The 55901-nt window shown below is 45.4% G+C and overlaps 1 protein-coding gene and 1 pseudogene across 9 annotated transcripts; both read right to left on the bottom strand.

Annotated features, from left to right (window-relative positions):
* Window positions 1-13732: 13732 nt before the first annotated feature.
* On the bottom strand, window positions 13733-43471 carry Mill2 (MHC I like leukocyte 2). Of its 9 annotated transcripts, none has more exons than XM_006539932.3 (7): window positions 43338-43457; window positions 41915-41959; window positions 27226-27489; window positions 26748-27023; window positions 25010-25288; window positions 24776-24905; window positions 18022-21090 (listed from the first exon to the last, which is right to left on the bottom strand). In XM_006539932.3, the coding sequence occupies exons 1-6, from the start codon at window positions 43435-43437 to the stop codon at window positions 24802-24804; spliced, it is 1068 nt and encodes a 355-aa protein (XP_006539995.1). In that variant the 5' UTR covers window positions 43438-43457; the 3' UTR covers window positions 18022-21090; window positions 24776-24801. The 9 variants fall into 9 exon arrangements, with proteins under 9 accessions (XP_017177724.1, XP_006539995.1, XP_006539997.1 ...); XM_017322234.1 differs by having other exon boundaries at window positions 19820-20743; XM_030242559.1 differs by lacking the exon at window positions 41915-41959 and having other exon boundaries at window positions 19820-20743.
* Window positions 51015-51810, bottom strand: Gm18855 (predicted gene, 18855; annotated as a pseudogene).

Raw genomic sequence — 55901 nt, 5'->3', positions numbered from 1 at the left:
AGCCCCTCACTGGGGGATTCTAGGCAGGGGCTCTACCACTGAGCCACGCCCCCAGCCCCTCATTGGGGGATTCTAGGCAGGGGCTCTACCACTGAGATATGCCCAAAGTTCTGCTTTGTAATATTAAAACTAAGGCTTCTTGAGGCTCTTCTCTTTGGCAGTTTACAGGGTCCCCGGGAGCAGAGTAGGCTGTACATGCTTAGCATGTTCAGGTGTAGCAAGAAGGTACGGGTTTTGATGGTAATCGGACACATCTGGAATAAGGGGAGCACAGCAACAGTGAGGCATTTGCAGCACTGTAAGAAGCTGATAAGTGACTGAAGAGGATTAGTAGCGGAGGCTGGAGAGACGGCTCAGAGGTTAAGAGCACTGACTGCTCTTCCAGAGGTCCTGAGTTCAATTCCCAGCAACCACATGGTGGCTCATAACCTTCTGTAATGAGATCTGATGCTCTCTTCTGGTGTGTCTGAAGACAGCTACAGTGTACTTACATAAAATAAATAAATCTTTAAAAAAAAAAGTATTACTAGTGTAATGACACTCAGAAAAGGCCAGCTCAGATCTGAGCTTTGATCACACAGGGCCAGATACATGCTGAGACAGCGAAATCCAGGTGGGAGGGAGTGGAAATCGCAATAGCAGTGACTCTGCGTAAGATAATGCTAAGAGGGGCAGGAGAGATGGCTCAGTGCTCAGGAGCATGGGCTGCTCGGGAAGGGGAGTCTGCTTCCAGCACCCATGGCAGGCACTCGGGCCTGTAAGTCCAGTAAGTCCAGCTCCAGGGCATCCGACCTCCTCTCCTGGTCTCTTGACCACTTGCACTCAAGACTGTCTGTCTGTCTGTCTCACACACACACACACACAGCTGCCAGGGAAGAGCTCCATGGTGTCGGACTGTACATCCATCCAGTCTCCTAGTAACTGCTGGGTACGTGTTATGTGTGGTGCATCACTCACCTGTGGTCCTGGATACATGGGGAGAGGGAACAAGAGGTGTTAAAGAAAGATTTAGATTCATGGCTTGTCCACAGCGGACAGTGTTCTTCCATCCCCTCTGGCAGGCTCAAGAGAAAGGGCCCTTGTGAAACAGAAAATCTTGCCTGTGTGGCATGCCCTAGGGAGGAGTATTAGGCAGGACAATGCACAGAGCCTGGACTCGGGTGGGGGGAGCCCTGGGTCTGTGGGGACCTGCTTGGCAGAGCTACGTGACCTGGAGACAATGTGGGGCAGGGCTCCCAGCACTTGATGAGAGATTGTTCCTCCACGTGGGGACAGAGGACTCTAAGCATGCTTCTGAGGCTGTTTATTGCTCCTGTTTGAGGCTTTGTATCACTGTGTAGCCCTGGTTGGCCTGAATCTTGCTACCTCAGACTCACAGATACCTGCCTGCCTTTGTATGCTGGGATTGAAGGACTGTGCCTAGCAGTTATTTGTTTTTGAGGCAGAATCTCAGGCATTCCAGCCTGGTTTCATATCTGCTGACTAGCTGAGGCTGACTTTGAACTCTTGAGCTTTTTGAACCCCCCCCCCCCAACCCCCAAGACTCACTGCTGGGTGGGACGGGCATGGGTGGGGAGGGGAGAGAGAACAGAAGTAGAAGGAAATCTACGGCAGGTCCTGTAACAGAAGCTGAAGGAAGTAAACATTTCTAGGAGGAACTTGTCACTGGGCTGTCTTCTGTCCATTTAAGTGTTCTTGTTTCGGGTTTAATCTGGAGGCTGAGAGGGACAAAGCAGACTTGTATTTTGTCACCCAGCCAGGGGCAATGGAGGATGCTCCACACCCAGCTCTACCAGAAGCTGGAGAACTTGCTAGTTCTCATCTGATTCTGAACTGCCTGTGGGTCTGTGGGCCTCCCATGCACAGGGAGGAAGACCGTCTGAGACAGCCTTTTGGTTGGTGTTTGTTTTCCTGGGAATGTCCTTCTGTGTCTGATGTGTGTACTCTGTGCTTTTTGTCTTCTTGAGACAGGGTTTCTCTGTGTATCTCTGGCTGTCCTGGAACTCACTCTGTAGACCAGGCTGGCCTCAAACTCAGAAATCCGCCTGCCTCTGCCTCCCAAGTGCTAGATATTAAAGGCATGCACCACCACGCCCGGCTACAAAATTTTGATTCCTAGGTTGGGACAGGCACAAAGCACCCCACTGGGCTTGGTCCTGAACCATTTTAAGGACTTTTGTGGAGTCTCAGAAGACTCTGATCTGGTTGCTCAAGCCTGCACACTGTCTTTTGCAGGAAACAATGGCTCATCTATAAAGTAAGATGGCCTGAGAAGGGCCAGCCTCGGCCCCCTGCCTTGTCAAGCCCCCTTTCTGCTCCTGAGTAGGATTTCTGTTCTCCTGCATAGGCCAATGGAGGAACAGCCCGACCCCCCTGACTCTCCAGATTTCCACTTGGAGTCCACCTCACACTCTGGGGCAGTACACTCTGGCCTGTACTGCCCAGAGGGCTAACTCTATTATGGCCTTACCCCTCTGGGATACAGGACCCTCAGATGCTCAGGGGAGACAGTTTATGACATGTGTCATTTGCCAGTACTGATCTTTACAATTGGAAGTTCCAGGACTGCCCAGTTTTAGAAAGGCTATCAGCTCTCAAAGGTCTTCTGAATTCCATCATGCTGACTCACCAGCCTACCTGGACAACTGTCAGCAACCAAGCTGCTCCAGGTCCTCTTCACGACAGAAGAGAGAGAGAGAGGATTGTGGGAGCCACCAGGAAATTGGTTCCAGGGGCAAATGGGCTGCCTACTCAAGTCCAGGCTGATATTGATGCAGCCTTTCCTTTGACTTGACCCCGCTGGGATTTTAACACTGCTGAAGGTAAGGAGAGGCTCTGTGTCTACTGCCAGGTTGTGATGGGGGACCTCCAAGAGGCTGCCCGGCAGCCCACAGGTCTTTCACCATTTACCTAAGGTGATGCAGGGAAAGAATGAGAGAGCCCCAGGGAACATCTAGAAAGACTTTGAAGCCTAGAGTAACTATACTCCTTTTGACCCAGAAGCCAGAGAGCACCAGTCAGCTGTGAACATGGCTTTTGTTAACCAAGCTGCCCCTGACATCCATTGGAAGCTTCAGCCACTGAATGGCTTTGCAGCCTGCCTCAACAATTCAAGAACTCACTTACCACCTTTGAGGTGGCACTGTATGAGTACTGGCAGGCCCACCCCCAAATATCTGGGCTCCAGTATGTATTTCTGGCCCCTGACTTGGAGACATGCCAGGAGACCACATGAGACCTGCTATAGGAGTTGAGTCAACTTGGCTACCAAGAATCTGCTAAGAAGGTCCAGCTTTGTTGACTTGAGATCACCTATCTGGGGTACATAGTCAAGGGAGGCGGGGATGGTGGGGCAACCAACGCATGCTGTTAGATGCCTCGAAGTAAACCATCCTTAGCATCCCAGTTCCATCAACCCAAAGGCAAGGACAGGAATTTCTGGGATCTGCCAGGTTTTGTAGACTTTGGATGCCAGGGTTCACTGAGATAGCCACCAGGGGCCAAGAGGAAATGGACCCCTGAGATGGACGCGTCTTAAGACTCTTAAGAAAAGGCTTATTCTTCTTCTTAGGCTTATTGAAGGTGCACTGGCTGTGGCCCTCATGGACATTCACAAACTTTCCAACTGTACGTGAATCAGAGAAAGGGGATAGCAAAGGGGGTGCTCACCCAAACTGGGACCATAGAAAAGACCTGTGGCTTATTTATCTAAGAAGCTGGACCCTGTGGTCCAAGGATGGCTTGCCTGCCTCCAAATCATTGCTGCTGCTGCCCTGCTAGTCAAGGATGCTGACAAAATAACCATGGGGCAGGAACTTGTTATCACCACCCCCACTCCCACCCCCAGCTATCGAGGGGGCCCTGAAGAATCCACCCAGCAGGTGGCTGTCCAACACCAGAGTGATCCACTTTCAGGCTATACTTTTGAATCCCCCTCGCATAAGATATGACCCATCACCTGCTCTCAACCCAGCCACCCTGCTAGTTGACCCATCCTCAGATGGGCAGCATGAGTACTCCCTCGTTCAGGAGCACACCCAGAACATCAGGCTAGACTTGACTGACATACCCTGGTTAGATGTGGAACGTATCTACTTCACAGATGGGAACAGCTTCATCCAGAATGGGGGTGGTGGGAATGGACTGGGACTCTGTTATCTGGGCAACTGCTTTGCTGCCTGGAACTTCAGCCCAGAAAGCTGAACTAAAGGCTCTAACCCAGGCTTTCAAACTGGCAGAAGGAGCCAGAGCTAACATTTCACTGACAGCAGATGGGATTACTGACTGCTGAAGGAAAACCCATCACAAATAAGGAAGGAATACTTGCTTTATTGGAGGCATCATGGCTTCCTTGAAAAGTGCCCATAATTCATTGCCCTGGGCATCAGAAGGGACATCAGCAGTAGCCCAAGGGACCAGGCCAGCTGATAAAGCCGGAAGGGAGGCCACCCAAGCTTCTGCTGCTGACACCCTGGTGGCCCTGCTGCTCTCTGTGCTCCCAGCCATCCCTGGATACACTGCTGAAGACAAAGGACATCAGGGGAAACGCCAAAGCGTTTACAGATGTCCGACCTGAGGAGTTTGCCAAGCAGCTCATCTGTCAGACTCATCAAGCTTCACTCCCGGGTCACCGAAAACTGAAGGAACTGCTGTGAGGGACAAGGTACGAAATATTTGACTTAGGACACTGGGTTGATCAGGTAACCTCAGACTGTGTCACCTGCCAGGCTGTGAACTCCTAAGGCCCCAGTCAAGGAGTCACTCCAGGAACCAGAATCAGGGGTCAACAGCCAGGGGCTAATTGGAAAAAAAACATTGATTATATACAATAACCCCAGGAACATATAGTTTTTATAGCTACCTTTTTAGGATGGGTAGAAGCCTACCCTACAAAGAAGGGACTGCCAATGTAGTAGCAAAGAAGCCTCTGGAAGGCATCATGTCCGGGTATGGTCTGCCTACCCTGCTTGGGTCTGACAGTGGACCAACACTCATTTCTCAGGTAACTCAATCTCTAACATAGGTTCTGAGGAAATTACATTGTGATTCTGGAAATATTAAAAAAAAGAACTGCCAAGTTTCCGTGCTCCATCCAGCTACTCTCTGCCCACCAACTCTCTGGTGGGGCCGGAGCTCCCAAGTTCCCTTTGCTGCCATGCCAGCCCCACACAACCCTGCCTGCAGTCAGCTGCCATCACACCCAGCAACCTGGTAGAAACAAAACTAGAAGCTTATAATTAACAAGTCATGTTTATGTAACAATAAATTCTCAGTTCACAAGATGCCCACACAGTAACTCCAGAGCCAATTGATAATGATACAAGCTGCCCACCTAGATCAGACAAGTTATCCAATTTTTCGATCCCTATATGATATTCATAACTCCCTGTGACTATTAAAACCACACAGGATCAGGATCTTCTTCCTGTTTTTCTGCCTCCATCTTGGCTTCTCCTCCTCCCTGCTCTGAGTCGCTCTCTGTCTTTGCTCTGCCTCCCTTTCCCCTCCGACCACAGCCTCCCGCTGCACCAATATTTTAATGTAATTGAACAGGGAAACTCCTGCCACCACAATGTACATACAGACCCCAGAGTTCAGGGCAAATAGAGGATAAATTGGACCCTGAAGGAGGGCTTGACCAAATTGACCCCTGAAACTGATAGTGACTGGGAGTCTCTCCTACCTTATACCTTATATAGGACTAGGACTATACCTATACTCTAGGTCCCCTCCCCTTTTTGAAATCCTATATGGGAGGCCCCTCCCATGCTGCCTAACCTCCAGTGCTTCCTTGGGACTTACTCCGTGCATTTATAGCCTGGTTGTGAATAAGACTGAGAATATGTCTTCAACCAGCTAGCACCTCCAAACAATTGAGTCAAGAGGGTGGCCATTTCCATTGTGTTACCAGGTTTTCTCCTTGACATAGGGATGGCTGGAGCTGCTAGTGTAGGGGTCTCAGAAACATCTCAAGGATTCGAGATGGCCCATTACTGAAAGGGGAGAATGAGAAGGCTAGGTTAATTCCTCAACAGGCTTCATGTTGGCAGTTCAGGAGACGAGGTCTAAAAGCTGGGCAAGTCCATGAAAGCCCAGACAGTTCCTAATAGTCTCCAGCCTTCATGCCCAGGAAATGGAATGCCCCTGCCACCTGGCCTGGAGCGAGGACCATGGGTCAGCGCCAGTTCCCAGACTTCCTCAGCTACTTCCTCAGTAACAGTTCCCAGACCTCCTCAGAGAGTTTCCAGTCCCCACATCCCAGTAATGGAATGTCCATACAGATGGACCCAACAGATTAACATAGAGGTCACCTACCCTGGAATTCCTTAATGTGCTTTAAATCAGGCCTGCAAGCTCACTTGGGTGTCTCTCTATTCTGATAATGGGAGATCCTAGCATGCTGGACCTCTGCAGCATAAACCACTCTTTGCATTCATATACAGTTTGAGTCTGGGGCATCATTCTTTGGAGAATCATGGACCCTTACAGTAATAAAGGATGCCCAGTCCAAGAGCCAGCCATTCAGAGACACAATTACACCCTTGTCTTACATTATATGCAACTACTAACTTGTGATGAGGTAATGGTTGAAAAGCCAAACACAAAATAACAAGCCACTACACACAGTTAGCAGCAGACATTTGACAATTTTAAATTAACAATTATGATTCTTGAGAGATAGGGTGTCATTATGTTGTCCTGACTAGCCTGGGACTGCCTATGTAGACCAGGCTGGTTTCAAACTAACCAACCAACTAATTAAAACAACAACAAAAAACTGAGACAGGGTCTCTCTATGTAGCCCTGGATGTCCTGGTACACCCTATGTAGACCAGGCTGGCCTGAACTCACAGTTATCAAGGTGGGATTAAAGGTGTACACCACTCTACCTACTAATTAAAAAACATCATGATTATGTATATGTGCCAGTTTGTGTGCATTTCTGTTTGTGGGTATGTGCGTGTGATGGTTTGTATATGCTCAGCCCAGGGAGTGGCCCTATTAGAGAGTGTGTCCCTGTTGGAGTAGGTGTGTCACTCTGGGTGTGAGCTTTAAGACCCTCATGCTAACTGCCTGGAAGCCAGTATTCTGCTAGCAGCCTTCAGATGAAAATGTAGAACTCTCAGCTCTCCCTGCACTATGCCTACCTGGATGCTGCCATGTTCCTGCCTTGATGATAATGGACTGAACCTCTGAACTTGTAAGCCAACTCCAACTAAAAGTTGTTTTTATAAGAGTTGACTTGGTCATGGTGTCTGTTCACAGCAATAAAACCCTAACTATAACCGTGCGTATAAATGTGGATACCCACTGAGGCCAGAGCATTGATCCCTGGGCAGAAGTTACAGAGGGTTCTGGGCCACCAGCTGTAGGTGCTAAGACTGAAACCCAGGTCAGGCCACCACAATAGAAATGTTTTAGTTTTTGATACGCTTTTATGGTTCTGGGTATTGACCTCGGAGCCTCAACCATAATAGAAAATATTTCAATATAAAAACTTTGCCTAAAGCTGTCTGTAGGGATACCAGGGAGGGATTCAAGAGCATCCTCACTGACTAGTAAGTTTTGATGTCAGCCTGGGCTACATCATGAACCCTCTTGTCTTTGCTCCTCAAAAAAAAAAAAAAAAAAAAAAGAAAGAAAAAGGAAGAAGAAGTGAGTGATGCCCCCATCGAGTGCAGAGCAGAGGTGGCTTCAACACATTCCAAGTGGAGAGAAAAATTGGGGAATGCAGTGTAATGATAGGCATTTAATATGTATTTTCTGACCTCACAAGCCTGTATTCTTCAGTATCATTACTAACGCTCCAGTGGCCAGGCATGGCAGTGCACACTTGTAATCCCAGATACTCATGAGACTGGGTGTGGAGGATCTTGAGTTAAAGAGTAACCTGAGAAACATTAGAAGACCTACCTCAAACAGGAAAGGGGAGCGAGAGCTCAGGTCCTATGCTTGCACAGCCAGTTGTGCTGTCTCGGCTTTCCGTTTTCTTCCCCAACTTCTTTTCTTTCCTCTTCCTTCTGCATTTCCTTGTCTTCCTGCCTCTGGGATATGGCTCAGTGGTAGAGCCCCTGCCTAGAATCCCCCAGTGAGGGGCTGGGGGCGTGGCTCAGTGGTAGAGCCCCTGCCTAGAATCCCCCAGTGAGGGGCTGGGGGTGTGGCTCAGTGGTAGAGCCCCTGCCTAGAATCCCCCAAGGAGGGGCTGGGGGCGTGGCTCAGTGGTAGAGCCCCTGCCTAGAATCCCCCAGTGAGGGGCTGGGGGTGTGGCTCAGTGGTAGAGCCCCTGCCTAGAATCCCCCAGTGAGGGGCTGGGCGTGTGGCTCAGTGGTAGTGCATCTGGTTTCACATGGGCACTGCCAGGCTTTTGCAAAAGTAGGAGGACATTTCCACATTAGATCCAACACCACATAAACCAGGTAATTTGGTCCGTGCCTGTAATTATAAAGCCACAGGAGGTTCACACGTTCAAGGTCATCTTTGGCTGTGTAGAGGGAGTTTGAGGCTAGTCTGGGTTACAAGAGACCCTGTCTCCAACAAAAACACACAATGAATTTCTTGTGCAGCAGACCACAGCTCTCTTGGGAGTCGGCACAGGAAGGAGGAGTGTAGGGTATCAGGCACCTTTCCCAACATCTGGGAGACTTACTTAATAGTAGGCTTTCCTTCTTCTTTATTGAGAGAAGGAACTTGCTCCTTGCCCAACCTGTGTACCACACAGGTACTTCCTAGGGCTGTTTTTACCCTTACCTTCAAGATGCAGGCATCTCTGTTTAAAAGCTTTCCTACCCTCCCCTGCTTTAAGGATGAACGACCTGGTGGGGTTGAAGTTTTTGTGGGTTAAAAATTTGGCCCATTGAGAGATGGCTGAGCAGGTATGAGCACTTTTTGCCTTTGCAGAGAACGCAGGTTTGATTCCCAGTACCCACACGGCAGTCTACAATCATCTGTAATCCTAGTTAATGCAGGGGAGCCTCTCCTCCTCAACTCCTGGGCACCAGGCATGCACCAGTGTGGCACACCTACACACCTACAGGCAAAACACTCACACACATCAATGCTTTAAAAACAAAGACAACCTAAAATATTCCAGCTTCCTAACTTACAGCCCACCTGCTTCCTTCTGTTCGAATCCCCATTCCTCTTGTCCCACCGTGGGGGGAATCTTTGGGTACCCCACCAATTGTGCCCCTGCTCTCTTCATACCCAGAGACAGGGAGCTTTCGGGTTTCATCTGACCCCCCTTGCTTACTACTTCAGGGAAGCAGCTTGTACAGGCTCTGGAAGGAGGCTAGCAGCTGCTAACTCCATGTTGGGTCTTGGGTCTTAGGGTCTTGGGTCCGATCCAAAGTGGGGGCACACACATCCTCTGGGTTCTTTTTTTTTTTTTTTCAAGACAGGGTTTCTCTGTGTAGCTCTGACCGTCCTGGAACTCACTCTGTAGACCACGCTGGCCTCGAACTCAGAAATCCGCCTGTCTCTGCCTCCCAAGTGCTGAGATTAAGGGCGTGCGCCACCACTGCGCCAGCACATCATCTCAGGTTTGAGCTGAAGACAGTGAATAACATCCCGTATCATTTACTGAGCATCTATTCTGTGCTCCAACCACCTGTTAAAGGAACAAGGGCTGTGAACAAGAGAGGTTTCTATCTTCACAGATCTTAGTGGTTGAGAAAAGATACAACTAAAAAACAAAACAAAACCAGGGACTACTAATAAAAGAAATGTTATATTTCACACAATTACCCTGGCTGCCTGGAAGCTTCAGAATTCTGGGATCATTATTACCTTTGACCTCTGGGATTTTAGAGTGTGTGTGTGTGAGGGGAGTCACGATGCACAGGGTTACCGCAGTTCTCTCCTTTGTCCACCAGAGGGTGCCATGTCCCCATTTTTACCAGCGTACGTAAAAGCAACCGCTGAACCCATAAGGTTTCCTCCCCTCCCACCCCCAGCGCTCCTTCCTGTCCTGCCTTCTGCCTCCCTACCACTCTCCCGCAGAGCAGATCACTTCTGTTAACAGCAGAGGCAATCGCAATCATTTACCAGCGGTATAGACTTTCCTGGGTTTTAATTGTTAGGATGGAAAGCACTGGAGTGTATGTGGGAGGGGCCCTTGCATTTCATTCCCAGGGCACTTAGGGACGACTCACAGAGGACTTGGGGGATGAGAGTTATGAGAGCGATTTTGCATCTTTGAAAAATCAGTCTGGCTCTTGTTGGGAAACAAAGGAAAGTATGTGAAGCTACTGATGTTTTTGGAGGAAACATAACCATGGAAACTTTTGAAAGCCAGCTCGCTTTCATAAGGGAAGCCAAAATTAATGTGGCCATCCCGTGAGAAGATGCAGAAAGTGACTAGGTTTGTGATGCTCCTGCTGGACCACTGGCGCTAGCTCACCTCAGTGTCCCTCTCTTACCAAAGCTTTTCAGCTCCTCCTTGCTCTGTAGCTGATGGTCCTGCCTTTGCAGAGCTCTGCTTGTCTCCGTGGGGGCTTAGCCGTCAGGATGCTGTCCTCCGCTAAGGGTCCTGGAAACATACAAGCAGGGGCAGGTATTTAATGCACAACACGTAACTGTGATATGAAAACCAGATTATCAGTGTAAGATTTCTGAAGCGGCTTAAAAGGAAGAGGCATCTGACCCTGAAGAGTCGGGTCGGGACCCCCCTTTCAGTCATGGCGACGGGACATTGTCCCATACACGTGGGTGGATGAGAGAACACCTGCAGGAAAAAGATGTGACCCTGTCTATGACCCTGTATAGGAGAGGAAATATCTCTCCCTCTCCCCCTCTCCCCCTTTCCCCCTCTCCCCCTCTCCCCCTCTCCCTCTGCGTGTACTCCAGTAGTCACTCCCTTTCAGATTTACTTTGCCTGCCCGCAAAGGGAGCTGGGAAGTGTAGTCTTTTTTGTTTGTTTGTTTGTTTTAAGGAAACTATCAATCAGGGGATTTGCCTCAGCTTTGAACTCAAAACTTAAAGGGCCAGGAGGCAATAGGGGGCGGGACTTGTAAGCGTAGTACTGGGAGGAAAAGAGGGAGGGTGGGCTGTGATCCAGATGTAACTTGAATAAAAAAGTAAATTATTAAAAAAAAAAAAAAAGACTTCAAGGGCTGTGGATATAAACTAAGAAAAACCTATTTGCTCAATCCTACCTGACTTCGGGCTAAGATTGAGATCAGCCTGACCCTCTGGTATGCTGGTACTTTATGGGTACCATAACTCTCTGGCGATCACTCTGCTTCTGCCACCCTTTCTGATCAGTGATGCCGCGTGGTTCCACAGCTGTGCCCTGTTCTCATTAAAAGTTCATACCTGTCATGCTTACTAACAGCCATCACAGCTACATCAAAACGGGAGCACCAGACTTGTGGTTGTCCCTTTATAAGCCTCTTGCTCACTCAGTTAGGGGCCACCTCTTTAAATAAGTAGTCACAGGAGTGTCCCCCAGCAGGGTCTGTGGCTCAATAAAAAATTTCAAATTCCTAAAAAGTTTGTCCTGGTCTTCTCTTGAGTGAGAACAGCCTGATTACAACAGATGGCATAACTTAAAAAAAAAAAAAAAACCAAGATTTTTATGTCAGGTGTGTTGATGCCTTTCATCTCAGCACGAGGGCGGAAATGGAGGTGGGTCAACAATCAGGAGTTCAGAGCCAGCCTCTGCTAGCTAGTGTGTCTGAGACTAGCCTGGGCTACATTAGAGTTTGTTTCAAGAACAAACCAAATAAAATGTTAAACACTCACAAAACAAACAAACAAACAATTATTACACGCCATTTAAATTATATCAAAATGCATCGTAAAAAAAATTCTTAGCTCCTTAATGAGCCAGCTAGCAGGGAGGAAGAGAGCTTCCAGCTTAGTTCTGACTTGAGGTCACTGTGTCCTGGACATGTGGTATTCTCAGCAGTAGGGTCTAACCTGGTGTATTAGTCAGGGTTCTCTAGAGTCACAGAACTTATGAATAGTCTCTAAATAGTAAAGGAATTTATTGATGACTTACAGTCGGCAGCCCAATTCCCAACAATTGTTCAGTCGCAGCTGTGAATGGAAGTCCAAGGATCTAGCAGTTACTCAGTCTCACGCAGCAAGCAGGCGAAGGAGCAAGAGCTCGAGCTAGACTCCCTTCTTCCAATGTCCTTATATTGTCTCCAGCAGAAGGTGTAGCCCAGATTAAAGGTGTGTTCCACCACACCTTTAATCCCAGATGAAAGGCATAGCCCAGATTAAAGGTGTGTTCCTTAACTCGGAGATTCAATCTTCTGGAATCCATAGCCACTACGGCTCAAGATCTTCAAACCAAGATCCAGATAAGGATCTCCAAGCCTCCAGATAAGGGTCACTGGTGAGCCTTCCAATTCCGGATTGTAGTTCATTCCAAATATTGTCAAGTTGACAACCAGGAATAGCCACTACAATCCACCCCTTGTCAACTTGACACAAATAATATCTCATGTTCACATGAAACAATAACAAGGTTGTAAATACGCCTAACATGATATAACTATCCCTCGTACAATCGCAAACGCATTAGTAAATTTACAATGGGCATTCATATTACTTTATAATCCTCGTTTCTGCAACTGGTTACGTGGCCTTAATTGGTATTTATAACTACCTTCCTCTACTACCCATTCTGTATTTCCTTCACCTTCAGCCAGCACCTCAGCAGGTCTTGGCTCTTTTCCTGGAGGATTGACCCATACCTTCATTCCTGATGGGTCTGCGTCCTTTGTCATCCTGCTTGGATTAGGCTGTTGTAGTTTCCCATTGACTTTAATCACAGGACATGGTAGTACTAAGAGACGCCCTAAGGGATCTCCTGCACTCCAGACATAATCTTGCTTACCACCATTGTGAAGAGGTAATCCAATTTCCCCATGGTAATCTGGATCTATCACCCCTCCTAACACTGTTATTCCTTTTTTAGCCTGTTGGTTTAAGGGCATTAGAAGCCCAAAATGACCAGGGGGAAGTCTGAGATTCCAGTTCAATGAAATGTTTGTTGTAGCTCCTGGTAGGAGCACTCCCCTCTCTGGAGCCAAAACTTCTAAGCCAGCAGAACCTAGAGTTATGGGGACAGGAAGCAAAAATTTTCCTAGAGGGTCACTAGGAGTGATAGTAAGTGGAACTATTCCTTTTTCCACCCCTTGATTCCTGGACCCATGAATCCTGGCTATGGGTGAAACTGTACCATATATCGAGCGCTGATTCAAAGCATATACTGCCTTCTGAAGAACTCTACCCCAGCCTTCCAAGCTGTTACCACCTAATTGGCGCTGTAACTGCGTCTTCAAAAGGCCATTCCATCTTTCTATCAGACCAGCTGCTTCAGGATGATGGGGAATGTGGTAAGACCAGTGAATTCCATGATCGTGGGCCCACTGTCGTACTTCTCTGGCTGTGAAATGAGTTCCTTGGTCAGAAGCAATACTGTGTGGAATACCATGACGATAGATAAGGCATTCTGTCAGTCCGTGAATGGTGGTTTTAGTTTTTTTTTTTTTTTTTTTTTTTTTAAATAGTAAAGGAATTTATTGATGACTTACAGTCGGCAGCCCAATTCCCAACAATTGTTCAGTCGCAGCTGTGAATGGAAGTCCAAGGATCTAGCAGTTACTCAGTCTCACGCAGCAAGCAGGCGAAGGAGCAAGAGCTCGAGCTAGACTCCCTTCTTCCAATGTCCTTATATTGTCTCCAGCAGAAGGTGTAGCCCAGATTAAAGGTGTGTTCCACCACACCTTTAATCCCAGATGAAAGGCATAGCCCAGATTAAAGGTGTGTTCCTTAACTCGGAGATTCAATCTTCTGGAATCCATAGCCACTACGGCTCAAGATCTTCAAACCAAGATCCAGATAAGGATCTCCAAGCCTCCAGATAAGGGTCACTGGTGAGCCTTCCAATTCCGGATTGTAGTTCATTCCAAATATTGTCAAGTTGACAACCAGGAATAGCCACTACACCTGGTTCTTCCCTTTTCTTCTCCAAGCAGAAGAAAACTTTCTGTCAAAGGAAGCAACTGTTATAGAAAGATAAAGCCTAGAGGGACAGGAGATTTCATAGTATAGTAAAAAAAAAAAATTTTTTTATTTTTTATTTTTGAGACAGGATCTTACTGTGTAGCTCTCCCCAGCCTGGAACTCACAAAGATTCTCCTGCCTCTGCCTCCTGAGTGCAGGAATTAAAGGCTTGGGCCACCATACCTGGCTTGAGTTTTCATTTGTAGTATAATTAGGTTATTAAACAATGCTGTCTAAAGTTTGTAAGAATACGAAAAGAACCATCAAGAAAGAGTAAGATATAAAAATTAAAAATACAAAATGTATTTTTGGTAAAATATAAGTTGAAAACGGAAAAAATAGTTTTCAGAGGTCTAATGAGTTTGTCCCAAGGTCAAGGATTGCTCTAGAATGGAAATAGATCAACGAGGCAAAAGTTTTAACTTAAATTAAGTGGCTATAATTAAAGGTTATTAAAAACTCTCAGGGTCAAATTTCTATGCCCAGAGATAAAATTGGTGAGGGAGTAACATTTACAAAAACTGCCACATGAAACAGGATTTGTCATCTTTATTTGAATGAGCCATTAAAGAGTTGAAGTTTGGGGGCTGGAGGGGTAACTAGATGGTTAGGAGCATTGGAACTCAGACATTTTGCAGAGGACCTGAGTTCAAGTCCTAACACCTACATTAAGTGACTCATAATCACCCATCACTCTAGCTTTAGGAGATCTAGCACCCTCTTCTGGTCTCCGTGGGAACTGCACACACACAAGCAATAATTTTTTTTTTTTTTAAAGTTTTTCAAGACAGGGTTTCTCTGTGTAGTCTTGGCTGTCCTGCAACTTGCTCTGTGGACCAAGCTTGAACTCAGAGATCCACATGCTCTCTGCCTCCCAAATGCTGGAATTTAAGGTGTGCACTGCACCACATTGGCCGAATATACATCTTTTTAGAAATTAAAAAAAAAATTGCAGTTTTTGTTTTATAGCTAGATACTAAATTTCTATGTTTCCCCACTGGCTACTACTCTCACTTGCCAGATAGCTACAGCAGGAAAATTCTGCTAAGAGCAGTTATTCCTGCTTAGGCTAATTCTGTTAAATTGCATACTAATTATGACACATTATCTTTTGCATATGTGTGTGTTTACTGTTTATGTGTGTGTGTGGGTGCATATGCATGGGCCAGTGCTCAGTGAAAGTGTGGGAACTAAAGGGGGGAGGGGAAAGAGGGGGAAGGGAGGAGCCCACTTCCGGCCAGAGTTCCTTCTATGCTCTGGGCAGGTGGTCGTGGGAGGACTGCCAGACACTTTCCACTCAGCCTTGGGTGGACATCTAAGCCACTCGGCAGGGGGTGGACAAAGGGCAACACCCGATACCAGGGGCCCCAGGGCAATACCCTCGCCCCTGGGTTATGGGAGACAGGGCTTAGGGAGAGAAGTTCCCTCGAAGTCCTTAGTCCTTAGAGTCCTTAGTCTAAGGACTAAGTCTAAGTCTAAGTCCTTAGTCTGGGCCTTGATTGGAGCACAGGAAGGCCTTCCTACGGGAGATTAGAAATGGCTCATTAGAGGAAAGCCTATCCCATTGTCCAGGCACAATGGGTCTTGATGAGCAGAGACAGTCTATGGTTTTAGAGCTTTATTGTAAAAAAGCTGGGGGAAAGAGAGAAGGTGAAGAGAGAGAGACTGGCTATGGCCAAGAGGAGAGAAGGGGGAAAGAGAGAGAGAGAGAAGAAAGGCTAGAGTAAGAGGGAGAGAGCAAGAGGGAGCGAGAGTAAGAGAGTGAGAGGAGAGGAGAGAATGAGGAAAGAGTAAGAGGAGAGTGAGGGGAGAGAGTAAGAGAGTGAGGTGGAGCCAAGCAGCCCCTCTTATGGTGGGCTGTTATCTTTACTGTTGCTAGGTAACTGGGAGGAGTTTAGCCTGAAGGTCAGAAGCTTGGGACATTGTCTACGTGACTACTAGCCACACTTCTGTGGGAGCTGTGGGGGACGGTAACTTTGACAGGAGCCTTGAGTCCAGGAGACATGAGGGAACACTTACCGTGCCATGTAGGTGAATTATCACCACTCCAGGGTTCAGACCTCAGCTCGATTGGAGACCAGACTGTGTATAGCCCAATGCCCCACATGAAAGTATGTGGCAAATAAGTATAGAGAACAGAGGTCAAGCTGGAGAGATGGCTCAGTGGTTAAGGGCACTGATTGCTCTTTCAGAGGTCATGAGTTCAATTCCCAGCACCCACATGGTGGTTCACAACCATCTGTAATGGGATTGATGCTCTCTTCTAGTATGTCTGAAGAGACTGACAGTGTACTCACATAAAATAAATAAGTCTTTAAGAGTTAAACCTTGGGCTTCCTGGTCCTCAGTTCAAAGTGTATTATGGTGTCTTCGGCCACAGAGACTTACCTTTAACTTACGGGAGGCAACCACAGGAACGATCACCTCTGTTGTTTTAGGAATCTCTTGGACTGGTCTGACCAACAACTCAAGAGGAGCATTCTCATGCCTTGTGCTGGGAGCTTTCTTAGTCAGTGGCTTCTAGGGGGCACATTCTCTAACTTAATTAAAAATGTATACATACACATATCCTTACATATGTGAAATTTTGAGTAAACATAAAATAATGTTTCCCTATGGTCTTTTCAAATGCCTTTAGTGTTATTTATCCCTGATGGGACCCAGCAGTTGCTTACATCACAAGCTACCACCACTAGGTATGCCAGGTGTGTGCAGCTGGATAACAGGACCCTGCACCCCACCCCAGGTCTCTGTCCTCAGAACCCCTTCTCTCTCTCTTTGCCCTCATGGCTCTGCTCCCGTCTGCTTTCTGTCTACATGCCCACTCTTCTGCCTCTACCCTGCCCAGGTCCCTTCCCCCAATAAACCCCTTTCACACCAGGTCTGTTGCATGGTGTGAAACCTTACTCAATATAATTTTTTCTCAGAGGGGCTGACCCACGGTGGACACATCATATTTCCTAACACCTGATCCCTTACTCTCTGTGCTGCCTTCCCTCCCCTGTCCCTAGGTGAGTCTCCCCCATTTCCTTTTTAACATTTCACCCTCTGTAGAGCCTGTCCTCTCTGGAGCTCCCCACCCCATGCTCCTTTTTAACGTCCTTGGTTTCTGTGGTTACTCCAGGCTATAGATGGAGATCTGAAGATTAGACTCTAGGATCCACAGATGAGAGAGTATACGTGACATTTGCCTTTCTGGGTCTGAAAACCTCACTCAGTATAATTTTTTCAACTCTCACCCATTTACCTGCACCTGAGTTTTAATACACACACACACACACACACACACACACACACACACACACGATTAGAAGTCTATGTGTGTATGTACCATTTTTATTATCCATCCATCAGTTGCAGGCCATTCAGGTTGTTTCTATTTCCAGGCTATTGTGACTGGACCAGGAGTGGGCAAGTGGCTATGGAGATGGATGTTGAGTCCTTTGGACATTTACACGGTTTTTCTGTGTAGCTCTGACTGTCCTGGAACTCACTCTGTAGACTAGGTTGGCCTCGAACTCAGAAATCTGCCTGCCTCTGCCTCCCAAGTACTGGGATTAAAGGTGTGCGCCACCACTGCCCGGCAAGGAACAGTTTTAAAAAGATATGTCCTAGCCATTTTTGTCTTACTTTTCAAACTCTCTGTTCAGATCCATAGTCCATTTTATCTTTGGGTGGCTTGTTTCCTTGAGTCTGTTTTTTGAATTCTTTTTTGTCTTTTTGAGACAAGGTTTCATTGTGTAGCTCTGGCTGTCCCAGAAATCAGAGCTTCGGCAAGGCTGGCCTCAACCTCAGAAAGATCAACTTGTCTCTGCCTCCCTCATGTGTGCAGTGGTCCTGTGTCTGTAAGATGCTGTTTCCTTGATGTGAGTATATCAAAGCTCTTACAGAATTCTCAAAGAACTAATTAAAAAGGGGGAAGTAAAACAAAACTTCTACTAAGAAAAAGCATTAAGTCGGGGTTAATCCCACTGAATGAGAGAGTAAAGACCATTACGCAAATTTTTCAGTCAAATTAAGCAAGCTTTATTTTCTGTCTGACAGGACTTTCTCTCTAAAGTGGGGGCTTGAAAAAGATCATGGAACACAGTGGGAGGTGGGATTTACATATTCCCCAAACTGCCACACTAGGGGTTTTAGAGGGTGGGAGTATTTTTAGTGGAATTTTGGTCACATAGGAACTTGGCAGAACATCTTACATTCTCAGGGTATGTTCAAGGTCTGAGTCAAACTTTACAGGGTGGGGAGCATTTCAAATTCCTGAAACAGGTTAAAGCACGGTCGACTCGAATTTTGCAGCAAAAAGAAATGAACTTGTTGTTTTAAAAACAAAATCCCAGGGGCTGGAGAAATGGCTCAGCGGTTAAGAGCACTGACTGCTCTTCCGGAGGTCTTGAGTTCTATTCCCAGCAACCACATGCTGTCTTAAATACCCTTTAACTCAAAGACCCTCCTTTCTACATCCTTATGTTCAATCCCTGGGCGTTGGGTGTTTACTCCACCTCTTGACTTAGGGTTCCTCTTGACCTATCATTGACTTTATTTAATCCTGTTAACAGAAAGCTTTTTGGATTAAAGGTGTGTCCTAGGGCTGAGCCACAGCACAACAAGGTTTTTCTAGTTCACAATCTTGGGGTTCACAATGTGGTCAAATGTCCTGCTATGTGAACTTCTTCCGACCTTATAACAAAATGTCTTCCCTCCTTAAGATGGAGTCTGGCTGGCCCATCATTTCTGCCTTGCCTTGTGTGCCCCTTTCAAATCCTTGCCAGGGAATGATCATTTATATCTGTTGTATAGGCTGATAATGTCAATGGAAGCCAAGTATTTTACCTTTTTCTATTTGGAAAGAGACAAAATTTGTATTATGCCTAGGGCGTCTCTATGTCTGACTGGTTAGCATAGGAAGAATAAATTATTCTTAAAATCATCCTCTTTGTTCTGTATAGAGCAGGTGGAGTGCTGTGGGGCATTGGGCTATACACAGACAATCTGGTCTCCAGTCGAGCTGAGGTCTGAACCCCGGGACCCGGTGGTGATAATTCACCTACGTGGAACAGAAGGAGTTCTCTCATATCTCCTGGATTCAAGGCTCCTGTCGAAGTTACCGCCCTCCACAGCCCCCACAGGAGAGGCGTGGCTAGCAGTCACATAGACGCTGTCCCAAGCTTCTGACCTTCAGGAAAGACTCCTCCCAGTTACAGTAAAGATAACAGCACACCACCATAAGAGGGGCTGCTTGGCCCCACCTCATTCTCTTACTCCTCTTACTCTCCTTACTCTCATCTCCTCTCCTCTCTCTCTCTTACTCCCTCTTACTCTTTCTTACTATCTAGCCTTCCCCCTCTCCCGCTCCCCTCCTCTTGGCCATGGCTGGTCTCCCCCCCTCTCTCTCTACCTTCTCTCTTTCCCCCTGCCTTTCTATAATATAGCTCTAAAACCATAGACTATCTCTGTTCATCAAGGCCCTCTGCGCTTACTCTTGCCTGCGTGGAAACCTCTCTCCCTCAGCCCTCTCTCCTATAACCCTGGGGGCTACAAGGTGTTGCCTGGGGGGGGGTTTCCCGGTAGGGGGTTGCCCCTTGTCTACCCCCCATCGAGTGGGGTCCGTGGCTTAGATGCCCACCTGGGGATCTAAGTGGAAAGCATCTGGCAGCCCTCCCGCATCCATCTGCCCAGAGCATAGGAGGAACTCTGGAGGGATGTAGGCTATCCTCCCTTTCCCTCCTTCCCCTACCCCCTTTAGTTCCCACAGAGTGCCTTATCATATTGTAGAAATATTTTAGCTAATCAAACCTGCTGATAGATCTTGGTCTATTTTTTTTTTAAACAGGTATCTTTTGACAGTGAGGGAGCCTGGTAGGCCAGTGGGTATTATACATAAGTAATTGTGTCCATCTTGTCCTCTATGCCAGGGAGTTTCCTTTGGATTAACATTCCAGCCTTTGATGAGGATAAGGGGCAATGCATTTGATTAACTACTTAGCTGCTGAAATTAGGATGGCGTCAGGGCCCAGGAAAGCTGGAATATTAGCAGAAGGCCGGAAGGGGATTAGGGCAATAGGGCACTGATTAGGAGCATCTGGTTTGTTGTCCCATGTAGGCTTCGATTTTTTAAAACCTGTTTTAAATAAAAGTTCTTGAATGCTTTAACCTCCCTTCTAGCCCACCACCCACCAGAGGTAGTGGAAAAGAAAGTTATTAGGATACAGGGGAAGTGGACTTGTTTAGAAATTGTTCTTTGGAGCAAATCCCATCTGCATTGTCAGGAAATTAGCACATGAGTCAACAGAGCTCGATACACTCATAAACACTTCACGAATATACTAGCAGTCCAGTTCAGTAGTGTCAGGATATCAAATATGAATCATCAGTGGTGGCCCCACCCGGCAGAAACAGCCAAGCCTCAGTCAAATTAGCATCAGTCAGCAGGAGCAACCAGGACCAGCAGGGGCGCCAGAAGTTCTTTGTGCCTCTCTCAATGAAGTGAAGATCAGTAGAGACCAACAAAGCTTGCAAGCCCGCAGTCACTGTCCATTAGATCCTATTTATACTCCCTCCAAACATCATGTGTCCTCCAATGGGTTTTGCTTCAGCACGTGAGTCTGTCTTAGCAAAACTCCACATGAGACTGTATCAGCCGACATCACTCTGCCAATCGGCCTGAGTCTGCAGAAGCTGCAAGAAGCCACCAGAACATCACCAGAAGTTTTTCTATGGAGTCCTGACAAAAGATGACCAATAAACAATGGTAAGGCGTACCAATACCATCCAGCATTGTCCACTGTCTGCTGGGTCCTTCTTAACGTCATGCATCCTTTCACGTGTTTGCTTCAGCGAAATGTTCGTTGACATACTGACTTTCCAAAGAAACCTTAAGTTTCCACTTCAGACCCAGCTGAAGAGACAGGGAGCAATCACACCCATTAGACTGGCTTAGATCAGTTTTCAAGGCCAGGGGTTTCTGGTTTTGTAGGATTACCTGGGGCTAGCATGTGCAGATCACTTTTGAAACAGTTTACAGTCCACAGTTGATATCCGGATTGCATTTATTATCCAAGTGGATACAGACTAGGGACAGAAGAAAACTTTTTTTTGGGTTAGGGTCTCATTATATTACCCTGGCTGTCCTAGAACTTCTCTGTAGACCAGGCTGGCCTTGAACTCAGAGATCCACCTGCATCTGCCTCCTCAGTGCTGGGATTAAAGGCGTGCGCCATCTTCCCCTCAGCCTTCCATTCCCTACCTCAACCCAAATAGTTATTGACCATTTTCCAAGTTATATATGCAGTATGTTGTAGTAAGTTAAAATTACCCAAGTAAACACTTTATGTAATAAGTTCTTTCTCCCTTTCTTCCTTTTTCTTTTTCTTTTCTTTTTTTGTTTTTGGTTATTTTTCTGAGAAGATTTCTCTGTGTCCACCTTGTAGACCAGGTTGGCCTCAAATTTGCTGATTTCCACCTGCCTCTGATGCCCTAGTGCTGGGATTAAAGCACTAGGGTGACTTATCACCCCCAACACACCTGCCACCCTCTACCCCCTCAAAATAATTATTGACCATTATCCAACTTATATATATAATATGTTGTAAGTTAAAATTATCCATGTATATATTTTTAGTTATCACCCATGTATTATAATTTTTTTAGCTGTTTTCTTTTTTTAAAGATTTATTTATTTATTTTATGTATGTTAGTACACTGTCGCTGTCTTCAGACACACCAGAAGAGGGCATCAGATCTCAGTACAGATAGTTGTGAGCTACCATGTGGTTGCTGAGAATTGAACTCAGGACCTCTGGAAGAGCACTCAGTGCTCTTTCTTAATTGCTGAGCCATCTCTCCAGCCCCTTGATTTCTTTTTTGGTCATAAAATCAGGTGGCTCATCTATATAGGACAGACAGAAAATTTTTAAATAATCCTGCTTGAGTCTAGAGAAGCAGGAGCAGTAACAACTCCAGGCCCAGCTTTTCAGAACAGCTTAAGACAATATTTCATATTATGCAGATCGAATCCCTGTTAAATTGAGTTTGGTGGCTGGGGATGGAGCAGAGCATCTGGGGACAGAGAGAACAGTCATTAGATGCGACCAAAGCAGGCTTCCGCTTCATTTTCCTCATTTGCTTCCCCATCTCTCTTGGATTATTGTTTTTCTGGGATGAGGACACGGGGCAGTGGAGGCTCCACTCTCTGGGAGCTTGTAGGAGATCCACAAGTGATGGAGTGGATTCTGGAGCCAGCCTCTGCTGCCTGCTCACTTAGCTGTCAGCCTAGCTCTTCTGGTCCTTCCTGTCCATTTGCTTAGCCTGGCAAGGCACACCCCTGCAAAGCCAGCACCTAGCAGCAGGCTCAGGATTGGAAAACAGTGTTCTTTGCCTGGCTCCCTCCTGCTGCTGCTGCTGCTGCTGTTGCTGCTGGACAGTGGTGGGAGAGCAGTGTGTGTGTGTGTCTGTCTCTGTCTCTGTCTCTGTCTCTGTCTCTGTCTCTGTCTCTCTCTCTCTCTCTCTCTCTGTGTATAAGACTGGGGAAAATTTAAAGAGACAGACACAGCAAAAAAATGAAACTACAGAGCTCAAAATATCCAAAGGACAGAGTCAACAAAAACCAAAGCCAGTAAACACAGAACACAGAATGTTCATGTAGTTAAGAGAGACTGATCCAGAGTGGCAATTTTCACACACACATTTAGCTGGGCTTGCTGGTTTCCCCAACAGCCCTCACACCTACCAGGCAGCCAGAGCAGCTTTGTGCTAGGTGCCCTGAGCAGGAGGCAAACAGCACACAGAGCAAAACACAGGGAGCCAATAACAAGACACCAAGTTTTGGGCAGTGCAACATCCTGCCATTACCACGGACAGGAATTTGTGTACCTCACCAGGTAGCTCTCTAGCCCCAAGAAAGGATCCCACCAGAAACAGTATCAGATGTCATAAATTAGGGTTCTCAACCATCAGAAAACGCACATTTCCGATGTTCTTAGGAATTTCCAACCACAAATTTATTCTCACTGCTATTCATAACTGTAGTTTTGCTACTTTGTGGTATCTCAGTTCCTAAGACCACCAGAAATATGTGTTTTCTGATGGTCGCAGTCCACGGGTTGAGAATAACTGACATAGAAGGAGCCACTCTCTATGACACATAGGTGCTTGCTGGATTCGTTTTAGTATTGCAGGTCACTCCAACAGTCTGCCAAACTGAAAGCACACAGTCTTATTATATACAGGGTCTGTCTTAGTCAGGGCTTTACTGCCGTGAATAGACACCATGACTAAGGCAAGTCTTATAAAAAACATTTAATTGGGGCTGGCATACAGGTTCAGAGGTTCAGTCCCTTATCATCAAGGTGGGAGCATGGCAGTATCCAGGCAGGCATGGCGCAGGCAGAGCTGAGAGTTCTACGTCTTTATCCAAAGGCTGCTAGTGGAAGACTGACTTCCAGGCAACTAGGATGAGGGTCTTAAGCCCACACCCACAGTGACACACCTATTCCAACCAGGTCACACCTATTCCAACAAGGCCACACCTCCAAATGGTGCCACTCCCTGGTCCAAGAATATACAAACCATCACGGGGTCTTATATATATTTTGGGGTGGGTTGGGGTCTAAGAACAAATGCTTTCTATTGGCTTGATCTTAGATGTTAGGGATGCCCCATCTGCATGTGGAGCGGCTTCCGGTCTTATCCCTATGTGACTGATTGTCATGGTCCTCTCCATGGGGTGCTGTGGTCATGTGACAGAGACCTAGTCAGGAATATGTGAACTACCTACCATCCTCAGGCCTGAGGGTTCCAGGGTTTCTGAACCCACTCAACCTTACCAAGTGTCCTGGCACAGTCCACTGCCCCACAATATACTACACACATATACCATACACACACATACCACATATGTACTCATATACCATACATATACCATATATACACAGACACATACTTTACACACACACAGATACAAACACACACACACTATTCATATACACATACATATACTATACATACATAGAAACACATACCATATGTACCACAGAGACAGATAGACACAGCACACAGCACACACAGACACATATACAATACATATACACACATACACATATACCACACACACACACACACACACACACACACACACACACACACACAGATGTAGCCATGCTGAAGTCCAATGGACTGATGTGAACTTCCTGATTGTCAGTAGTTAGAATATCAAAGATTATTCTGAGGCTATCTTTAGCCCTTTTTGTCCATTTCTGACTGTGACCTGCTATCCTTGTGACAAGCTGCTGAAACCTTTAAAATGTATCAAGGGATCCATAGCCTCTACCATCCGGAATGCTAAAGGATGGCATGAGATTCATGCCCCTCTTTGCTGGAACCCCTGGTGTTTCCACTAATGTATTTGAAAATGATCTTGATTGATGGTTTTCTCTGTCCTACTACAATAAACGTTTCATCAGATCATGACTGCACTGGTATTAGTGGAAACAAATCTGTGTTTCCAGGTCTTAGGCATATTTGGCTGCAGGATAACCATATTCTATTCCCCTCATTGTGAGAGCTGGGTTGTTTGTTTTTGATTGACACCACCCTTCTGCCTGGCCTGGCTTCTCTGCAGCCTCCAGGATGTGACTAATGCAGGAAGAATCTCACTCATTTCCCTCCTAACTGCAGCATCAAAGAAGAGAAGGAAAAATAGCTGTCTCCAGGCACAGGCTAGAAGGAAAACCAGACCTCCCCAGCAGGAGTTCCTTACCTGGTCCTGTCCTTTGTGTTCTGGATTCAGTTGGCTCTGGCCAGTGCCACCGCCAATACAACAGGGAGTGCAGATCCAGCTGAAGCTGTAGCAGAGCTAGCAACATCCTGACTGTCCTCAGCAGCATGCCCTGTAACCAGCCCGCCATGAAGTGCGTGGTCATTGTGTGTCCTATGGGTCCTTCCTGCTCTTGTCTCCCAACCCCTGAGGTGGGTGGTTGCCCCATTTTCTCACCAGAGACAGCTGTCTGCATGATGCTATGGTTGCCATGCCTCAGGTTGCAGCTGAACTGTGGTTCCTGTCCAGGAAGAACCCGAATGGACACCCGGGCCTGGTAGGTCCCATCCCCGCTGGGCAGGATGGTCTCAGATCTGAAGGTTTTCTGCTGTACTGGCTTCCCATCCTGAAGCCAGACCAGGGTGGCCTCACGGGTATACAGATTAAAAGCCCGGCATGTCAGTGTGACCCTACCTACTGGATAGTTCCTGCAGGTCACAGTTACCATTGGGGGTCCTGGGAGAAGATGAGAAAGAGCTGCTGAGTGGTGGGATGCGGAGGGCAGAAACTACACAACCACAATGTGCATATGTGCCTCTCCCCACCCCTAGGTAAGTGCGGGGAGTACAGCACACAGCTCCAGTGATGCCTGAATACTGGAAGGTAGCAGGCCCTTGTCTGCCAGGGGACTGCATGAGGTCAGATGATCAGCCTTCTAGTACATGAGTAGATGACTTTGTAGGGACAGTGGTCTTCTCTAATCGACAAATGGCTGACAATCTTTGTACCACAAAGCTGGTGTCATGCACTCCAGGAGACAGAGAGGTGCTGCCAAACTGTAACTCTAATTCTTTGCCTCTTGGCTTGACCCTTGGACTTGCTCATGAGGATTTTTGGTTAACAGCATTTTCACTGTCTACCCTAACCATTTCAAGGGGGAATTCTTTCTCTCTCTCTCTCTCTTCTCTTTCTCTCTCTCTCTCTCTCTCCCTCTTCTTCTCCCTCTCCTCCCTCTCTCCCTCCCCCTCTCCTCCCTCTCCTCCCTCTCCTCCCTCTCCTCCCTCTCCTCCCTCTCCTCCCTCTCCTCCCTCTCCTCCCTCTCCTCCCTCTCCTCCCTCTCCTCCCTCTCCCCCTCTCTCCCCCTCTCCCTCTTCCCCTCTCTTCCCCTTTCTCCCCTCTCCCCCTTTCTCCCCCCTCTCCCTCTCTCTCTCTCTCCTTCTCCCTCTCTCCCCCCTCTCCTCCCCTCTCCCCCTCTCCCTTTCCCTCTCTCTCTCCCTCTCCCTTTCCCCCTCTCTCTCCCTCTCTCTCCCCCCTCTCCTCCTTCTCCCTCTCTTCCTTCTCCCTTCCCCCTCCCCCTTCCTCTCCCTGTCCCTCTCCTCTCCTTCTCCTTTTTTTAAAATCATGAATGAGATTTAGCCAAGGAACAACTTTGACTGTCACCTTAAAGGACCTTGCAGAGCTGTGCATACCTGTGATCCAAGCATTCAAGAGGCAAATGCAGGACCTGGAGTTTGACCTTGGCTATGTAGCCTTGTCTCAAAAACAGAAAACTTTCTCAAACAAAGCAGAGGGGCTGGAGAGATGGCTCAGTGGTTAAGAGCACTGGCTGCTCTTCCAGAGGTCCTGAGTTTAATTCCCAGCAACCACATGGTGACTCTGTAATGGTATCTGATGCTTTCTTCTGGTGTGCATGAAGACAGAGTACTCATATACATTAAATAAATAAATAAATCTTAAAAAACAAAAACAAAGAGCTAAGCTTCAGGAGAAGGACCTTGGATATGGAACATGGGTTGGGTAGCTTGCGTTTGAATCTGTAGTCCGGCTCCATGGCTGGATCCTTCTGTCCTGTCTTAACTCTGATCAAACATCTTACCATCCAAGCCCAATTGTTCATAACTAGCTTTGTCTCCTTCTAGATTCAGAACATCCCAGGGAAAGAAGCTAATGGAGAGACAGAGCCCCTTGTCAGTACCTGTATCCTGCAGACCGTTTCTCAAGGAAGCGAGGTATCTCTGGAGGTGAGCAGGACATATATCATCCAAGAATGTCTTAACTAGATCAGCTCTGGGTGCATGTGTCTTCCAGAACATCTTGTTCTGCTGGGTGGAGGGTCCATCCACTGTCCACGTGAGAGTCTTCTGGTCAAAGGTGAGGAAGTTCTGCCCATCATAGCCCAGGTGCCAGAAGCCTCTAGTGCTCCCATTACTCAGAAGCTCACAGCCCAAAGTTGCCTGGAGAGTGTGAAGGCCTGGCCCGCCCCAGGCAGGAACTCGTTACCTTCTTGTCCCTGGACCTCACTCCCTGAGACTTCAGCCTAGAAGGGACTATCCAGTGCTCTGCCCCTTGAAAACATTGTTGCTTTACTCAATTCAGTTTGGCTGTGCCCTGCCCAGAATCATGGCTTAGGGATCATAGATGGGATTTGTGTACCTCTGGCTCTCCACACTTACCTTCCTCCTGACTCTTCTGGTTTATAACCTCAGCCATCATCCCCCTGAGTTTCTCTTCCACCTTCAACAGATTGTTAGTCTCTCTTGCACAGGTCTCATTTCCCCCATGGCCCTTAATCCAGCATCCCAAGGGCTCTGTCTCCCTGCTGTCTCCATTGTATTTCAGGAAGAGCTCTTCATCTACGTATATTAGGACCAGGAGCTGGGTCTTCTCAGACCCCTCCAGAGAATGGGCTCTGACATTATAGCGCAGAGTGTGGGTTCCTGAGGGAGGAGGAGATGGGAACAAAATTGACAAGTTGATGGTTTCCACAGTCAGTTTCTGCCTTGGGACTGAACCCAGATGATTGTACTGCTGTGGGTATGAATGTAGAGTGTTTTGTTATAGCATGAAAGAGGAAAGGAGAGAAGTATTGTGAGCAGGGAATTAGGAAATTAATAACCTTCACCCAAGGGCTGGAGACCCTGAGAAAATGGAAATAAACATGGGTTCTACTCAGTCTTTTGAGACAATGCATTTCATACAATCATTGAGATGTTTGTTAACATCCAAAGAAGCAAAATACTCAAGAGCTCTGCAACTTTCTTCCTAGGCAAAGAACCATAAGTGTTGATAATCTGAAACTCATCGTAATTAATGGAATCAGAGCCTATCAAAGGGGGGGGGGCTATGGGGGCGGGAAATAAAATCCCTGTCAATTATTTTGCAAGCTGGAATACAATAGTGTATTGCTTGGGTTGGGTGTGATGGTGCACGCCTTTAATCCTAGCACTTGGGAGGCAGAGGCAGGCGGATTTCTGAGTTTGAGGTCAGCCTGGTCTACAGAGTGAGTTCCAGGACAGCCAGGACTACACAGAGAAACCTTTTCCAACAAACCAAACCAAACCAAACCAAAAATCAAACAACAACAACAACAACAACAACAGCAGCAACAACAAAACAACGAAAAAAGAATCAGAGTGGTAAGGGGGGTGGGGTGAGAATTTTCTGTTGAAGACATTTCAGCAGGTCTAACAGGGCTGGAGGAATAGACTCCAAAGCTACTGAGACTCATAACTGCCAATGGCCACATGGCCTGGGGTTTACTGAATGTAGAGAGCTGTGTCTCAAGCTACACCTGAGTTCCAAGGAATGGTGGGTGGGTTAACCTGTGGCAACATGGGCTAAGGCTCTGCTGCCTTAGAGCTTTTTTTTTTTCCCCCTCAATATGGGAGTAACTCAATATAAATTATCAATGGTCCCTCCATGGGGAAAAATTAAAACTGGCCCAACTTCTAGTACAGGAACAATTGCAAGTAGAACACCTGACCTAGTGCTTGATATGTTTTGTAATGTGGGGGGAGGGGTGCTTTAGTGGCTCCATGCTGAGGCACTCCCCCTACCCTGACGTATCAGCCATTTGATAGGTCCAGTATAAAATGAAGTTTATTTGGAACATGGGTTTGGGGAAGGGAGTAAAGGTAGAGAAAGAAAGGAGACAGCGAAGAGAGAGAGAGAGAGAGAGAGAGAGAGAGAGAAGAGAAGAGAAGAGAAGAGAAGAGAAGAGAAGAGAAGAGAAGAGAAGAGAAGAGAAGAGAAGAGAGAGAAAGAAGAGAAGAGGCCAGCTTGGAACAGGTGGGGAGAGAGAAAGAGGACAGGGAGAGAAAGAAAGAGAGAATGAATAAGAGAGGAAGAGGAGGACAGGGAGGGTCCTTTTATATTAGAACCAAGCTCTACCTGGCTGTTGTTAGGTAACTGTTAGGAGGAGCCTAGAGGAAATGCTAACAGTGCTGATTAAATCTCCTGAGGTATTTCAGTATAGTGATGACATTCTTCTATCCTGCTCTTCTAATCAGTACTTAAACAAATGCTTACCTCTCATGGTAAATAAACTAAAATAGCAAAATTTGAAATTTTGGTCCATGACAGTTGGGTATGCAGTCTGCTTTTTATGTTGTTTTCTGGTGATACTCCATTAAATTCTATAAAAATAATAACTCCTGAAGCAAAGCGGGTGATTAGCTTATTAAACAATGGTGCTGAAGCTATACTTTATGGAATTAATTCTTTACTTCCTTAACATTTATCCTTCTTCCTCCCCACTGCCTACTGGAATTGTATATCAACAAGATAATGGTATTATAGAAAGTTATGTATGTCATAAGTCTCTGCAACTGTCTGTAGTTCCTTATTTACAAGAAGACTATAGATGTAATGCTGATGGAAAGAACATGCTTAAAGAACTTACTGGCAAAGAACCTATGGAAAATATTGTTCTATTAATAAAATTTAGGTTGATTATTTCTTCCATGAATGAAAAGAAGAAGACAGAAGAAGAAGAAGAAGAAGAAGAAGAAGAAGAAGAAGAAGAAGAAGAAGAAGAAGAAGAAGAAGGAAGGAAGGAGGAGGAGGAGGAGGAGGAGGAGGAGAAGAAGAAGAAGAAGAAGAAGAAGAAGAAGAAGAAGAAGGAAGGAGGAGGAGGAGGAGGAGGAGGAGGAGGAGAAGAAGAAGAAGAAGAAGAAGAAGAAGAAGAAGAAGAAGAGGAGGAGGAGAAGGAGGAGGAGGAGGAGGAGGAAGGTGGCGGCTATGACTGGTCCTAGGTATGGTGGAAGAGAAGGTTTATTGTAGGTAAAAGGGTAAACAGATCTAGGAGAGTCTATGGCACACATGACCCTGAGGCATACGAGAGAGGGGAGAGAGGAGACCCAGGAGGCCAAGAGTCCAAAAGAATAAAAAGAAAAAAAAAAAAAAAAGAAGAACCACATGGTTGGATATGGAAGAGCTGCTTGGAGAAGGGCCACCCGGCCCTGGGGCTGCGGAGTTCGGGGTATGGGGTGGGGTCTGCCAGCAAGGAGGATCCTATAACAGGTTGGGACTAAGGGCTGCTGGGAGAACCTGATGGCCAGGTCCACTTTGATATGTTAAATAGTCATCTCAGCTGTTTAGTTTAGAATTCTGAGAAAGAAGAATGAGTTTAGCCTTTTCAGCAGCGGGCTGATTAGCCTCTGAAGGACTGGGCAGCCAGGGAATTTTCAGAAGCTCTTTATTGTTACAAAAACGGCACTTTTATCGAACCATTAACCAAGCAATTCTCAGTCATAGACTTCCTGGTTTGTGAGGTTTGTCTGGGACTAAGTTATGCAATGGCTTTGTGCATCGGTTGGAAGAGCAACTCCATAAATCCCACATAGCAATCACTATTTACCAAACGGTTACTTACTTCAAAGCCTGGGTGCCATCAGTCCAAAATTCATGCCAGATACAATGGCTCTACTAAAATTCTGCTACATACCATTCTAGCCTTTCTGTTGATAATAAATGACAAGAGGCAACATAATCTTTCTATAAGTACATCCTGCTGACACTGGTATCATTGTTCCCAATGCCATGGGCCTTCATTTCCCAAGGAAGCTGGAATGCTGGCCAAGGCTGAGAGAGGGAGAGGGGGGAGGGGAGAGGGAAATCTGGTTGTTTCACTCTAGCGTCCAGCTCAGTGGGACCATCTAGAGCCCTTTGTGAGGCTGGACATCCTGGGGCTAGCCACTTTGGAGCTATCTGGGATGCAGATTTGTTAGAGACTCCTGGGGCTGGTGAGTTGCTGGAGCAGTCTGAGGTTGGTTTGAAAGCTTCCAAGACAGATAGACTAGAGACAGAGTTTAGGCGAACATTTTTATCTTGGGTATACACTTCATGGTCCTGGTAGTTGGGGAAGGGAAGTCTCAAAACCGGGGAGAAGGGGAGGGAGGGATCCCATTCTTGCGAATAGGTGGTAGGTAGGGAAATTTAACTTACTTACCTGGAGACTGTTTGACCTGTGAGAGGGGGATCCACGTTGACTTAAAAGGATTGTTTATCAAAAGAGATATAAATTTTAGATATGTTAGTATTACCACTCTTTGTAATCTATACTGAAAGATAGGAAGAGCTGTCAACCATGCCTTTGGCTTACAGTAAAAATTTGGGAACCCAGAAATGAAGTTGGGTTAAAACTATCTTTGAGTTTATGACTTTGGGAGGTAAATTGCTTGTCTTTCTCTGATGAAGAGCTCTAGGATAGGGAGCCTGAGGTCTGATTTAAATGAACTATGGAGGTAGCTGCAGCCCTGGGGAAGGAGCTGTTTTGTTGTTGTTGTTGTTGTTAAACTGACACAGTCAGAGATCTGACAGCAGAAAGTATAACCTGAATGGCCTACTTGTCATTTTAAATGACAGAGATGTACCCCCTACCCCCTAGTTGTTCTAGGTGTTGGAATTCAGTTCTGGGGCAAACAGCTGAGGTTCATATTTAACATACCAGAGTGGTCCTGGCCTCCAAGTTCTCCCTGCATCCCTCAGCCCCTACCTGGCATACAGGATACAGGACCCTCTACCCTGAACTTTCCAGTCCAGGGGCTGGGCTTCCCCTCACCAGAGGCTCTTTCCTATATAAACCATGTTGGTCTTTCCTTCCTTCTTTCTTCTCTCCCCCTCTCTGGATTTTCTCTCTCCCTGTGTGGTCACACTTTTTCTCTCTTTCTCCTCCCTCTCCCCTCTGACTTCTTTTTCATGGTGACTTCTCTGGTCTTGTTGCTTGGGACCAGTGAGAACTGCTTCCCAAAAAAACCTGTTAGCATTCTGTCTAAACTCCACCCCCACAGTTACCTGGCAACAGCCAGGTAGGCGATCCACTATAAAAGGGGCTGCTTGTCCCCTCCTCTCTCATTTGCCTCTTGATCTCTTGCTTCTCTCTTGCCCTCTTGGGCTTTTCCCTTCCTCCCTCCCTTCCCCCTGTCTCCACGTGCTCATGGCTGGCCTCTTACTTCTCTACTCTGTCTCTCTGCCTCTACTACCCTCTTAACTCCCCTCTATAACTCTATTCTATATTGTACCGTGGCTGGTCCCTCAGGGGAAGGGATGCTTGGGCATACACCCGACAAGGCACCCCCTCCCCCATACCTCACCACACCCCCATAGAACATATCTCTTATTTCTTTATCTACTCTAATGTGGCTTGAATTGGCTCATTTCCCTGGTAGAGAAATAAGTTATCATTAGGCTCCCATGGTCTCAAAGAAAGGCTTCATTGGGGGCAGTGGTCAGTCTTTGTACATTGTATGTTGTCTATCATGGGAAGCCATTTTTTTTTTTTTTTCGAGACAGGTTTTCTCTGTGTAGCCCTGGCTGTCTTGGAACTCACTTTGTAAACCAGGCTGGCCTCGAACTTAGAAATTCACCTGCCTCTGCCTCCCGAGTGCTGGGATTAAAGGCATGCACCACCACGCCCGGCTGGAAGCCTTTTTTTGTTTCTTTTTTCTTCTTTTTTTCTTTTTTGAGACTGGATTTCTCTGTGTAGCCCTGGCTGTCCTGGAATTAGCTCTGTAGACCAGGCTGGCTTTGAATTTACAGAGATCCACCTGCCTCTGCCTCCTGAGTGCTAGGATTAAAGGTGTGAGCCACTACTGCCCAGCATGGGAAGATTTTTTATTAAGCATTCTAAATGCCATATTCAACAGATTGCTGAAGAGTATGAGGGCCATTCCATATTAGGTATATATGAGCTAAACAAACTTTGTTTCCAGTTACTTGCTTTAGGCTTAACCTTGGAAACATATACAGGAAGCTAAACAAAACTTGCCACTAAATGAATCACAAAGCAGTTTACAAGACAGTAGCGGTTTTTGTTGTTGTTGGTTTTTTTTTTTTTTTTTTTTTTTCAAGTCAAGGTTTCTCAGTGTAGCCCTGCCTGTCCCAGACTCACTCCAAAGACCAGGTTAGCCTCAAAGTCAGAAAGATCCTCTGCCTCTGCCTCCCAAGTGCTGGGATTAAAAATGTGCACCACCATTGCCCAGCTGTTAGAAGTTTTTTGTTTTTTGTTTTTTTTTGAGACAGGGTTTCTCTGTGTAGCCCTGACTGTCCTGGAACTCACTTTGTAGACCAGGCTGGCCTCGAACTCAGAAATCTGCCTGCCTCTACCTCCCAAGTGCTGGGATTAAAAATGTGCACCACCACTGCCCAGCTGTTAGTAGCTTTTTTTTTTTTTTTTTTTTTTAAGATTAGGATTTTACAGCTTTATCTCTGTTGAGCCTTAAAGATTTGAATTCAAGATTTAATTGAAGATCCTTGAGCATTAAAATAAAACTTTAAATCATAAATGCAGTCCATAGGTAGACTAGGAACTTTCCTGATCTTGTTTTACAGTGTATCAGGATAGACTATCAATCACAGTTCTTGTATGACTCACTGGAGCCGTCTTTGCTACTTTGTGGGTTCTTCTGTTCCCCACCCATTATGCCTGGTTTTGCTCCTAACACTAAATAGGAAAGAAACAAGAATAGAGGGAAGAAGGAATTAGAAAAATTCCTGAATATAATTTGTTTTCTTTTGTTTCTTCTTTGATCACAGCTACTAACAAACCACAGCTAACTCCCACCCTCACTTGGGCCCTCACATTTATATATATCCTTTGAAAAGTTCCCAGAATTCCAAACATCACACAATAACAAAAACTCTCTGCAGTTGACAAAACCACACTTCTGCAGAGCAGGAGGCAAATCATGGTCAGCTGCTGCAGACAGCCTGAAACCCCTTCACATTTCGACACCTGGGATTAAAACAAGCATGTTCTCACAATACTTCTGTGTTCCCTAAAGAAACCAAAATTCCAGAATCCTCAAAAAATATCACCACTTTCTCCCACTCCTGTTTTAAGCCATCAATTGTGCTGAGTATATGGAGAAATTATAAACAAAGACATTTTCAATGAAATAAATGCTTTTTGTGTCATTAGCCAAGGTTTTCAGAAGACCTGCCCTGCTCAGTTCTAATTTTTATCAGTTTTTATGGGATTCATAGCTTCTCATTTCCTGTGGAAATATAAACAAATCTGCATCCCCAATGCAAAACTTTTGCTGGCTTCCATTCTGATACTGACACATCCTTATAGACTGATTTAATTCCACCGTTTTTTCTATAACCCAGTGTCTCTCAGCTGCTGTCGTTTCTTTCTCGTTAAGGTTCAGAAAGTTAACCGAGCACTATTTAGTCTACCCCGGGGGGGGGGGGGGGGCGTGTCTTTATTCTTCCTTTTTGTTTTATAAGCATTTCTTTTAAGGTGCGATTAGAACTTTCTTGTCCTGTAGGATTGTGTGGTATTCTTATATGTGCTTTATTTCACTGTGCAGAGTTGCTTCATCTTACCGGAGACATATGCAGGGGCATTGCCAGTCTTAATTTGTACAGGCCATTACTTCTAGCAACTGTGTCCCTGCAACTTGAAGGCAGAGACTTCCACCCCTGCCACTTTCTCCACGCCCACCTTAGCCATCATTATTTGAGGACCTGGCTCCTGATGCTCCTGATGGTCTCTAGTGCTAGGTTATATCACCATTTGCCATTCTGTACCCAGGGGATAGAAACGTTACTAAAAACGAGCCTGTATATAACATTTCCTGTGGAAAATGCTATTTGACTAGTTACATAAATTCCACTATGAGCCCTAATGTTTTTCTCATAGTACGCCAGCCACTTTATATTTCATCACATGTTAATCTTTTACAGTCTTGGTATGAGGGTTCTGCTATGTATGTCCTGGAAATGAGTTGCTAATGCTCTCTTGAGGTCAAAGAGTCTTATTGCCACACTTATTCTAGATGCTGGGACCTATGTCAGCCTCAGCTCCTGCTTTGGTACAACAGGTGCACACTGCTCACCTTATAAATTCCTTATCTCAACCTCTTCCCTGAGCACTGATTACACAGAAAAAGATCAATACAGGTTTAACAGATAGGACTAATGTTTTACAGGAAGCCATTGTTTACATGGGGACTCAGAGTCAAAATATAAAGGCAGACTTAACCATCTTGTGTCATGTCAATTATAAATGGATTTGTGTTATTCCTTTGTCCTATAATAGGTCAGAGAGGTCTTGAGACCAAGAACATGCGCACCTGTGAACTGTTTGGAATTGGTCATAACCTGCTATTATTATGGAAACTCTGTATTTTCAGGTTAGTGCTATTAGTCATTCTAGGTTACAAGTCTCTTCTGCAGAAGAAGTAGCTAGTTACTTTCCTAATTCAGTTAGAACTTTTGTTAAAAAACAACCCTTATGGAGTTTCCTTATACATTTAAGAATTACTATAGGGTTAACTGTCTTGTTTTGTGTAGGGAGTGGTTTCTATGCTAAGGTCTTGTTCCCCAGCTAGCTCTTGATCTATCAGTAAAGATGCTGGGGGCTAATTGTTGAGCAGAAGGAAAGAGGCCAGACTTCTGGGTCCCGGCAGGAGTAGGCAAGGAGACGCAGGGAGGAAGAGAGATTTTACCATGTTTCAGAGGGAGAAAAGGTCACCAGCCATGTGAGATCTAGGATGGAGTGGTCATCAGCCACTTCCCCTACTGGGCCTGGGGTAGCAACTAAAGCTGAGGGCAGGTTTAGGGTGCTGAGCTAAGAGTATTTGGAAGGGCACGTTAGCAGTGGGAGATTAGAAGTGCCCAGCAATTGAGCTAAGAAGGAAGGTTGAAAATAAGGTAATGTGTGTGTGTGTGTGTGTGTGTGTCTTTCATCCACGGATCCAGGAGAACCTGGACGGGGCTGGTAGCGTGGTCTGAAGTTTCAAGTGGGGTAGCAAAAACTACATGCTACAGTTTCACTTTCTTCTTCCAGTCATCTTCATCTGCTGTATGTTCTGCCTAGAGAGAATTTCACTGGCTTCCTTTAACTAATCTAAAAGGGAGAGATGGCAGATACCATGCAGGAGCTGTGGGTTTCTGGAGATGGTCCACCATTCTCACAGCTCTGATGGGTATACCTTGGAGAGGCACAGCCTTGGTGTGTGGTGGTGGTTTGTCTCTGGATTGCTTCTTGCTGATGCTAGTCCTTCTCATGTTGGCCATTGCTATATTCCTCCTGTATCTAGCATGGTGTGAATGGGCACAGGGAGACCCTCACTGTCCAGAGTCTGGTGTGATTGCTTCTCAGGAGACAGCCCACTCTTTCCTGCAGATCACTATGAAGACAAACTTTCATAAAATAATAGTGTTTAGATGAGCTAACGACTTTACAGAATTCCTGATTTAGCTTAAAAAGTTTTAGAACATCAGGGTAGTTGATAAAATGTTTAAGGAGATGGTGGAAGTTGTTTTGCCAAAAAGATGTGATAAAGTTAGGATAAGAGTAGAATGTGAGGACTGGAGAGGTGGCTCAGTGGTTGAGAGCACTGACTACTCTTCCAGAGGTCCTGAGTTCAATTCCCAGCAACTACCCACACAGAGGATCGCAACCATCTGTAATGAGATACGATGCCCTCCTCCGGTGTGTCAGTACAGTGTACTCATATGCATAAAAAAAGAGTAGAATGTATCCCATCCTTTATAGAATAGTGAGGGCTGCATATGTTAGAAAGGAGAGCAATGAGCTTTCATGCATTGTAAGCACATAATTGTACTTGAACAAGTTAATGATCAAAAAAAAAAACTGTGCTTGGGACAATTTAATGATCAAAGAAAACATTCATTCTAGGTTGTAATCTTGTGATCTAGGGATGTGGTCACAGGTTTCAGTGTGGACCACAAAGAGACAGGGTTATGAACAAAGAGTAAATAATTCTATTATGACTATAAGAATACTGAAGGGGGCCAGTTCTGATGCTAAGGTCTTGTTCCTCAATTGGTTCTTGATTTGTCAGTAAAGAAAACCAGGGGCAATTGCTTGGAAGAAGGTACAGGCAGGACTTCCAGGTCCCAGGAAAAACAGGCAGATGCCAGGAAGGAGAGAGAGGAGTTTTCTGACATGCTTTGGAGGGAGAAGAAGCCAGCATTTATGTGAGATCTCAGAAGGAGCAACAGGCAGCTCTGATGGGTATACCAAGGATGTTTGGCAGGGACTAGGTGGGACTAGCCACTGATGTTTAGGGCAAGTGGAGAGATGGAGATAATAAATTGGTAAGGGCATGCTTTTCCAGGTGGGAGATAGTAATGCCCAGCAATTGTGCCTAGAAGGCAATTTGTGAAGTAACAGACTGTGTGTGTGTGTGTGTGTGTGTCTTTTATCCACAGATTCAGAGAAGCTGGAGAGGGCTGTAGCACTGTCATCTCTCAGAACGAAAGTGGGTATTACAGAAGGGAAGCCAGGTGGGGGCTCCAGAGCAAGGTGGTTCCGGAGCAAAGGGCGGTAGCTTAAAACCACCTACAACAGAATAGAGAATAGATGTTTAGTCAGCTTAGCTGAACAAGACTTCAAAACTAAGACATAAGATAGCTGATCTATTTCTTGGTAAATACAAACTGTCATCAGCTAAGCATAGGAAAAACTTGCTACTATAGACTGGCTGGCTTAAACTTTGTTAATCAATGACAAAAGAATTATTGCTTTGGGTCTATGATGAACTTATGGAGAAATAGGTGGGAAATGTTTAGTTACATATGAGTTTCAAAGGAAGAATACATAATAGATAGTTCTGCTGTAATTTCATTTTGTGTAGTGGTTCAGGGCTTGTGGTTACATGGAAAAGTCTTGTCTAAAAATTCGGGGGTGGGATGGGGAGGGAAGGGAGCAGCTGGAGAGATGCCTCCACAGTTAAGAACATTGGTTGCTCTTCTTGAGGACCCAGGTTCAATCCACACAGGCAGCTCACAGTTGTTTGTAACTACAGTTTTAGGGGGTCTAGCACCCTCACCCAGACATACATACAGCCAAACAACAATCCACGTTAAATAAAAAATAGATAAATCTTTTCTCAAAAAGTAAAATGAGTGCTGGAGAGATGGCTCAGCGGTTAAGAGCACTGACTGCTCTTCCAGAGGTCCTGAGTTCAATTCCCAGCAACCATATGGTGGCTCACAACCATCTGTAATAAGATCTGATGCCCTCTTCTGGTGTGTCTGAAAACAGTGACAGTGTACTCACATGAAATAAATGAATAAAAAAAAAAGTAAAATGAGTGCTGGAGAGATGGCTCAGCGGTTAAGAGCACTGACTGCTCTTCCAGAGGTCCTGAGTTTAATTCCCAGCAACCACATGGTGGCTCACAACCATCTGTAATGAGGTCTGATGCCCTCTTCTGGTGTGTCTGAAGACAGCTATAGTGTACTTATATATAGTAAATAAATCTTTAAAAAAAAGAGAGAGACAGAAATGCGCAGCTCTGAGGACGGGAAGAGGGAAGTTCAGCACGGAGCTGGGAGACAGAGAACAAATTGCAGCTTCAAGTGGGAGGAGAGGAAACTCCCAATTTAGCAGGTGGGCGTGGCAGGCCAGAGTCGTGGCTGGCTGCAGGAGCCAGAGAAACACAGAGCAAGTGTCTTTAGTTGAGAAGATGGGCCCAGGTTGATGGCAGAGCAGGCCAGATTCCAGAGAGACATTTACAGGAAGAAGACAAGAGACAAATGGTTAGAAAGCAGGCAAAGGGAAGCAGAAACTGAAGACTCAGACTCTAGAACTTGGAGTCAAATTTTGGGTGTGGCAGAAGCCAGCAGAAACAAGGATCCATATATCCATATATATCCCTTTGGAGAATCAGATCAGCAGCTTGGTTCAAAGGGGTCGAGCTCCTTTGAGGGGAACTCACTTGTGACAATTCCCCGATTTTGGCATCAAGTGAATGAAAAGAAATAAAAAGGAAGGGCATGACTGGTCCTAGGCGTGGTGAAGGAGAAGGTTTATTGTAGATATGAAGGGCAGAGCCAGAGTAGGGACATCTGGGAGAGTCTAGAGTGGACATGACTCTGAGCCAGGCCATGTGGGGAGGGGAGGAGGAGAGAGAGAAGAGGGGGAAAGTCAGGAGAACAAGAGGCCAGAAAGGGAAAAGAAAAAAAAAAAAAAAAAAAAAAAGACCAGGTAGCCAAAATGGCTGGATAATATATGGAGAGCTGCTGGGGAAAGGCAGTCCAGTTTGTGGGCTGCAGAGTTCAGGATAGGGGTGGGGTCTGCTTTGATATATTAAGTAGGTACTCCAGCCATTTTGTCCTCGGTTTGAGATTAACATTATATACTGACAATAATTGGTAGGTTGTATTAGCATGCTACTTGGGATCTGTAAATAATTATTACCAGGTTTTAGTTGTAATGGGGGGGGGGTTCCTAGAAACGACACACATAAAGAACTATTTGAAAAAGTTCAGTTCCAGATATGACACAATGGCATTTTCTGGAGCCTTTAGAGCCTTCTGACATTCATGAAACTGTGGTCTGTAATGAACCTGTGTGTACTAGCAAGTGCTTTATAGAAGTTTGCAATCTATGGATTCCTTTTTTTTTTTTTTTTTTTTTTTTTTTTTTTTTTTTTTAGATTTTTTTCTTTATTTACATTTCAAATGTTATCCCCTTTCTTAGTTTCCCCTCTGAAAATCTCCTATCCTCTCCCCCCTCCCCCTGCTCCCCAACCCACTCACTCCCATTCCTGGTCCTGGCATTCCCCTATACTGGGGCATAGAGCCTTCATAGGACCAAGGGCCTCTCCTTCCATTGATGACCGATTAGGCCATCCTCTGCTACATATGCAGCTAGAGCCACAAGTTCCACCATGTGTTTTCTTTGATTGGTGGTACAGTCCCAAGGAGCTCTGAGGATACTGGTTAGTTCATATTGATGTTCCTCCTATGGGGCTTCAGTCCCCTTCAGCTCCTTGGGTACTTTCTCTAGCTCCACCATTGGGGGCCCTGTGATCCATCCATTAGCTGACTGTGAGCATCCACTTCTGTATTTTCCAGGCACTGGCAGAGTCTCACAGGAGATAGCTATATCAGGCTTTTATCAGCAGGCACTTGTTGGCATCTGCCTAGTGTCTGGGTTTGGTGGTTGTTTATGGGATGGATTCCTAAGTGGGGCAGTCTCTGGATGGCTGTTCCTTCAGGTTCTGCTCTGAACTTTGTCTCTGTAAGTCCTTCCATGGGTATTTTGTTCCCCATTCTAAGAAGGAACGAAGTATCCACACTTTGGTCTTCCTTCTTCTTGAGTTTCATGTGTTTAGCAAATTGTATCTTGGGTATTCTAAGTTTCTGGGCTAATATCCACTTATCAATGAGTGCATATCAAGTGACTTCTTTTTTGATTGGGTTACCTCACTCAGGATGATATCCTCCAGATCCATCCACTTGCCTAAGAATTTCATAAGTTCATTGTTTTTAATAGCTGAGTAATCTATGGATTACTAATCATGTTATGATCCCTTACAACCCACCGGGTCAAGCTATTGTGAAACAACACCATCAAATGCTCAAATGACAAATTAAAAAAAAAAAAAAAAAAGAAGAAGAAGGGTATACACACCCACTTAAATCCCTATATACTAAGCTACCTTTAGCTGTGGTGATTTGAATAAGAACGGCCCTCATTGATTCATATAATTGAAGGCTTAGTGAGTGGCATTGGGAGGAGTGGCTTCTTTGGAGTGAGTGTGAATTTGTTTGAGGAAAGGGATCACTGGTGGTGGCCTTTAGGGTTTCAAATGTCCAAGCAAGGCCCAGTGTCACTCTCTTCCTTATGCCTGCTGATCCCGATGGATGTAGAACTCTCAGACCCTGCGGCACTGTGTTTGCCTGCATGCCACCATGCTTCCTGCCTTGATGACAATGGAGTAAGCCTCTGTAAACAAGATCCAAGTAAATAAGGCTTTCCTGTATAAGAGTTGCTGGGGTCATGGTGTCTCCTCACAGCAATAGAAACCGTAAGTAAGACAGGTCTCACTGTCCCCTTCAAAGCTCTGCTTCATGATTCACTTCATTTTCCTGAACCCATTTCATCCCTCCCAATAATGTCACAGACTGGGGTTCAAGTTTGCAATGATGGGCCTTCGGGTGACATTTGCCTCAACCATAGCAAAGGCAGAGGAAAATCTCACATAACGGGGCAATTTCTGCTATTAGGAAAATAAACTATGTGTTGTTTCATGTATGTTAAGAAAATATTATTAAAATATACAAAATATAGGAAAAGGATGAAGGATTTCACCAGGCTTTGGACATAAGGAAATACAATTCAGGCAGCTGGGGCTGGAGCTAAGGGGCGAGCCCTTCCCTGGCATGTGTGGGTCTGTGGGTCCAGTTCCCATGACCACAGTGCTAAGTAGTCTATCAGATGGGAATTCTCCTGGATAACTGTAATGCAGCTGAAGGTTAGGACTCATCATGGGATTTGGATCGGATCAGACAAATATTTATCTAGTTGAAATATACTCTCAGGGCCTTTACTCTGTATCCTGTAGATTCTGATACGTTCAGGGCCTTTACTCTGTGTCCTGTAGATTCTGATACGTTCAGGGCCTTTACTCTGTGTCCTGTAGATTCTGATACGTTCAGGGCCTTTACTCTGTGTCCTGTAGGTTCTGAGTGACAAAGACAAGTCCACACAGTTCGTCATTTGTAGTCCATGCACCACTCTGTTGGGGGAATGTCTACATCTCAAAGAAAAGAAAACTGACATAGACATGTCATCAGGTCCTTCTGGTGATTTGGAAAATAACCCCCACCGCAAGTGGTAGTGCATGTGTATACACCATTTGGGCCAGGAGGTGGCCAAGTTTCAAGGCATCCTGGGCTACATGGTGGGGACACTGTCAAAAGCAAGTAGCCAGGTGATAGGAAGTGGCTTAGTGAATAAGAATGTTGCTCTGCAAACACAGGTCCTGGGTTCGAATCCCCAGCACCCACATAAAAAAGAAGAGCATGGCTGTGCATTCCCGTAACCCCTCCTCCCACAGCTTTGAGGAGCAGAGACAGGCAGTCCTGAAAACTCACTGGTCAGCCTGCTGGAACCATGAACCTCCACGTCAGCCAGAAACCCTGTTTCAGGAGAGTAGAGGAAGATCCTTGCTGTTCTGTCCTGTGCATATCCTGCATACCTGTTGCAACACACACACACACACACACACACACACACACACACACACACTATTTCCTATTGAGAAAATTAATTCTAGCTAGCCAGCCAGGCAGAGCTCTATGGATTCAAGGCCAGCCTGGTCCCAGGATAGCCAGGGCTACCCAGTGAAACCCTGTCTCAAACAACAAGCAAGAGACAACAACAATAAAAATAATTATTCCAGATATTAAAAGAACAATCTTCTATAGCTACCCCTGGAACCAAGGACTGGAGGGGGAAGAGTCTCAGTTGAGTGTTTTGAGCTTCTACTCCGCCCCCAGCTCCTCCCTGATACTTGCTCAGATAGTTCCCAGACAGACAGACACCCTCCACAGCTTGTCTCATCACAGGCCCCTACCACTCTTAATCCTCAGTTTTCTCGGGCTTCACAGTCACTGTAACCTGACAATGAGCAAAGACACCAATCAGGTCCTCTCCAGACACAGCATCCAGACCTCTGCCCATGGTGTGCAGACACTCACCAACTCCCTGTTTCTTCTGGGAGTTTCTTCAGGGCAGGGACACTAAATGCTCCTCCTCCCGCCCCGCCCCCCCCCCCCCCGGTCTCTGTGTCAGGCCTTTTTTTGTAGTCTTCCCCTGCAGACATCCCTTTTCTCCTAAGAAGGCCACCCACTGAGGTCTAGAAAAGGGCTGCCTGTTCCTTCTTGCAGGGGCTTCCGGTGGTAGACCGCGTACTCCAATAGTCATGTGTCCTCCAGCTGACAATAAAGGCTCCCCAATGTAACCCCACGCCCCACTTATGTCAGCTCGGGGAATGTTTTACGAAGGCTGCTGGGCTTGCTAAGCCTTCCTCCAGTTTCAGTTTCCTCCGCTCCACCCTTTGCCTCTCCCTCCCGTACTCTTTCCTGTGCCTATGCGCTCTGACCTATTCCTTACGGTTGGGATTCAGAGCAGAGAGCAGGGGCTGTGCCGCCTATTTTACACACCAAAGCAGACCTAGCCCCTAGGTTCTCCCGGTATCCCTCAGTCCCTACCTACCTAGCACACCCGGACCTCTACTCTGAATTTTCCAGCCCAGGGTCTGGGCTTCTCCTCCCCCAGAAGATTATTATTTTCCTTTATAATCCAAACATTTCTGGTCCTCTTCTCTCTCTGTGCACACACACACACTCTCTTTTTCTTCCCCCTTTCCTCTGTCTCCCTCTCCGTTGTGACTTCCCTAGTTTGGTTCCTTGGGACAGCCATTTCTCTATGTACACTCTAATTTCACTCATTTAAACAGTGTGACTCATCCCTCCCCTGCTTACAGGGATGGTCCCCATCCTGCCCAGAGCTCACCTTGGATGCTGGATCCCCGTGAGTCTCTAAGGAGCAGCCCTAAGATCAACAGTAGGACTGCTGGTCTGAATTCTCTGGGCTTTCCAGAACTGGCTTTCATTTTTCTCAAATGGAGTTTTGTGCAAACATACTCCTCCCTTCAGAGCTCCACCCATCAGCTAAGTGACGAGAACACAGTCCTGGCTGTCTTCAGAACTCACTTTGTAGACCAGAGATCTGCTGCCTCTGCTGGGATTAAAGTTGTGTACCACCACTCCTCTTTTTATTTTTAAGGTCAGATGAGTTACTCACATCTGAATGTCTTCTAAGACACTCCGATATCTCTTACACCAACAGATTCCTCCTGATATTGTCAAATGAATCACCATCAAAAGTAGTTTGAACAGACTGGTGAACACAGCTGAAGGGATGTTGAAGGATGTCCGAAGGGTCCATACCTTGTAGCTTCTGTAATAGTCCTTTGCCAGCTCAGAAGGGGAATTGAATGCAAGATGAACACAGCCCAGGTCAGTAACTAATTGCCTGAGAATTAACAAATCTAAACTAACATTGTTTAAATAGTGTTAACTGGGATGGAAGCTTTTTTGTTGTTTTGAGTCAGGATTTCTCTGTGTAACAGCCCTGGCTATCCCAGAGCTCTCTTTTTAGACCAGGCTAGCCTTGAACTCACAGAGATCTGCCGTCTGCCTCTGAAGTGCTGGGATTAAAGGTGTGCACCGTTTATGCCAGGAGACTACACTAACATTCTTATGATGACAATAATGCTCTATTTTCCGTATGTGATTTTTAATTCTATTCCATTTTCATTTATGCTAAAGGGCTAACACTGGCTGTACTGGCTGGTTTTGTGTGCCAATTTGATACAGTCTAGAGTCATCAGAAAGAAAGTAGGCTCAGTTGAGGAAATGCCTCCAGGAGATCCATCTGTAAGGCATTTTATTTTATTTTTTTCACTTAGTGATCAATGAGGGAGGGCCCAGCCCACTGTGGGTGGTGACAACCCTGGGCTGGTGGTCCTGTGTTCTATAAGAAAGCAAGTTGTTGAGTGAGCCATGGGAAGCAAGCCAGTATGCAGTATTCCTCTGTGGCCTCTGTATCAGCTCCTGCATCCAGGTTCTCACCTTCTTTAGTTAGTTCCTGTCTTAGTTAGGGTTTCCATTGCTATGAAGAGACACCATGACTAAGGCAAGTCTTTTTTTTTTTTTTTGGTTTTTCGAGACAGGGTTTCTCTGTATAGACCTGGCTGTCCTGGAACTCACTCTGTAGATCAGGCTGGCCTCGAACTTAGAAATCTACCTGCCTCTGCCTCCTGAATGCTGGGATTAAAGGCGTGCGCCACCACGCCCGGCTTAAGCCAAGTCTTATAAAGGCAAACACTTAAGTAGGGTTGGTTTACAGTTTCAGAGATTTAGTCTATTATCATCAGAGCAAGAAGCATGGCAGTGTGCAAGCAGACATGGTGCTGGAGAAGGAGCTGAGAGCTCTGAATCTTGATCTGAAGGCAACCAGGAAAAACTATTTTTCAGGTAGCCAGGAGAGTCTCCTCTGACATTCATGCAATCTCTTAACTGCAATCCCCTATAAAATAAAAAACAGATCACATATTTCCAGCATCACAGGATATACATTACCATTCCAAAACATCATAGTGAGAAAATACTGGACCAAAGCAAGATAGGAAACCAGTGTTGAGTCCTGTTTATACTCCCTCCAAACATCATGTGCCTCCTTGGATCTTGCCTCACCACATGTCTTGTTTCAGCAAGTGAATCTGTCTTAGCAAAACTCCACGTGAGTCTATATCAACTGACATTACTGCCAACTGGCCTGAGTCCTTGGAAGCAGCAAGAAGCTGCCAGCACACCATCAGAAGTTTTTTGGTGTGTTTCTCTCTATGGAGTCCCAACAAATAAAGTTCAACTAGGCAATGTAAGATGGACCAATGTAGACAGATTGTTAGCAAAGACTCCTTCATCACATGTCCTTTCACGTGCTTGATTTGGCAAAACATCCTTTCACCTGTGTCTGCTTCAGGACAACATCCTTTGACATAATAGACTTTCCAAAGAAAGCAGAAGTTTCTACTTCACATGGGTCACCTAAGACCATCAGAAATATCAGATATCTATATTACAATTCATGATGGTAACAAAATTACAGCTATGAAGTAGCAATGAAATAAATATTATGACTCTGCACACAAGTCCCGCCAGGAGAGAGCTGGTCTCCCAGGGAGTGCTCTCACTCCTAAGTTAAGATGTGAGATCACCACTTTCTCTCCCATAACTGTCTAAAGCTGGACCCATCAGGAGTGCACAGGGTACAGGAACAGTGAAGCAAAGCCCCAGAGCTAAGGCTGTCCCACAACCCTCCACACACAAATCCTACCATGTGAAAGCTGGTTTCCAGGAGTGCCTACATACCTAAGATCTCAGGCTGACAGGCCGACATGAGGGACAAGCTCCAGTCAGTCAGGAAGAACAACTAACACCAGAGATAACCAGATGGCTAGCGGCAAGGGCAAGAACATAAGCAACAGAAACCAAGGATACTTGGCATCATCAGAACTCAGTTCTCCCACCATAGCAAGTCTTGGATACCCCAGCACACTGGAAAAGCAAGACTCTGATTTAAAATCACATCTCATGCTGGGTACATGCCTTTAATCACAGTACTTTGGAGGCAGAGGCAGGTAGATTTTGGAGTTTGAGGCCAGCCTGGTCTACAGAGTGAGTTCCAAGACAGCCAGGGCTACACAGAGAAACCCTGTTTCAAAAAACAAAACAGAACAAAAAAAAAAAAAAACCAAAACAACAAAAAAATCACATCTCATGGTGATGATAGAGGACTTTAAGAAGGACATAAATAATTCACTTAAAGAAATACAGGAGAACACAGGTAAACAGGTAGAAGCCTTTAAAGAGGAAACAAAAACCCCTCCAAAAAATTACAGGAAAACACAAACAGATGAAGGAATTGAACAAAGCCATCCAGGATCTAAAAATGGAAATAGAAACAATAAAGAAATCACAAAGGGAGACAACCCTGAAGATAGAAAACCTAGGAAAGAGATTAGGAGCCATAAATGCAAGCATCACCAACAGAATACAACAGAATAGAAGAGAGAATCTCAGGTGCAGAAGATACCATAGAAAACATTGAAACAACAATCAAAGAAAATACAAAATGCAAAAGCTCCTAATCCAAAACATCCAGGAAATCCAGGACACAATGAGAAGACCAAACCTAAGGATAATAGGTATAGAAGAGAGCGAACATTCCGAACTTAAAGAGCCAGTTAATATCTTCAACAAAATTATAGAAGAAAATTTCCCTAACCTAAAGAAACAGATGCCCATGAACATACAAGAAGCCTACAGAACTCTAAATAGACTGGACCAGAAAAGAAATTCCTCCCATCACATAATAATCAAAACACCAAATGCACTAAACAAAGAATATTAAAAGCAGTAAGGGGAAAAGGTCAGGTAACATATAAAGGCAGACCTATCAGAATGACACCAGACTTTTCACCAGAGACTATGAAAGCCAGAAGATCCTGGGCAGATGTCATACAGACCCTAAGAGAACAAAATGTCAGCCCAGGCTACTATACCCAACAAAACTCCCAATTACCATAGATGGAGAAACCAAGATAGCCCATGGCAAAATCAAATTTAAATAATATCTTTCCACAAATCCAGCCCTACAAAGGATAATAGATGGAAAACTTCAACACAAGGAGGGAAACTACACCTTAGAAAAAGCAAGAAAGTAATCTTTTTTTCAGCAAACCCAAAGGAAGATAGACACACACACACAATTCCACCTCTAACAACAAAAATAAAAGGAAACAGCAATCACTATTTCCTAATAACTCTTAACATCAATGCACTCAATTCCCCAATAAAAAGACATAGACTAACAGACTGGATACATAAACAGGACCCAGCATTTTGCCGCATATAGGAAATGCACCTCAGTGACAAAGACAGACACTACCTCAGTATGAAAGGCTTGAAAATAATTTTCCAAGCAAATGGTCCCAAGAAACAAGCTGGAGCATCTAATATCGAATGAAATCAACTTTCAATCAAAAGTTATCAAAAAAGATAGGAAGGACATTTCATACTCATCAAAGGAAAAATCTACCAAGATGAACTGTTAATCCTGAACATCTATGCTTCAAATGCAAGGGCACCTACATTCACAAAAGAAAATTTACAAAAGCTCAAAGCACACATTGCATCTCACACAATAATAGTGGGAGACTTCAACACCCCACTCTCATCAATAAACAGATCATGGAAACAGAAATTAAACAGAGACACAGTGAAACTAACAGAAGTTATGAACCAAATGGATCTAACATAACTATAGAACATTTCATCCTAAAACAAAAGAATATACCTTCCTCTCAGCACCTCATGGTACCTTCTCCAAAACTGAGCAAATTAGTCACAAAACAAGCCCCAACAGATACCAGAAGATTGAAATAATCCCATGCATCCTATTAGATCACCTCGGACTAAGGCTGGTCTTCAATAACAACAAAAACAACAGAAAGCCCACATATACGTGGAAGCTAAACAATGCCCTACTCAATGATAATTTGGTCAAGGAAGAAATAAGGAAAGAAATTAAAGGCATTTGAGAATGTAATGAAAATGAAGGCACAACATACCCAAACTTATGGAACACAATGAAAGCAGTGCTAAGAGCAAAACTCATAGCTCTCAATGCCTCCAAAAAGAAACTGGAGAAAGCATACACTAGCAGCTTGACAGCACATCTGAAAGCTCTAGAACAAAAAGAAGCAAATACACCCAAAAGGAGTAGGTGGCAGGAAATAATCAAACTCAGGGCTGAAGTCAACCAAATAGGAAAAAAAAAAAAAAAAAAAAAGAAATATACAAAGAATCAACAAAACCAGGAGCTGGTTCTTTGAGAAAATCAACAAGATAGATAAACCCTTAGCCAGACTAACCAGAAGGCACAGAGACAGTATCCAAATTAACAAAATCAGAAATGAAAAGGGAGACATAACAATAGAAACTGAGGAAATCCAAAAAAATCATCAGATCCTCCTACAAAAACCAATACTCAACAAAATTGAAAAATCCGAATGAAATGGACAATTTTCTAGACTGATACCAGGTACCAAAGTTAAATCAGGATCAGATAAACCATCTAAACAGTCCCATAATCCCTAAAGAAATAGAAGCAGTCATTAATAGTCTCCCAACCACCCAAAAAAAAAAAAAAAAAAAAAAAAAAAAAAAAAAGCCAAGGACCAGCTAGTTTTAATGTAGAATTCTATCAGACCTTCAAAAAAGACCTAATACTAATACTCTCAAACAATTCCACAAAATAGAAACAGAAGATCACTACCCAATTCATTCTATGAAGCCACAATTACTCTGGTACCTAAGCCACACAAAGACCCAATAAAAAAGAGAACTTCAGACCATTTTCCCTTATGAATATCGATGCAAAAAATACTCAATAAAATTCTTGCAAACCGAATCCAAGAACACATAAAAATGATCATCCATCATGATCAAGTAGGCTTCATCTCAGGGATGCAGGGATGGTTTAATATGTGGAAATCCATCAACGTAGTCCACTATATAAACAAACTGAAAGAAAAAAACCACAATCATTTCATTAGATGCTAAGAAAGCAATTGACAAAAATTCAACAACCCTCCATGAAAAGTCTTGGACAGGAATTCAAGGCCCATATCTAAACATAGTAAAAGCAGTATACAGCAAAGCAGTAGCCAACATCAAACTAAATGGAGAGAAACTTGAAGCAATCATACTAAAATCAGGGACTAGACAAGGCTGCCCACTCGCTTCCTACCTATTCAATATACTACTCGAAGTCCTAGCCAGAACAATTAGACAACAAAAGGAGGTCAAGGGGATACAAATTAGAAAGGAAGAAGTCAAAATACCACTATTTGCAGATGATAAGATAGTATACTTAAGTGAACCCAAAAATTCCACCAGAGAACTCCTAAACCTGATAAACAGCTTCAGTGCAGTAGCTGGATAAAAAATTAACTCAAACAAATTAGTGGCCTTTCCCCACACAAAGTATAAATGGTCTGAGAAAGACATTAGGGAAACAACACCCTTCACAATAGTCACAAATAATATAAAATACCTTGGTGTGATTCTGTATGTGTGAAAGCAAGTGAAAGATCTGTATGACTAGAACTTCAAGTCTCTGAAGAAAGAAATTGAAGATCTCCAAAGATGGAAAAGTCTCCCATTGAAAGAAAATTAAAATTCAAGGTCCATGACTCATGCGGCTTGCTAGTTAGGAAGGCTTTTTAGGCCTAGAGCAAAGAACAAAGGCTGTAAAGTCATCCAAGGAACTGGCTAGCCATAAAGATAGGGAAGACATACAAGAATGTCTGGACTGGCCCGGTGCCTCCCTGTCTCTCGCCCTTCTGACATAGGTTAAATGTTAACCAGATACTCTGCTGTTACCTCGATCTGTATGTACAGTTTGCTGATGTTTAAACTGTCCAATTGCGTGAAACCATGCCAATTCTTCCCCTACCCCAACTCTTTTCCTATATAAACCCCTAGCTTCTGAGCCTCGTGGTTGACACCCCTGTCTCCTGCGAGAGATACGTGTCTGTCTGGAGCTCCATCACTAAACTACCTCGTGTGTTTGCATCAAGATGGTCTCTCATAATTCTTTGGGTGCACGATATCTCTTGACTCAGGTGGGGATATCCCCATGGAGGTCTTTCACCATGTTCATGGATTGGCAGGATTAATATAGTAAAAAAAATGGCCATCTTGCCAAAAGCAATCTACAGATTCAATGCAATGCCCATCAAAATTCCAACTCAATTCTTCATAGAGTTAGAAAGAGCAATTTGCAAATTCATTTGAAATAACAGAAAACCCAGGATAGCAAAAAATATTCTCAACACTAAAAGAATTTCTGGGGGAATCACCATCCCTGACCTCAAGCTGTGCTACAAAGCAATAGTGATAAAAACTGCATGGTATTGGTACAGAGACAGGCGGGTGGATCAGTTGAACAGAATTGAAGACACACAAATGAACCCACATACCTATGGTCACTTGATCTTTGACAAAGAAACCAAAAGCATTCAGTGGAAAAAAAAGACAGCATTTTCAAATGGTGCTGGTTCAACTGGCTGTCAGCATGTAGAAGAATGCAAATCTATCCATTCTTATCTCCTTTTACAAAGCTCAAGTCCAAGTGGATCAAGGACCTCCCCCCCTCTCCACATGGCCATGGCTGCCCCACCCCCCACCCCCTTTCTACAGTAAACACCTTAAAATCATGGACTGCTTCTTCTCATCGGGACACACCATGCTGAAGCAATGGAGCAGGTCTTCCCCTAACGAGGTGTCTAACCTCCCCCTGGGAGGCTTCCCTGTGCTCCAGCCATGACCACCGACCAATCTTCCCAGCTGCAGAACATGACAAGGACTCTCCTCTCTGTGATAACCAGCTGGAGCTCTCTCCTGCCCTTTTCCCTTCGGCCTGGCGGGTGGGGTGGGTGGGGGCTCACTCTGTTCTCAGCTCTTTTGCGACATCCAGCGGTGTCTGTGGTGTGCAAGACTGAGAACCTGAAGTTCCTAGCCTCCATATGGTTCAGGGTCCTCAGAACTGGCTCTTCCGTGGTACCCAGCGGCATCTGTGGTGCCTGAGAGTTGGAGCCCGACTCTGGCAAGCCCACGGGGACCTTCTCCATCCCGGAAGAGGAATGATCCCGTGGAACGAGGGTAGCATTCCTGGAAAAGGTCGATTTTTGTCTGTTTTCTGCAAGTTCTATGATTTTAGCCCCTTTGATACCAACAATTTCTCCTGCCAGGCTTTGATGAATCAACAGTCTGCACTCGAAGTCAAAGTCACTTCCTTTATAGCGTTTGTAAATTAAGCATCTCTCAGCATCAGAAACAAGAGGGAGCTATCTGGTTGTACGGGGTGATGGGATCTACAGGTCCTCTCCCAAGGTAGGGTAATTCTCTTCAGAATTTCTTCAATCATTTCAGTATTGACACTGATATTCAGTATGTACTCGGGGTTCACTGCTGTCCGGGACCAGGACACTGGCACTGGAGTGTGTAAGGGGAGCCATAAAACTTTCTTGCCCTATTTCCAATCATTGTCCAGCATTCTTGCTATGAAGCAAAGTGCATAGTTCAACCATCCCATCAGTATTTCTAGATCTTTTAAAAGCTCATTCCTCTGTCATATCTTCTGCAGGGTGTTTACCAAATTCACCACTGGTTTCAGTGTTGGGGAAGGTTTCTTCTGGGTATTTATTCAGTCTCCTTCCTGGAATTAAATGGATACACCCATAGGACACAATCGCAGTCGATTTTAAGACAAGTATAATAACAGTGATATACAAGCAGTGGGGAATTGGGGTAATCATATTATTTTTATGTGCATTGGTGTTTTGCATACTTGCATATTTGTTAACGGGCACCAGATCTAAAACTGGAGTTACAGATAGTTGTGAGCAGCCATACAGGTGCTGAGAATTAAACCTGCATCCTCTGGCAGAGCAGCCAGTGCTCTTACCCGCTGAGCCATCTCTCAGCCCCTGTTGCTAAAGAGATGTTTTGCTGAGAACAGACACATGATGTTTTTCTGGAAGCTGCCTGGAAAAGGGCATGTGGTGCTCTGCTGGAGTGGATGCTTGGGAGAATATGTGACATTTGGAAAGGGTATGACTACAACCCAATACACAGCGACGATGCCTTTTCACTTTTTGCTGGTCATCATTTGACTTTGCTGAAGCTGGTCTTCATTGACAATGCTCGGTGGTATTAGTTCTCCTTGCTACTCTTTTCTGGTCAGAGTTTGGAGTGACTTCGTAGAGAGAAACACACCAAAGAATTTCTGGTGGTGTTCTTGCTGCTTCTGTGGAATCAGGCTGATTGGCAGAGCCTCGCCATTTCTTCTAGATAAAACTGCCGTTGCTGATTTGTGAATGGTGTTTATGAGTAGATTGAGCTGCAGGTGCTGATTTGTGTGAACCTAACTGCTGATATCCTGAAAATACAGATTGGAGTCACTTTAAATAACTATTTCTAAACAGGTCTATATCTTCCTTTGCCTTATTAACTTTTGCTTCCCACTACCTCTTGATGTGTTTATAAAAAGATAAAGAGATATGATATGTTCTATGGGGTGTGGTGAGGTATGGGGGAAGGGAGTGCCTCCTTGGGCCCATGCCAAGGCATCCCTTCTCCCTGAGGGACCAGCCACACGATGGTATAGTATAGAATAGGGTTTATTCAGGGCATGGGGAAGGGAGTTAAGAGGGTAGTAGAGGCATAGAAAGGGAGAGAGAGAGAGAGAGAGAGAGAGAGAGAGAGAGAGAGAGAGAGAGGCCAGCCATGGTCATGAACACATGGAGAGAGGGGGAATGGAAGGGAATGGGGAAGGTGAGAGCAAGAGCAGGAGAGAAGCAATAGAGCAAGAGAGAGAGGAGGGGGCAAGCAGCCCCTTTTATAGTGGGCCGTGTCTACCTGGCTGTTGCCAGGTAACTATGGGGAGGAGCATACCTGACTGTTCCCAGGTAACTGTGGGGTGGAGTTTAGACAGAATGCTAACATTCCCCTGTTTTGGTTTAATTAAAAAGAAAAAATTAGAAAGAGGTGATAGCAACGCAGGAATAGGGTCATTGTAATATCTGACTTCTTCATGCTGGCATTGGGGACGATGTGTCTCTGGGGAACCTAGGAGAATGTGTACGGGGATGTTGGTCCAGTTTTAGGAGAGTTGGCTGTTTCCTTGCTATCCCGGGTCTGTGGAGCCATCTAAGGATAGGTCAGAGGGAACATGTCCAGTAGAAGCGTGTGTCTGTGACAGGAGATTGAGGTTGCTTCTCTGGAGCTATCCTGGATGTAGTAAGTGCCTGGACTTGACAAGATGTTGAAAATATGTTATTATAGGTAGGGAATAAGATTAAGTACATTTGGGAGAAAGAAAAAGTGTTTTAAGGTGCACATTTGAAACCCAGAGGAATCCCACCCTCTGGAATAGGTAGTAAGTGGGAACTTTGGGCAGATGGACTTATCTGGGTGGAGCCTGTTTGGTCCATGAGAGGTAGATCTGAGTGGGTTTCCTGTAGCTTATAAGCTAACTATATGAATAGTCTTTAAGATGAACATTTTGTGGAGCAGAAGGAACAAGAATTTGTGATTAAAAAGTTGGATCATATAGTGGAAGGTTTTATTAGAGTTAATGTTAGGACAGTGGCATAGCAAAAAGAGGAAATATGAAGCATTTAATGAATGGAAACCGAGTTTAGGTACGAAGATAACAGATTACATCTGTCAAAGTTTTTTTCTAGCTGCTATCTTAGCTGTCAATGTAGTCAGAAGTCTGAGAAATAAAAATTTAGCAGTTATATCATTTAAAAAATGACAGTGTCCACTAGCCAACGGTTCCCTGCGGTCTTCGTGGTCTCCACGGCAACCTGGGCGGTCAGTCTGCCTTTCAAGCACAGAAGATGCAGGGCTTTTTCTCTGTGGAATGGATACGCGTGACATGAGAAATGACTTACCTTGATTTAACCTAGTCATTTGACTCAGGGTATCCAGTGTTGTCCACTGAGTTTTTCAGTGATTATCATATCACAACCCAGACAGTATCCTGTAGCTGTGTCCAGATCTTCTGAGACCCCGTGGGGTTTAACTGTTAAAGGCTTTGGGAATTCTGTCTGTCATAAACTTAATAATGAACAAACTTCTGACAAGATTTAAGACTATATTGATTTGTTATAACTGAATAGAATTTAATGGACTCATGATCTATAAGTAACTTGGACAGGTTGTGTAGGTAGAGAAAAGTACATTGTTGTATTAGCAGAGAGACATATGGCTAAGACCAGAATAAGAAAGCTGGCAGCAGTGGCATAAGATCTTGGTGACAGAAAATGAGTCTGTCCAGGCAGGTTTAGACCTGTGTCACAAACTGAGCATGCAGGCCGTGAGAACAGGCCAAGGGTGTGGGAGCAAGGATAGGTAAGCGCTTGGGCATAGGGAACCTTTTTCCGTTTATCAGGCTGCTGGCAGTATGTGTGTAGATCCCTTAAGATATACGTTTGAAGACATTGCAGCACCCATCGGGGAGTTATTGGATTATTTGTACCAGCATCTCAAGAATAATTCAATAACCAAAAATTCCAGCCAGGCTAGAGGCCTAAGACTTCACCAGTGCCCCCTAGAGGCTATACACAGTAAGTCCTCGACTTACCAGGAAGCATCTCACCCTAGGCCTAGGGGTTTTTAAAAACAGCTGCTAGAGCCTAGAGCGGGAGGGGTGTGAGAGCCGCTTTCGAGGGGTGTGGTCCCCCAAGGGGCTGGAGGACATTGAAATGTGTGTGTTTGGGTTTTTTTTTTTTTTTTTTTTTTTTTTGGTGGTGGTCTGGTGGCAGGAAACGTGGAACCGAGTTTTTGGTTTGGGCCTGTGTGGCAGGGCCTCGGCCTTGGTGGCTGTAGCTGTGCAGTGGTCTGCAGGTCGCTGCATTGGTTCAGGCAGTGCCATGCGGCACACGCATTGCAGGCTCCGTGCCTGTAGCTGCGCAGTGGCGGTTAGCCCGCTGATCGCAGCCCCCGGGCCAGTGGGTTGGGGCAGAACTGTGTAATGGGTCAGGGGCAGCTGAAGCAGAGGCACTGTGGGTCAGGGACCCCATGGGACAGGTGGCCCTCTCAGGTCTGTGCAGTCTGGGACTTCCTATTAGCAGCAGGAAGTCAAGACCCAGTGCCTCTGGCAGCGGGAATGGGTGGTGGGTGGGGAAAAGGAAGCACCCCGAAGTAGCGTGTTCTGTATCCCAGCAACGTGCTTGTGGCACGTGGCACGTGGCACGGTGAGGTCTCGGGGCTGCAGCGGGACATCTAAAAGCAACTACAATAGTGGACAAACAGGCAGGGCCCAGTGGCAGGGGCACCAGGTGGTCGTACATATGGGAAAGCGAATCTAACAGATGGCCTCTGGCAGGATGTAAGGAATGGGGCCAGACCCACTTTTCCCCTTGAACGGTAGGGTCCCCAGCAGGGGGTGGAGTCAGACCTGCTTAGGTGAACCAGTTGAACTAGTGGCTGCAGCAGGCCGCAAATGAGGGAGCGGGGAGGGAAAGTCTATGCTACGAGTCAATAGCAGGCTGCAAAAGACTGACCTATGGACTAACGCTCGGAGCTGGTGCTGCTGAGCCAGAGAGCAGTTGTCCAGGCCTGGTGTGGAATTCTCAGCCACGAGAAAGAAACTGTCTCAAAAGGAAAGAGGAAAATCTCACCCAAGGGAACAAGTCCTAGAACAAGGGTCCAGGCAGCACAGGGGTAGCTCAGAGCTCAAGAACTCTCCCCTGGGACCATGGATAGTTGGTTACTCTGGCCAGTGGGGGATGGGGGCTACTAGGTCTGGGCTAGCGAGGGTGGATCTCTTGTAGCTTGAGGTGGGATGCAAACCTGCAGAGTTTCAAAATCTGCCAAGTCATAGCGCCAGATGTGTTTATAAAAAGATAAAGAGACAGAAGATATGTTCTATGGG

The sequence above is a fragment of the Mus musculus genome, chromosome 7, assembly GCF_000001635.26.
Source record: "Mus musculus strain C57BL/6J chromosome 7, GRCm38.p6 C57BL/6J".
Classification (NCBI taxonomy): domain Eukaryota; kingdom Metazoa; phylum Chordata; class Mammalia; order Rodentia; family Muridae; genus Mus; species Mus musculus.
Note: the sequence above shows the minus strand (reverse complement) of the source record. Positions and strands in the feature narration are given on the sequence as shown.

Coding starts and splice junctions, on each gene's coding strand:
- Mill2 (NM_153761.3), bottom strand. CDS start 43,437: ATGAAAGCCAGTTCTGGAAAGCCCAGAGAATTCAGACCAGCAGTCCTA. Junction 27,490..41,914: donor TGGTTCCAGCAGGCTGACCA/GTGAGTTTTCAG, acceptor CTCCTCCCTCAG/GAACCCACACTCTGCGCTAT. Junction 24,906..25,009: donor CATGCAGACAGCTGTCTCTG/GTGAGAAAATGG, acceptor GGCTGGTTACAG/GGCATGCTGCTGAGGACAGT.